The sequence below is a fragment of the Cupressus sempervirens genome, chromosome 10 (assembly GCF_028749045.1).
Source record: "Cupressus sempervirens isolate cs-2001-9-10 chromosome 10, ASM2874904v1, whole genome shotgun sequence".
Lineage (NCBI taxonomy): Eukaryota > Viridiplantae > Streptophyta > Pinopsida > Cupressales > Cupressaceae > Cupressus > Cupressus sempervirens.
The window spans coordinates 866915011-866987099 of NC_143127.1; the positions used below are offsets into that span (position 1 = coordinate 866915011).

The following is a 72089-nucleotide window of genomic DNA, read 5'->3' on the forward strand; positions in this document are numbered from 1 at the left end:
ATGATAAGACAATTTTTGGAAAGTGTGTACAAATTTTGTCTTTGTAATAAAAAATTCCTCTTGTGTTCTTGGTGAAAGAAAATAAAGGAAAGTGCATTCTGAGTTCTCTTTCTAAAAATCTGAATTGTTGAAGTGTGAAAGTGATGATTCTCTTTGTAGTGAGTGTTTTCATGGTATTATGCAAATGTTCATGAATTTTGAATTGGCATTGTGCTATTTAATCATCTTCAATGGTAGCTCTTTATTGTCTTTATTAGCAGTTTATGTTAATCTAAGAAAGCTTTAAAGCTATTTGGTGCATTCATTGTTAATAGCTTTCTCTCTATACTTCAAGTTCAAATACATCTTTATTGGAAAAATTTTTAAAAATACATCTTACGAGGGAGCTACCCCTCTAAACATAGAGGAAGGTCGTATATCAAGGGCCTATCCAACTGTTGGGAATAGTTTGCCACATACACTCCGTTGGACTAGATTAATTTTTTTTCAAGTGAAAAATCTATTTACCAACAATATAATAATCACCTAACAAATAAGAATAGTTTAATACTTTTCTTTTGATCGGTAATTGTTTAATACTTTTAATTTTATATTAGATTCACCAAATTTAATAATGTTTACATATTTATCTATATCTTGCTCATCAAAATAAATACCAATATTCAATATAAAATATAATTCAAAAAATAATGTTTTAATTTATTGTCATTCTAAATTTCCATATTACAAATGATCTTTTTTTTTTATAATAATTCTCAAAACATCTATATATCTTCCTAAATAAAAGAATCTATTCTAAATATTTTCCTATTAACATTCTCACCTTTTTTATATCTTTACCCATATCATATTATTAAGGTATGAAAAAAATGAAAGGGAATCAATTTATTTCTTTAATTAGGGAGCGTATGTCTAATAAATTTTTTCAAAACCCTTATTATGATTTAAACAAGTCAATAAAATTTTCACTTCTAACTTTGATGTTAATATTTTTTCATATCTCTCATACCTTATATCAAGCAAAGCTAATGTATAATATTTTTTCATATCTGTACACTATTATTTACGATACTGACTAATCTCTAGACAAAATGCACTAAAGACAAAACAAAGTCAAACTTATTTTTTCTAGATTCATGAAAAAATTAGTGAATTTTTTCCAAATTTTTTATTATTTTTTACTAAAAATTTTAGAAAAAATCCAAGATGTTTTCGATTTTTTGAAATTTGGTCAACAATATAGTTTGTAGCGAGGATAGTTGTGTCCATTATTTACAAGAAAATAAACAAGAAGATGAAATAACTGGAAGTGGATTAAATAATTAATTTAAGATGATGAACAACTGTCATATTTGGATGGTTTGTGATTTTACATGACTAAAAAGACAATTGGTACAACTGAGCAGGTTTGTCCAAATTCTATGCATGGAGGCATGACATTTATGGAGGTTAAGGACATGCGTTTTAGTTTGGACTTTAGCCATTTCCAAATTGTTACTATGTACAACAATTGCGTCATACATATATGATACATTATTTGGGGGCCTTGAACATTATAAACAAATCTAGCATTATATTAGGAGCAAGGATTAAGCCGATGAAATTATATATTACATAATGTTGCAATATTTATTCATCAAAGATTTTTTACATAACAATTTTTCTTTTACTAAAATATTTGATAATGTTATCTTTATTATTCTTTATATGTAAAATACTTACATTTTATTTCAAAGGTCACTTGATTACTTATCTATATATTAATTGTGATATTACTATCAAGATTTATATGTGTGATTTTTGAGTCAAACACATTGACCCATAGTTTGACTCAAAAATCACACAGATAAATCCTGATAGTAATATCACAATTTGACTTGATGTGGAAATTATCTCCTACTTATCAATTGATGAGCTTCAGGGGCTTTAAATATTAATTTGTAAATAAAATCATTTAAACTATCAAATTTAACTTCAATATTCTTGAAATTGAATTATATAATAAATATGATGATATCATCACCACATAAATAATTTTAAAATAATAATATAACAAATTTTCTTTATTGTTGTTGTCATGTTGATGAAAAAAATACCTTTCCCAAAGAGAAACATTTCACTTTGCCCCCTAGAATAAATTAAATGTTGCATCAGAAAGCCTATCTTGTACACTACATGAGTTATTCTAACCACATTGAACATCTTGTGGAAACCATCAAAGTTCTTAAGCGAGTTTTAACATTTCAACATTTTTTGCAGTTGTAGCAAACTAAGTGTAGCTTTCAAACACATTTTAAAAAATACATAGCACCTCTCTTGCTCTCTTCTATTTTTATCTATATTGATACATTTCTATCTCTCTTTCTTTCTATTATCCATTTTACTCCTCTCCTCCCCCCTCTCCCCACAACTCCATATCCATCGAATTATCATTTTCTATATAAAATGGTCAACCTAGCTTTGGGAAAATCAATAATTCAACTCTCTCTCTCTCTCTCTCTCTCTCTCTCTCTCTCTCTCTCTCTCCATAGACTTGTATGTGTATATCTATTGGCCTCTCTCTCAAAATCTTCATAGACTTGTATCTGTATATTTATTGGCCTCTTTATCTCTATCTTTGCATTAACTCACCCTTTACCTTTTACCTCTCTTTGTCTATATCTTATTTCCTCTATTTATCTATCTTCTCAAATATCAACATTGTTCTATCACTTCATCTCAACCTCCCCTCTTTTCTCTTCCTATTTCTCTAGCTCCTACTTCTTATCTCTTTATATCCACCCTCTCGTTTCCTCTTAAAATTTCTTTTCCTTCCATTACTTCTTCTTTGTATACTTTATAACTATCCCCCACTTTGATATTAGATTCTAATCCATCTATCTACACACTCTTTCAACTAATGAGGTTGTTTTCCTTAGGGTTCTTGCATGACTACCCTGCATGACTCCAATGTAATTATTCAAGATAGGGCTTAAGGGATTTCAAATAAAATATATATGGATGAAGTGAACAAGTGTAGGAAATACATCAAATGACATGAAAGAAGACTGAATAAGCTATCTAAAGTCGTGCATCATTTTTAGAATATGTTGTAACTTCTTATATATGCATCCCCATATAAAGTGTTTCTATGGTTTCCTTTTGTGCAGTTATCATTCCTAGACCCAGGTCTTCAAGTTATAAGTATAAATATTGTCTCTTGCTCTAATTTTGAATTTGCTAGCTTTCATTTATTACCTTAGGAAATAACTACAATGCAATATGAAATTTAAACCGATTTGTAGAGATAATTGATAGAGCTCTTAGACACATATTAATACCCCCCCGTCCTCACACTCACACACACACACGCACACACGCACATGACCATTCCTCTAGCTATCACTTTCTATATGAAACAAATAACCTATTTTTCCTATTTTTATTTTGCATGTCAACTTAAGTTTTTTGACCAATTTAATTTTAAGATAAAAGATTAAACCAAAGCAAAGATAAAACATTGTAGAGATTGTAGAGTGTTTCCATGTCCAAAATAATAATCCCAATACATGTATAAATGGAGCCATAACATTTTCAACAATACATCTCACATTTAAGAATTTTAATTTTTCAATACTAATTTTAAAATCAATTACATTTTATATCAAAGGTAATTATTTATTTCTTTTTTTAGCCTTAAATAATTTCACTAAAAGACTTAACTATTAAAAGGGTAATATATATTATTCAAAAAATATTTACTCTTAAATATTTATTTAAATAATTACACTAAAAGACTTAAGTATGAAAGGGTTAAAATATATTATTGAAAAACTAAAAACTGTTAAATAAAATAATATAAATCTTCTATATAAATCAAATCAAGTTTTTAGGTAAATTAAATTATAATATCTATTCTATTAAATATACAAAGTAAATATAGAAAATAAATATAACATAACTTTCAATTTGAAATAAAAATTGAATTAATTTTATTTTTCCTTTGAATATTACCACCTAGAGAATAATGTTTAAGAAAATGAATTTTTTTTTTAAAATTCTAAGGTTAAGTCTGTGGAACTAACAATATGCCACATATTTTAAATTAAATATTTATTAATAAAAATAATGGATACTTTTTAATTAAAGGTAAATTTAAATTAAGATCTTTACATGAATTCAAGAAGAACCTTCAACTTTTTAAAGAATTGGTAGAGTGATTATTTTCTACATCTAAAAGTCTCATTGTACTATTTTTTTCAACATTTATTACCATCTCAAAAATCTCTTTAGGAAGATCTTTGGATAAATATATTTTGACACGAAAGATTGTTGAGCGGTCATTTTACATGATGCTAATGGTACAAATTGTCACGAATCTCACTCTTGAAAAATTGATTAATGACCAACTCCAAGGTTTCAAATGGTTATTTGTCAACATGCTAGGTACCTCAATCAAAGATAAATATGAATGTTCACAAGAAGACCTTTTTTGGTATCTACCAATTTTGCACAACATTGTTGAAACGTAACCACAAAACCAATATATTTACGTATTTTCTATTTTATGATGAATGCAACTTCTAATCAATGCAACTATATGAATTATTATTTTAACCATATGTTTGAAAAGAAAATAACAAAGATAGAGTGACGAGAGATTTAAACCAAATTACTAAAAAGGAAATTCCTAACAGACATAAGCCAAAGTAACAACACATCTGTGAATTAATCAAAAGGACCTGGTAGGAAACCAATGAAATTAGGAGTAGCCCTTCCTCAACTCCACTAATGCAATCGTTGATGGGAACTTTTATGAAAATCGAAAGATGTTTCATGATTCATCCAATCATGCAATCAAGGAAAGTGCTAGTGCTTGTATACATAGAAAATTTGAAAGATTATATAAAACATTAAGCACAACAATATCTTCATTTAATATATTTCACTCCCGACATAACCCTTGCACCCCTCCAAGGTTCAAGTGCTAGTATTCCTAGAAATTTTGAAAAATTATATAAACTTTTAATTACTTTTGAAAAGTTAAATTTTAATTTAAAACTTTATTTAATAAAAACTAAACTAAATATTAATGATTATACATATCTTATATTTAATATATATTAGTTTAATATTTTTAATATGATATATGATATTTTAAAGATATATATTTTGCATGCAAGAGTCTAGAACACAACAGTAACTTGTTAGCCTCTCACATGGGAGGTAATAAATAATAATAATTAATTTAGGCATCGACCCATCATTGCATTTGCAATCTTTCAAATTATATCCCTAATGCTAGAAATTAAAAAATAAGCACCTGCACTAACAATTTTCATAAACGTGTGAGAACATCCTAAATAATCAAGTAGTGTTTCCTCAGAATCTATTAGACCCAAGTATAATAGTCAATCAACATCATGAATATTTTATAAATTAAAAAATTAACATCTATATTTTTGAAACATGTAAACAAAAATAAAAAAATAAAAAATACCTACTTATAATTTTGTTCAAATATAAAAAATTAATAACTAGTTAACAACTCATTGCAATTCTATAGTAGTGAAATGCTAATAATATTTATGTTACATATAAACTTCACTGGCTTAAGATTTTTACTAATAAAAAAATTATTCTTAATGAATACAAAGAAAATGAGTAAATGATATTCATATTAGACGAGTAATACAAGAAATGGATGCCAAATCATACTGTATCAAAGCTAAGTTGAATTATTTTAAAACACTACAAATTTTCTAATTCATATTCTATTACAACAAAGGAAAAGGTGTAGAAGGAGAAGCTTTACAGAGTCTGTATTCTTGGTGAAAGTTTCATACTTCTCCTTTTACAAATATGGTCAAATTTTTGTACTTCTACTTTTATTTCGTACTTCTCCCAACATTGGCATCGACCCATCATTGATTAAAAATAAATACATTTTGCACTCTTTCAAATTATATCCCTAATTTTAGAGAAAAAAAACAAACACCTATACTAACAATTTTCATAAATGTGTGAGAGCATCCTAAATAATCAAGTAGTGTTTCCTCAAAATCTACTCTATAAGACTCAAGTATAATAGTCAATCAACATCATGAATATTTTATAAATTAAAATATTAACATCTATATTTTTGAAAAATGTAAACGAAAAATAAATAAATAAATACCTACTAATAATTTTGTTCGAATAAAAAAAAGTAATAACTAGTTATACACAAGCTCATTGTGTTAGATTGTGGTGACTGATCAGGAAAGTACTGTACATACTTCATAAATAGTGGGGTTCGGGGCATCGCCCCAAAATTTTTTTTTTTTGGAAGTAGCTGACATATTATGGCCGACATATGGCCGACATGTTATAACCCTAAAGCGGTTTAATACTTGTATAAAAAGGGCTTAGGGTTGGGTATTTTTTTTATGTGTGGTGATACGAAATTGGTTCTTGCGGCGGTATTGAGCTGTAAGGGATTACGGATTGTAATCAGGTTGTAATCACTGGATTGTAATAAGATCGGACTTGCTGTTTGGTGGACGTAGCCCAGGGATTGGGTGAACCACGTTAAATCTTGGTGCCTTGTGTTTTTTTTCTGTGTGTTCTATTATTTTCTGTTATTGGTTATATTTGCATGTAGTTTTTATTTCTGTCCGTGGTTTATCCTAACAAGTGGTATCAGAGCAAGGTTGTCTTTCAGTTATCCTCTGCAGGAAAGTCTCACGGTTAAGTGGGAGTCTCACAGTTGAGTGGGAGCGATGGCAGATGAGGGTAAGTTGAGGGTTGACAGGTTTAATGGGCAGAACTTCCAGTTCTGGAAGATGCAAATGGAAGACTATTTATATCAAAAGGATTTATGGAAGCCGTTGGAAGGAAAAGCCAAGAATCAGGGAACTATTTCAGAGGCTGAATGGGATCTTTTGGATAGAAAGGCACTCGGAAGCATTCAGTTATGCTTGGCACCATCGGTGGCATTTAATATTACAAAAGCAAAGACGACAGAAGATTTGATGAAAACCCTAGCGACACTGTATGAAAAGCCCTCCACTTCAAATAAGGTATTTCTCATGAAGCGTTTATTTAATATGAAAATGGCAGAAGGTGGATCTGTTGCAGATCATTTAAATGAGTTTAATACTATTACTAGTCAATTATCTTCTGTGGGTATCAATTTTGATGAAGAAATTAGGGCTCTCTTGATTTTGTGTTCTTTGCCTGAAAGCTGGAATGGCTTGGTAATGGCGGTGAGTAATTTTGTTCCTGGATCTAGTACCCTAAAATATGATGATGTGATCGGTGTTATTTTAAGTGAGGAAACTCGTAGAAAATCCTCAGGTGGATCTACATCAGGAAGTGCTTTAAATGCACAAAGCAGGGGCAAAACGACTAAAAGAGGAAGTAACTTTGGAAATCGTGGGAAATCAAGAGGAAAGTCAAAGGGGAGGAGGTCTCAATCGAGAGGACCAAATGATTGCTAGTACTGTGGGAAACCAGGGCACAAAAAGAAAGATTGATGGACTCGAAAGAAAAATGAAGGAGATAAATCAGATGGAGACAAAGAGGCAAATGTGGTAAGTAAAAAATCCGAAGAGGATGCTTTGCTTCTGTCTTTAGAGAGTGTTGATGATTCATGGGTTTTAGATTCTGGTGCCTCTTTTCATGCTACACCTCATAGAGGTTATTTCGTTGATTATGTCCAAGGGGATTTTGGGCTTGTTTATTTGGGGGATAATGAACCCTGTCAGATTGTTGGAAAGGGAAAAAATAAGATTAAGTTGCAGAATGGGAATCATTGGCTACTACATGAGGTAAGACATGTTCCAAAACTAAGTAGAAATTTAATTTCAGCAGGGCAACTCGGTGATGAGGGTTGTGTAGTTACTTTTAATGATAAAAATTGGAAGGTTTCAAAAGGTTCCCTTGTAGTAGCAAAAGGTGTGAAAGTAGGCACCTTATATCTTTGTACAGGTCATATTGTTCCTTCTACTTTGATTGTTTCAGAGAAAAATGAATATTCAGGAAAATTACTGCAGTTGAGCAGGGAGAACAAATAACTGCTGTAGATTCTGATACAACGTTGTGGCACAATAGACTTGGGCACATGAGTGAGAAAGGTATGAAAGTACTTCATTCAAGGAAAGTTTTACCAGGTCTAAAATGTGTGAATATGGATTTCTATGAAAGTTGTGTGTATGGAAAACAAAAGAGAGTGAGTTTTGTAAAGACAGGGAAGGAAAACAAAAAGGAGAAATTAGAGCTTGTGCATACAGATGTATGGGGACCGGCTCAGGTATCTTCCCTTGGTGGCTCTCATTATTATGTTACATTTATTGATGACGCAACTATAAAAGTATGGGTTTATTTTCTTAGATAGAAATCTGATGTATTTCAAACTTTTAAGAAATGGAAATGCTTGGTTGAAAATGAGACTGGTAAGAAATTAAAATGTCTCAGATCTGATAATGGTGGTGAGTATTGCAGTCATGAATTTGAAGATTATTGCTCCACTAATGGTATTCGTAGACAAAACACTGTTCCAAGGACTCCACAGGAAAATGGAGTGGCCGAACGCATGAACAAGACTATAATGGAGTGCGCAAGGAGCATGAGGTTGCATGCTGGGTTGCCCTTACACATGTGGGCGGAGGCTGTCAATACTGCAGTATATTTGATTAATAGAGGTCCCTCTACTCCTTTGGGCTGTGGTATTCCAGAGGAAGCATGGACTGGTAAGAAGGTGAGTTATTCTTTTCTCAAGACCTTCGGTTGTGAAGCTTTTGCTCATATAGACTCTGAAAATAGAACCAAGCTAGAAGCTAAATCAAAGAAATGTGTCTTTGTTGGATATGGCATTAATGAATTTGGTTATAGGCTTTGGGATTTTGAAAATCATAAAATTATAAGAAGCCGGGATGTCATATTCAATGAAAAAGTGTTGTACAAAGATCTGTTGCAGCAACATGAGAAGAAAGAAGATGATTATGTAGTGCTGGATGATACTCCAAAAGCTAATGTTCCAGCCATTCCTCATGATGTGCAACAACTGCAACAACAAATACCACACACACCAGTGAATGTTAGACGGTCAACAAGGCCAATTAGACCTCCACAAAGGTTGTCTCCCTCTTTGTATTCTATTTTACTTACTGATGCTGGTGAACCTGAAAGTTATGATGAAGTTGTGCAGGTGGATACTAAGATTCAGTGGGAGTCTGCAATGAAAGATGAAATGGACTCTTTGCTGAAAAATAAGACATGGGATTTGTGCAAGTTGCCTGCAGGTAAAAAGGCTTTACAGAATAAATGGGTTTACAGGTTGAAAGAAGAGGAAGGAGGTAAGAAAAGATTTAAGGCCAGGTTAGTTGTAAAAGGATTTGCATAGAAAAAGGGAATTGATTTTGATGAGATATTTTCTTCTGTTGTTAAAATGACTTCTATTCGTACTGTTTTAAGTCTTGTGGCTACTGAAGATTTGCATTTAGAGCAGATGGATGTTAAAATAGCCTTTCTTCATGGTGATTTGGATGAAGAAATATATATGGCTCAGCCACAAGGTTTTGAGGTCAAAGGTAAGGAGAACTTAGTGTGCAAATTGAAGAAAAGTTTATATGGCTTGAAGCAAGCACCTCGGCAATGGTATCTGAAATTTGACAGTTTTATGCATGAGCATGGATATAATAGGTGTCATTCAGATTACTGTGTTTATTTTAAGAGGTTGGATGATGATAGCTACATTATTTTATGTTTATATGTTGATGATATGCTTATAGCTGGGTCTAACATGGATCATATTAAGGGGCTGAAACGCCAATTAGCACATGCATTTGCAACGAAGGATTTGGGGGCAGCAAAACAAATCCTTGGTATGAAGATTTGCAGAGATAGGAAGAACAGAACATTGACACTATCTCAAGCTGATTATGTTGAGAAGGTGTTGCAACGTTTCTCTATGGAGAATGCTAAAGCTGTCAGCACACCTTTACTTGGTCATTTGAAATTGACTAAGGAGATGTGTCCCAAGACACAGGAAGAGGAGGATAAGATGTCCAAGGTACCCTATGCTTCAGCTGTAGGAAGTTTGATGTATGCTATGGTATGTACTAGGCCAGATATTGCACATGTAGTGGGAGTCGTTAGCAGGTATATGAGTCATCCAGGATTTGAGCATTGGAAAGCTGTCAAGTGGATTCTCAGATATTTGAGAGGAACATCCAATAAGTGTTTACACTTTGGGGGCTCTACTACTGATTTACAGGGCTATGTTGACTCAGATTTGGCTGGGGATATTGATACCAGGCGGAGTACTACAGGTTATGTCTTTACTGTTGGTGGGGCAGCCGTGAGCTGGGTTTCTAGGCTACAGAAGATTAATGCTCTCTCCACTACAGAGGCAGAGTATGTTGCTGCTACAGAGGCAGCCAAAGAGATGATATGGCTTCAGTTCTTCTTGGAAGAATTGGGACATCCTCAGAAGGATAATTATTTGTTCACAGATAGTCAGAGTGCCATTCATCTTGCCAAGAATTCAGCTCTGCATTCTAAGACCAAACACATACAGTTGCGGTACCATTTCATTCGGTCAGTTTTGGAGGATGGACAGTTAAAGCTGGAGAAGATACATACCAATGAAAATCCAGCAGATATGTTGACAAAGGTTGTAACAAGGGAGAAGCTGAACTCCTCTTCAGCTTCAGTTGGTCTTTTAGACTAAATGTGAATAAAAGAACAGCAGAGTCCAAGGTGGTTTGATCCAGTGGGAGCCCCATGCGGTAGTTGTATTGCTACAGGATCAGTCTCCAAGTGGGAGATTGTTGTTTAGTGTGGAGCTTGATCAGTCCCCAAGTGGGAGATTGTTAGATTGTGGTGACTGATCAGGAAAGTACTGTACATACTTCATAAATAGTGGGGTTCGGGGCATCGCCCCAGAAATTTTTTTTTTTGGAAGTAGCCGACATGGTAGCCGACATATTATGGCCGACATATGGCCGACATGTTATAACCCTAAAGCAGTTTAATACTTGTATAAAAAGGGCTTAGGGTTGGGTATTTTTTTATGTGTGGTGATACGAAATTGGTTCTTGCGGCGGTATTGAGCTGTAAGGGATTACGGATTGTAATCAGGTTGTAATCACTGGATTGTAATAAGATCGGACTTGCTGTTTGGTGGACGTAGCCCAGGGATTGGGTGAACCACGTTAAATCTTGGTGCCTTGTGTTTTTTTTCTGTGTGTTCTATTATTTTCTGTTATTGGTTATATTTGCATGTAGTTTTTATTTCTGTCCGTGGTTTATCCTAACACATTGCAATACTATAGTAGGGAAATGCTAATAATATTTATGTTACATATAAAAATCATTGGCTTGAGATTTTTACTAATAAAAAAATTATTTTTAATGAATAAAAAAAGAGAGCACACATTATTCATATATAGAAGGATAATACAAGAAATGGATGCCAAATCATTCTATATCAAAGCTAAGTTGAATTATTTTAAAATAATACAAATATTCTAATTCCTAATCTATTATAACAAAGGAAAAGGTCTAGAAGGAGAACCTTTATAATATCTATATTCTTGGTGAAAGTTTGATACTTTCTGCTTTTACAAATATGGTGAAATTTTTGTACTTCTCCTTTTACAAACAACCCCCGGGCCCCAACATTGGCTACATAAGTTCCAATCACATCGATCACATCTATACATTCTATGTTTGTCCTATGTAACTCTTTGATTGAGATAGCATGAGTTACAATAATGTGATGTAAATTTATTATTGTCAATTCTCAAAAAACATTCTAAATGTTTTGGATGGGTTATGCATGTATCACTGAAATACTTTCTCACGATTTGATTGCATTTTCCCAATGATAGACTTTCAAATAATTTATGCTTCATTATGACATCCACCTCATCTCTCTCTCATCATTTTTTATACACATCATCTTCACCATGTCATATCCACTCCTTGTATCACTCCATTGGCATCAATTACAACTAGCCATCTTTATTCATTATATAGAAGCTTAGCAAGTAATTTGAGTTTTTTCATCATCAAATTTGAGGAATTGCCAATTTCTTCATAAAAGCACTTGCAACGGTACCAAAAGGTTACCATGTCTTCAAATGATAGTTTGGGCCAATGCATTTCTTGTACCACATCTTCATAAACATCTTTGAGTGTTGAAATGTCACAGACTTCTTCAAAAGAATACCCAACATATTTGAACATTGCTATGGACTTGTTTTAAACTTTGAACTTAGAGGTTCAGCATAAATAAAAATTAATTTTATCTTTTACTTCTCCCTTGTTCACCTGTAATAACAATAATTTTTATTATTAATAATGTATCATGGAAAAATAAATTATAATTTATGTTAAACATTGTATAAAATTAAAATATATTTTAAGAACTAATTACTTCAACATAACATCTTACTAGATTTAATCTATTTAAGAGAAAACTTAAGGTTGACCCATTATGCATGATAGATACAATTCCATTAACCTTGGTTTTGGTAAATGGAGAGGCCTCTATACCCCATGACATTATCGCAGAATTGCATCTTGATTTGCAATATTTCCTTCTTTGAAAATGATGCAAACCGATTTTTTTCTTTCCGCTTTAACCATATTAGGATTGGGAAGAACTCTCCAGCTCATTTTCTGAATAGCCCTTGCGTAGGTACCAAGCCCATCCAATTCATTTTTAAGTAGGGGAACCATATGATTTCAAAATCGTGGCCCTTGAATTTGAGGTCGTTATACATCTGCTCTTATTAGCTACTTATCTGGGGTTCCTTTGCCGGGAAGTGTCCTGTTCGGCCCGGCAAACGGTTCAATCCGAGATTTCCAGAGGCAAGGACTTGACACACAGCTCTTTCAGATGGAGTTTCCTGTTACGGGTGCCGGACGTTTGGACGCTTGCTCCCACCGACGGGATGTCCATGCCATCATGGTGCTCAGATCTTAGATTAGGGGATCGGTGTCCCTTGTAAGTCAGTGCCTATAACTATAATTGGAAAGTGGTGTCATTGGTAGGTCAGCGCTGACAAATATAATTGGAGCTTGGTGTCTCTAGTACATTGGTGCCTGGAAATGTAATTGGGGCTTGGTGTCTCCAATAGTTTGGTGGCTACTAAACATTGTAAGTACTTTAGTATTTTTGTGATGCCAGTAAACTTACACATACACGAGGTGATGCCCCAAAAGCTTCAAGGCTGACCAATAATCAAATCATTTAATTTTGGGGTCATTGGTCCTTATCACACTTGCCCCTGATGGTACAGTGTATTTCCAGCCAACGCATCATTTTTACATCTCTATATAAAGAGAAGACCGATATCATTTGAGGACAGTCAGCTAGGAGCACAGCTGAATGGTAGACCAAAGTATTGAGATCCCTCTCACCACATTTTAAATTAAAAGGTTGATGTGTATTGTGCAACAAGTTCATGAAGCTATTTTGTCAACTCAATAACAATTCTGTTATTTGTGTAATCTTTTCTGTTAACCCATCATGTTATGTTTTGTGTATTTCATTTTACTACATCCTTTGTCAAAGCAGTTTTGTCTCCAAATCCAGACTAAGCTGAAAAATTGGATTTCATTTTCCAATGACTCTGGTAGCCTTGACCGATCTCTTCATCGTGGGATTCCTTGTACGTACTTAAATTTCCTATATACCTAACTTAATGCACTTTAGTAAACTTGGCAAGGTTTTATAGTCCTAGTTGGACACTCCAACCTTGACTCATTTTGGCACCCACTGCCTCCTAAAGTTTCCATTTGGAGATGGTATCACTGATCACCGTGAGAAGTTTGTCCCATCATTCTAACAATAAAGACAGTGGAGTAATGAATTGATCTTCTTCATCCATCTTCACAACTATTGATTATAACTAACTTATGATAATATGGAATCTGTTTAGAGACTCTGCTAGAGTCTATATCACTCGTCCATATGTAATACAATTGTTCCTAGAAAAAAAACTTATTTACAACAGATTCCAATCTAGTCTAGGTTTCCCAGTTTCTTCCAAAGGAGGTCAGTGAAGGCTTCTCCCAAAACATTCAAAAAGGATCGAATCTAACAAACAAAGACTAGCTAGGCATCGTTATTTTTTATCCAATACTTTCCAATTTGGTAATGGCTGTAGGTTTAAAGCCAGAAATTGCAAACTATGTCTCTGTCTACAAGTTGGTCCTTCAACATGAGCTCTCAAAACTCAAGGTTGGTTCCATAGAGCTTTTGATCTCGAATCCTCCACTAGAGCTTGTCAATGCTCCGTACTTTAAAAATAGATCCTCCTATGCATAACTCCCAAATAACTAGGTTTAAATTTCAAATAAGTTCTACTCTTCTCACGGTTCTAAGAAGCCAGCCAATTCTAAGAAGCCAGCCAAGCATCGATACTAAATGGAAGGAAACAATGCACCTCAATGAGAAAATTTCCAAATCAATTTTATAAGTAAAGCAATGCAACTAATCTAGATAAAAAAATAATGATTTAGAGTAACGATACTTAGTGAAGAATGATAAAGAGGAGAGAGAACACAAGAAACCCTTTCTGTAGTGACAAAATATGTAGAAAATATATTTGCCGAGTGAGAGAGTAATAATATTGAACAATACAATCATATCAGCGTATAAATAGCCTGAAAGCCCTATTAAACATTTCAAACAGAGGCTGCGGAAATAATTGGAATCTGGAATGCTAAAAAGTGGAGCCACTATCTTAACACAGGAAAATTAAGCTAATGCCTGAAAGAAAGGGCTGCAAATCTACAGCAGCCGTCCTATTTAAAGCTAAGGTTTTCTAAGGGTAGGGCCTCTGCCTAGTGTATAATTTTCTCAGAAATCTGTAAGTTGGATGCAGAATTGTGAAGAACTGTAGCTATAGCTAGCAATTTCATTGTTTAACGGACAATTGCTGCCTAGATTACCTTACCAGCAACCATGGAGATAAATTACAGTAGTTCTGACTCTCTTCCAAGGTACCCTTGCCTGAGAAAACTATTAAACCCTCAAATGTTTCGCCCATTTAAACGTTGTTATATATAACCAAATCCTAACCCGGAGATATGCCACTGAATTTAAAGCAATCTTCTAATTTTCAGAATAAAATTTATGGAAATCTACACAACTTCCGGCACAAATACTTCAAAGCAGAAGAAATTTGAATTCAGAAGAATCCACCAAAACAGAATTCAAGTCTACAATTTATGCATATAATTGGATGGATCAAAGCGAAAAGCAAACTCCTAGCCTACAGTTGAATATAGATGGACCAAAGCAAAGATATCCATATACCTTGAGAGCAAGGGCTATAGCAACTCCCACAATGAAGAGGAAAAAGGGCATGATAAAGTCTGCTAAATTGCAGCCATTCCAAGGAGCATGGGTTATATGAGCATATGCATCTCCTGCATCGTCCACTAGAATCATTATCTGCACCATATGTACCACCATGTTTTCAGTTCATTATTATGCATATCAAATACAGTGTCTTCAATCTTTAACTTGGATTACACCATATAGTTTTAGTACAGGTACCACAATAGTAAGGCCTCTGAAAACATCCAAAATAGCCACTTGCTTGGTTTTCTGCAAAGACTGACCACCATCTTGTACTCCGACTTCTTCTTTCCGCGTAGTCATCTGCTTGTCATCAATCTCCCCACCTTTAAGTGCCTTGCCTTCTTCCATCAGTTTTTCCTGTGCCATCCTTCCACAATTATTTGGCAAATATATAACTCAGGGAGGAGGGTGTTAATCCTAAAAAGGATAAATTGCAGCAACCTTTGAAGAAAACATCTGTTCTTGGAAAATAATCCCAAGATGAGGGCACCCACAAAGCCCACAAGCACCATTAAATCATTTTGAAACCTATGATGCTACCTCCTAAAATGGCAACTTTATAGTGGACTTTATTGCAGGGCAATAACTGTATAAAGCACATTAGCGTTGAAGCGGGAAAAACAAGAAGAAGAAAGTTCTAACACAAGAGTAACAAATCATGAGGTTCAGTTTTTGGATTGCAACTTTTACGATGAATGATCAAAGGGAGGGAGAGTACACAGCACATCTCAATCTTACTAACACACCCCAAAATCTGGTTTTGGATTGCATAAAATTTTAGTAATCAGAAGTTCCTTTGTCTTACATATACAATTGTAGTTGAAGTCGTTCCTTGGATCCCTTGAATCTCATCTATAATTTGAAAAACTTAAAAAATTTACCTATATCCAAAAGAGTTAAAAGGAATATTTTATTTTATAAACTACTTCACTTCCAGAGTAAGACATTTTATTTTTTCTCTGTAAGAATGAAAAACTATATTCCTCGATGAATGTATTCCATCTGCATGATTGTACGAATGTTAGTTCAAGTGGCAATTCTGAGAGCACAAGGCATTATGTATTACCCTACAGAAGCAACTGACCTTAGTTGCTTGGATCTCGACATTTGTCATCTGGTAGCTTTTGAATGGTAGGTCTCAACACTCAACAGTACAAACTACAAAGTTTAAATGAACTAGTCAATATCTTGTTATTGCGCTGTTCTCTTTCATTTGGGGAAATAATATCATAGTCTTCTCACCATATCCATGCCTTGTAAATGTTCTAATGATTGTTGTCCTTGAAATCACATTTCGCATGGGCATTTGATCAAAAACTTCCCGAGCATCCATCAAGATACCACATTCATCATACATTTTTATGAGAATGTTTCCTAATAATATATCTGGCTTCAATCCTCTTCCTGTCATATGGCTGTGGACTTGTTTTCCATCGGATAGGGTTTTCTTTTAGTACATTCTTGCAATAAATGAGAGTATAAAGAAAAGCGTAATGGTTGGTCCTTCTTGCTGAGCATGCTAACAATTTGAAAACCGTTTCTACTTATAACTTCAGAGAACTCCATGTCTTGTTTCAGAGCTCCCAAAACAACACATATCGGAAGAATAATTCTAAAGGTTTCTGAGGTCAGCTTGACATCTGACTTTTGCAGTTGTTGAAAAAGCCTTAGTGCTTCAACACCATTTGCATTCTCTAGATGCACTTCCATCATCAAATTCCATGAGACAACATTTCATTCAGACATCCAAAGAAAGAGCTCCAGGGCCTTATCAGGGTCTCTACTCTGTGCATAGCCTGAGATCATTGCATTCCATGAAACCACATTTCTCTCGGGCATTGCATCAAAGTACTTTTGGGCAATGTCAGGTTCCCGTTCTATGCATGCTTTGCAACAATAGTAGTCCAGGTGATCACATTTCGTTGAGGTATTTTGTTAAACACATTGCGTGCATATTTCAAACCGCTGCATTTTGCATGGACTGAAACCCATTTCTAATCATGTCTCTGTCGATCCCTTACCCTTTTTAAGTTCTGCAAGTCGACACGTATAGAGATCACTGGAGCTTTGTTGTATTATTTCAAATGGATGGAGTGCTGCTGCAAAATTAGCTCACAATGCTTCAACAATAGACATGGGCCAGGTGTCCAGTTCAGGGTAGAAAAGTAAAAGCCGGAGGTTCAAGTGGAGATTAAGAACAGACAGAGGCACTTGCAGAGGCATCACTATCTGGCAGGGCATAGGAGGTTTGAGTTGTTCATTTTTTCACTGCTGCCCCTATGGCAATAATACAGATAGCTGCTGCACATCCAGAATTAGCGGCTAGGAGTTTACATTTTACAAGTGTGTTCAATTCTGGTAGAATTTTCCACTTAAAACCAAGGTTGCACGGGTACGCATACCCAGACCCCTGGTACATGTACCAGGTACTGGTACGCGTATCCTGTACCGGGTACAGACTAGGGCACGTTTCTAAAATTTTGGTACGCCACGTCAGCTTTTTAAAAAGTAGAGGTGGCACAATTTGTCGTGCTGGAAAGGAAACCTAAAAGCTGACCTAAAACGCGACATTATATTGACTAAATCGCGACATTAAACACGACTTTGTCACCGTCCGCTATTTCCATTTGCCGACAACGCAAGTAGGTTAAAGTTTAAACGCACCAGGTTAAACGCGAGGTTAAATGCAGGCAAACAGCTGAAAAATGCCGGCTGGAAAATGGAAGGAAAAAGCAAAGTTAAAATGCAGGGCAAAGTTCAGACGTCAGGTTTTCATCCACGCAAAGATCGTTTTATCGATTTTTCACAGTCCATAGACTCGCACACAAAGGTATTTGTTTAACTTTTTTTAAGTTACGACTTCATATTTTTATTTTTGCACTCGAGTTTAGAAATTATTTCAAAATTATAGTTTAGAAATTAGATTATTTTTCTATAAGCTCTCATTTTCGTTTATTTTTTAACTTTTTAAAATTTTGAGTTTTAACTTTTAACTTTTTAATATTTTATATATGATTGACATATTATATTTAGGATATATTATAAATTTAAAATAACAAGTTTAAACTTTAAGGTTAAACAGTAAACTTAAACCAAATAAATTAATAAATATTTTAAAATTTTAATATTTATATAGTTTATTGAAATTAAATGTTATCGTTAAACTTTAGTCTTTAATATTTATATAATTTAAAATGGATAAAATTTAGTAAAAATATTATTTTATTGATTTAATTTACAGTTTAGTAGTTTACTCTTTTGACTTGTCACAACACATAGTCATATTAAATTTAAAAAAATTTAAATCATATTATAAATATAGATTTTTAAAGTTTTAAATAGATGTTTCCAATTTAAATAATCATTTAAATTTTAAACTGAAATTTATTTTAGATATTAAATTTAAAATATAAAGCAATATAAAGCAACTTTAATTCTTTTTTATTTGCTCTACAATATCTTCTCGATTGAGTTTACAGTTTGACACTAATTATCGAATGTTTTTTTAATTTTTCCAGGTAGAATGTCAGGCGGAGGAAAGCAAGGGTTGTATCCTTTGTGAAAGTATGTTCATTGTGTTCGAGGGCCGAAGGGTTCAGGTGGATCAGCCGAGGTCACATGCAAGCTTTGCCCTTTGAAATGGAAAGGTTCTTACACGAGAGTGAAGGCTCACTTCCTTCACATAGCTGGGGTAGGTTTTGATCCTTGTACAAATGAGGTGGAACGATATGATCTTATAAGGGAGCAAGAAAGGGCTGAAGGGAAAGTTGCTAAGAAGAGCTCTCATGCTTCAACAACAGGGCCTGTATGGAGTCAACATGGAGATTCAGAAGTAGATGTCTCAACTACAGGTGTAGCAGCAGAACATGCCCACAAGAGACAACATATTGGCAGCTCAAATCCCATTGGAGAATTGTTTGATGTGCACGGTCGAGATGCTGTTGATGCAGCAATCGCACGATTCTTTTATGCAAATGGAATAGCATTTAATGTTTCTCGCTCCCCTTTCTACATTGAGATGATCCAAGCTATCCTTCATGCACCAACAGGGTATAAACCACCTGGATATGAAAAGCTTCGCACTACTTTACTTGATAAAGAGAAAAGTCGATTAGATGACCAAACTACATCAATGAAAAGAGTGTGGGCTACAGAGGGATGTAGTATTGTGATGGATGGGTGGACAGATGCTAGAAATCGTCCATTACTTAATATCATGGTAACATGCAGCAAAGGGCCTTATTTTTTGAAGGCAATAGACTGTTTAGGGCAAGAAAAAAATGCAGAATTTCTACACACCCAGCTATGTGAGGGCATTGAGGAAGTGGGGGCTACACATGTGGTCCAAGTTGTTACTGATGCTGCCCCTGTTTGTAAAGCAGCAGGTATGTTGGTGCAAAAAAAGTACAGGCATATATTTTGGACACCCTGTTGTGTGCATTCGTTCAATAATGCACTCAAAGACATTGGCAAGTTTCAATGGATTACAAATCTCATAGAGAAGGAGAGAAAAATACAAATGTTTATATGCAATCACCACCACACACAAGCCATCTATCGTAAATTTGCCAAGATGGAGCTACTCAAATCTGCTGATACATGTTTTGCTTCTTACTTCATTCTTCTTGACCGCCTTTGTGAAGTCAAGCAAGCTTTGTGTTCCACAGTTGTTAGTGAAGCATGGACAACTTGGAGACAATCTACTTTAGATACTGCTGTTGAGGTGCGAGGTATGATTCTTGATGAGCATTTTTGGGCTGATGTGAAATTTGTTGTGGAGTTTATTAAGCCCATATGTGAGCTGATCAGATATACAGATTTAGATAAGGCATGTTTGGGAGAAATTTATGAAGCAATAGATTCCATGTGTGAAAAAGTCAAGACAATAACTGATATAAAAGACCCTTCTCTATATCCTTTGATGGAGGAGAAGTTGCATGGAAGATGGAATAAGCTTAACACACCTCTTCATTGTGCTGCATATGCTCTTAATCCTAAATGGCATGATATACAAGTGACTGGGAAGAGGGCTCAACATCAGGATAGAGAGGTAATGAAAGGATTTTGGGCTGCAATAAAAAAGATCTATGGCCGAGGTGAGGATGCTGCTGTTGTAAGGAGTCAATGGAATAAGTTTTCACTTGGGCAAGGTAAGTTTGGTTCTGTGGAAGCTTTATATGATATGAAATTAAAGATAGACCCTATAGAGTGGTGGTGGAACCATGGAGGTGGAGCTCTTGAATTGCAATCATTTGCAATAAGATTGCTCTCACAAGTAGCTAGCTCTTCATCTTGTGAGAGAAATTGGAGTACTTATGGGTTCATTCATTCACTATTGAGAAACCTTTTGGGGTCAAAGAAAGCAGAGAAATTGGTGTACATTCACAGCTTACTTCGTCTCTTCTCTTATCTAGATCCTGGATTCCAATGACAGTCCTTCATCAAAATGGGATTCAATCCCACCTGATGGAGAACTTGCTGCCCTTGTGGATGGAGAGGTTGAAGTAGATGGCCTTATTGACTTGCCTATTGTTACTCTACCAACAGAGGAAATTGAGCTCGAGAGTGATGACTATTTGGACAGCATCATAACTGAGGACCTTGATATGGATGATGAAGGCATATAAGACTAGAAAATAGATTAAGATGTCTGATTTTTGTTTTAGTTTTTGTTTGCATATCAGCTTGCTGTTTATCAAGCTTATTTCGATATGTAATCAGTTTGAGACTTTGGTACAATACTGATTAACAATAGATTATAATCTATAAACTTTTTCTGATTTTCACTGTTTAAACTTTTAAGTTTAAACTAGAAGTTTATCATTTCTAATATCAATATGTCCTATCTATATGATTTATGAAGTTATTGTTCGTATTTAAAGTTTGTCTTCTTTGTTAAGTATCTAAACTCTAAAGTTTAAACATTCAGCAGTAGTATATATTATAAATTTATAAGTTTAAACATTTTTAGATTTCTTGTTTTGGATGCTCAATGTCATGACTCATGACTGATATTTTGATTTTCAGATTTTCTATAAGATAATTATATATATATATAAAATTAGACATACACACGTACCCCCATCCCTTGTTTTGAGAAATACCCGTACCAGTTCCCGTTCCCGTACCCACGCACCGATGCAACCTTGCTTAAAACCCTTTTGAATCATAGAACATGTTATTTGTTTGTAATGATTTCCATCTATGATAACATATTTATTCGTATAGTTGGATTACGACATGAAGAGAAAAGATATAATGCATAAGAGATGGATATAGATTCAAATAACTAATAACACGAACTCCAATGTACTTAATTTTTATCTGTTTCTTTATCATTTGTATCTTTATCTGCTTCCATAGAAATTTGAACCAAATGCAACAAAATACTGCTACAACCACAAAAAATGTTAATGTCTGGTCTGCTGTTCCATCCACGCTTCCCCTTCTTGAATCTTTTCTTACAAATCCCCATTTTCGAACAGTTGGCATTGATATATATCTTTCAGCTTCTTCGCACTGTTTTACATATAGTATACTTTAGTAGGATGATTTCTTTCAGTACTTTGTTATAAATCTGTCTTTTAAAAGTATCAATTTGCTGCAGGAAATTCAAGTCAAATAAGTGATGGAGCAGCTACTGTTGGTCTTATGAAGAACGCAATGGCTGAAGCAAACTAATTAATACATTTACTCAACTTTCATCTGAAGTTTATGTAGGAGTTTTGTAGCAATTAGATGTCATCTAACTGTAATACAAATAGACCCAGCTGCTACAATACCAGCGGTAGTAATTTTGTTCAGATCAAATGTAGCATAACACACCAATTTAAGCCTTTCTTCCATGTGCAATTTAAGTAATATAGGTCATGATTATGATGCCTCTTTATTATGTTTGTAGAATTTACAATGATTCATATGCACTTGATACTAGAGACTTCACTGGTAGGTATTTGGTTATAGTTTGATAACACTCCTCAATAACATTTGTTTTCATAAATCTTGAAACATATCATCCACATTTGTTGTCGATTCCATATGTGTTGACGATTCCATATGCTTTTTGAATCTTACTGATCGCGAAAACTATCAATTTCTAAACACAATCTTTAGCGTAACAATTGGCATAATCTTGGACCGGCAGGTACAAGTGCTAGTTTTACATATTCAGGCATATTTAGATTGCTTATGAAGATGCACACCACATTGCCCTTTAGCCGATCCATTGGTACCTGAAAAATGTGTATTACAACATTCATTTTTTAGGGCAAAATAAGTTTTGTTCTAGTCATACGATACATTCACTACTATACACTAGCGCTATAAAGACGTTAGTTAAAGACAAAATATCACTTTTGTCTTTAACATATTTTTTATTTATATTATATTTTAATTGTTTTAAATAAAGACAATACGGAAAATCATGTCGATAAAATATATATGGCACTTAACTTTACTTCATTTCCCCTTCTCGCGGCACTAAACTCACAATGGAACTCTGCATTGAGATGTGCAGGATTGAAACTAGCGGTACTCGTGCTACTAAATTATCGAATTGGAGTTAGCAGCGGCAAGGATGGTTTTCATGGTGGGGGGAAACTATTACATTAGGAATCATGTTGAGCAGTTTTGTGTGGAGTCATATTATGTGCCTTGTAGCAAGCAATCTTGTTCAACAGTTGTGTCTGGAAACTTTTCTTGCTGCTCATGCCGTGTAGCTGCCACAATTAATTCTGGTACGTTTGTAAGTTATACCTCATTGCATATTCATTGTCTTGCAAGTTTGTAGAGTTTAGAAATGTTTAGGGTTTCTTAGTTTATTTGTTCCCTTCTCTTTTTTATCTGCAAGGTATCTTCTATATAGCTTGCAATCCCAACTGAGAGGCGTAAGTGGATGTTTTTGCCTTGGCATCAAACCCTTAAGATTGGGGTCAGCTGAGAGCAAGATTTTTCCATTTTCATATAGATCCTTCACCCAATCCAGTAATATAATCCGTTCACTACCCAACAATACAATCTGTTCACTACCCTTGGACAAATCTATGGGCCTCAGCACTCTGCATGCATGCACAATCTCCCCTATTGTTAGAAAGAAAGGCTACCAGGTCTTCAGCACTCTACTGGCCAACAAGGATAGCAACTAACTTCCTGATCATAACTTCTCCCTCGCCATAGGGCTGCATTTCTTTCAATTGCTTCTCTACACCTTACAATAATCTATTGTCGTTCCCCTTTGCCACAGGACTGCAGGGGTAGGGGCCAGTAGCCTATTATTGTAGGGGTAGGGATGCCCTACCATGCCCTGCCACATGCAACTTCGAGTAAAACAATGCCAAAACTGAATACATCAGATCGTGGAGCAACTTCCCCTATTTTTTTGACTTTTGGAGCGATGTACCCAACAATCCCCACTACCCGAGTTGTTTGTGGATTTTGCATGTGATTGTACAAATCAGCAAGCCCAAAGTCACCAAGGTTTGCATTGAGCTCTGAATCAAGCAAAACATTGCTGGATTTAACATCTCTGTGAACCACCCTACGTTCCCATTACTTGTGAAGATATAACAGCCCTGCAACGATGCCCTTCAAAATTGCTTACCTTTAGTCCCAGGAAAGTACTCACATTATTTCCTCTAGATCTGGGAATATGAATTTGTCCAGGCTTCCATTTGACATGTACTAGTAAGCAATAAATAGTTGTTTGATCTTCCCGCACCAGCCCCGCAATTGAACAAGGCTTCTGTGCTAAAGATGACCCACAGAACCAACATAGATTTATAGAAAATTGTCCACCAGACCTACAAAAAAATTGGGGTTTTTGTTTCATAATGTGGGTTTTGATGTAGACAAATGCAGGGTGCATTGGAACATTGAATAGTAGAACCCGATATTGCCCCACAACATGAAATGGTCATCTGACAAAGAGGCTAGAGGAGATTGGAGTCGGGAAGCAGAGTCACATGTTCAACTATGCCATAGATGAAACCCCCAAGCTCATGCTTTATCCACCAAGTTGAGGGATAAAGTTATAGAGGTCGGTGATAAAACCTTGACTGTAAAGTTTTGTGGGTAGCAAAATCCATGAATAATACTAACAATAGTGGCTGGCTTTCATTCTTGCTCTGACCCCATTTAGTAGTACTAGTTGGGGGTAGGGATCCTCCTCATGAGTCCTCTACATAGTTAGCTTCTAGTAGATATTGTAATTGACAGGCCTCTTCCCACATGCCTCGTTGAAGTACCACTTATCACAGTACTTAAACAGTAATGGACAAAGTGGAGGGGGCCTATTCTATACTATTATGCTCTCGAGGTCTGATGGTTATCTATGCATCATGGAGGTCCTCAATAGGCAATTTTTATTTTAGGTTCTTGAACTATTAAGTCACTTTCTTTGGCATGTCTATCAACAGTGTTGCTTGTCCCCAAAATTTTATGTGCTGGTGGTTTCTACATTTTCATTAGTGTTCTCCTCTTGGATTTCTTTATCATTGTTTGGGTGTTAGATTGTTTCAATATATTTCTAACATTAAAAATGATGTTTTGTAATTTTTTGTTTAAAAATTGTTAAACATGCTTCCAATACAATCACATCCCTGTTCCTTGCGGAGGCACTATATGCTTTAATTGATTTTTTGGAATATAGTCACTCCCTTGTCTTAGGAAGATTAGAAAATTTTCCCATCTTTATATGCACTATGTTTCTTATGTTATTTTAGAGTAAACTTTGATTTTGTTTTCAGAGGTGTTATTTGCAACCTTATGTTTTGATGCATTTACTCTAAAAAAACCATGGTATCATTGAAGAGTATGCAAAAAATTGATGCCACTGACCTAATGCCACTTTCTTTCGACATCTTTAATTTATTTGAAGTAAACTGATGCCCATGCTATGTGCAAAGCTTTCAAAGTAGATGGTGCTTGTTGAATCCATTAAACTATATTCTAAATGTGGTTGGTGAATTTGTTCAATAAAATTGAGAAGTTGAAGCTCTAAAAATGATTTTTAGGTTCAAGTCATCATTAGATTTTGTGCAATTATGCTATGTTATAGGAATTAATTATGATCTTTTTTCTATTTTGAGGTTTGACATTATACTCCACCATAGTTGTATCTCAACAATTATCATTCGTCTGATCATTCCCCCATTTCCCTTTTGATTGCTTCTCTTGAGGCCAAGAGGAATTATCCTTTTCAGTTTGAAAAGATGTGGATATCTCATCCGGACCTTTTGGACACGATCTCCTCTTGGTGGAATATTGAGGTGGAAGGGACTGCTATGTTCAGGGTTGCCAAGAAACTGAGTAACATTAAATGTTATGTTAAAGTCTGGAACAAGACAGATTTTGGTCATATTTTTCAGGAAAAAGAGGAGATGTCAGATAAGCTTAGTAGTATTTAGGATATTATTCAGCAGGATGGATATAATGATCAGAACAAGAATATAGAGATGTCAATTCTCACTGATTTGCATAACATTATAAGTAGAGAAGAGAACTTCTGGAAACAAAAATCCAGAATTAACTAGCTTCAAGAGGGCGATCAAAACACCAGATTTTTCCACCTTTCCACTCTTAAGCATAGAGCTAATAACAGGATCACAGGAATTAAGAAGGGCTAGGCTCTTTTGACATGAGATAATGATATTTCTGCTAAAGCTATTTCTTTTTTCTCTTCTCTTCTTTCCTGGGATCCCATGTTATCTGTGCTAGATCAGAATGGAATTGTTTCATCTCTCCCCCAATTAATTCAACCACACCACAATAAAATGTTGTGAGCGATTCCTAATGCCCAGAAAGTTAAACAAGCTTTGTTCCCTCTTCCAGTAGATAAATCCCCAAGGCCGGATGGTTTTCCTACGTTCTTCTTTCAAGTATATTGGGAGGTGGTTATGGAGGATGTTGTCAAGGCGGTGTAGGAATTTTTTGGGGCTAGGAATCTTCCTAAAGAACTCAACTCTACATTTTAGGTTCTCATTCTTAAAGTCCCAGGGGCATATTCAATGGATCAAAATTTAGGCCCATTAGTCTTTGTAATTCATTCTACAAGAGCATTTCGAAGGTGTTGACGTCCAGAATCCTTAATGTTCTTCCTTTGATCATATCTTAGTAGTAGACGGGTTTTGTCCCTAGAAGACAAATCTTGGATTCTATCATGATGGTTCATGAAGTCATTCATTCGCTGGAAGCGGGTAAAAGAGAAGGACTTCTACTCAAGTTGGATCTCGCCAAAGCCTATGACTAGGTGGACTGGACTTTCCTTGGTTCTGTTCTCCAGGCTTTTGGTTTTGATCATGAGGTGCGTAAACTCATTTCTCAACTTATTTCTACTTCTTCGCTTGCCATAATGATCAATGGGGCTCCTTCTGGTTTCTTCAAACCTTTGAGAGGTTTAAGGTAGGTGGATCCCTTGTCTCCTATCCTGTTTATTATCATGGCTGAGTGTATTGGTAGGTTGATTTAGAGAAAAAGACAGGATGGAATATTAAGAGGAATCAAGCCTTCTTTAGGACATGTTTCTTTTACCCATCAACAGTTTGTGGATGACACTATCATGGGAGGGGAAGCTTCGGTTCAGGAGGCTAAAGAGATGAAGAAATTACTGGATGTGTATATCAGGGGATCAGGCCAGCTCATTAATTGGGCAAAAAGCTCAGTTTTCTTTATTAATATTCCTATTGAAAGACAAAGGAAGATTGCTGGGAATCTTGGATGTGAGGTTGGCAACCTTCCAACTAGCTATCTTGGTCTCCCATTGGGAACTAAGTTGCCAAATTCTTTCTGGAATGGGATTCTTGATAGGTTCAGTAAGAAGTTGGTAGGATGGAAAGGTGCCACCCTAAGCCAAGCTGGAAAATGTCTTTTGGTGAAATCCACTCTTCAGAATCTTCCAATGTATGCCCTAATTCTCTTTGGGATACCGGCCAAATACATTGATAAAATGGAAAAGATCTAGAGAGATTTTCTATGGTTTGGTCTTGAGGAACACAAAAGATACCCCCTTGTGGCTTGGGATAATGTTTACCTCCCCAAGAGTTATGGAGGTCTTGGAATCAGGAAACTAAGACATCTAAATAAGGTTCTTCTAGCTAAGCAGATCTGGCGCATTTTCAATAGTACGGGGGAATGGAGAGACATTTTAGTGGAGAAGTATATTAGAAGGCCTTCTCTAAAGTTTTTGCTCAATGATCCTGACATCCGAATGGTTCGGTCATTTGGAATGGTATTCTTAAGGCAAGAGACCTAGCTAATTCTAAGACCAAGTGGAAAGTGGGAAATGGTGAAGACATCCTCTTCTGGCATGGTAACTGGTTGTTTCAGGGTCCTCTCATTAACAATCCTATTTATGACAACTGGGAAAATATTTTTATTAGGCAATTTGGATTGAAAGTTAGAGACTACAAAATAGACCAGGGATGGAGAGACTTGTCTCTCATCTCGAATGATCTCAAGCCGATAATGGTGATGCTGAATTCAATTATCTTGAACAATAAGAGGGATGAATTAATATGGGAAGATAATCCTAATGGTTGCTACTCGGTGGCATCAAGGTATAATTCCCTTTGGACCCTGAAACATAAACCTCCTTGGGCTAAGGCTTGGTTGCTTGGCCTTACCACTAAGATTAATATGTTCTTTTGGTTGATGTTACAGGATAAAATTCTCACTTTGGATAATTTGGCAAAGAAAGGTCAGTATATCCCAAATAGTTGTATTCTTTGCAAGCATCAATTGGAGCCGGTTAATCATATTTTTATCCATTGTCCATAATCCATGGAGGTTTGGGATTTGCTCACTAAGAAATATGGGGTTAGTTGGTGCAAGCTAGGTAATGATTTGGATTTCTTTTGTCAATGGGATAGTATGTATAAAGGCACAAATTTGCATGCTATAAGCTCTTGGACTTTGCCTCACTTCTGCTGGGGTGTTTGGAAGGAGAGAAATAATCATATTTTTAGAGACAGGGAGGAACCTGCTTATGTGCTTGTGGACAAAATCAATAGTAACATGAAGGAAAACTTCGAGATAAGAAAGGGGGGAGATATTGAAGATGGAGGTAGAAATAAGGAAAAGGAAAAGGACAGGAGAACTAAAAGACAAGAGGTGAAATGGAAACTCCCACCAGAGGGTTGGCATAAAGCCAACTTTGATGGAGCAGCTAAAGGAAATCCTGGTCCTTCGAGATGTGGAGGCATAATTAGAAACTATCATGGTGGAGTTGTTGCTCTCTCCTACCCCTTGGGAAACCAAACAAATCATTATGTTGAAGCCAGTGCTGCTCTCCACACTGTTAAATTAGCCTTGGATGTGGGAGTTCGATAATTGTGGCTGGAGGGGGACTCAAATAATATTATCAGATGTATCAAAGGGGTTCTCCATCTCACATGGACAATGGCAAATATAATTGGAGAAATTTGTAAAACACTTGGCAAATTTGAATGCATTCATGTAAGCCATGAGTACAGGGAGGCTAACTCGGTGGCTGATTGGTTTGCCAATGAAGCAGTAAAGAAAGATATGGTGATGATATGGAACACCAGCAGGAATATTCTAGTAGACGCAAAAAGCCTAATCGATCAAGAGAGGATCTAGGGAGGTACGGGTGAAATCCAAAGTTAATTATGGAAATTAATTTAAGTATGGGTGCAAGCCAATGCAATTATGGTAAATGTGGAAGGAACAGGCAGATGACGTTTTTCGTGTCAAATCGACATGCTTTATGGGTAGTCTATTTCCTTTACCGTTTTTATGAAATTGAAAGACAAAGCGGTTTTGAACAGAGTATACAGTAGATTGAGGAAGAGAAACAGAGGACGACATTTATGAGAATAGAAAATGTTCAGGCTACAGAGATGGTGGGTGAACGGAGTAGGAAAGAACTGGTAGGTGAGGCAAACAAATGGAGACAAAGAACCAAAGTTTGGGAGAAGTTTGAAAAGGGTGGAATTGCAAATTATATCGCCAAGCTTCATGGATATGACCCAGCGATTACCAATCTTATGGTAAATTTGTGGAAGGATGGTAGGGTCAAAGTGGATGGGGTGTTGTATCAAGTTACTATGGAGGTCATTGCCCATGTCACTGAAATTCTAGATGAGGGATTAAAGTTCTATAGAGATAAAAAGTTATCTGTGAATGCGGTTAAGGATTTCACCAAGAACACGAAAGAGAAAAAGGAATTGGTGGAATGCAAGACCTACTATGAGATGGACTTGATTAAGAAGCTCTGGAGGTATGTGTTGAGGGCTATTATTGAGTATATATCTCTGGATACAAGATTTGATAGGGTTAGAACCAAAGTAACGTGAATCGGAATCGGCAAGGCCGAATCGAATCGTGAATCGGCAAATTTGGAAAAACCCTTTAAATTTAAAGATTTTAACAATTTAAAACTTATTTCATGCACCCTTTATTGAATATAACTTAAACACACTATAACATCATCAAATAGAAGTTAAAACTTAACATACATAAACATGGAACATAAAATCCATCACATACGTAACTATGTTATCTAAAATGTAAATTGTAGGCTAGCTGAAGTAAATAGAAATCAAATGATCATAATGATTTAAATCATAGAATGTATGTAAGATGATCCATAAGACATCAAATCATAAATGTGTGTAAGAATCTAAGATGAAGATCCATGAAAGTTTGAAACATATGTCTAGCAATGATTCAGTATCAATATCTGTAAACAAAATATAAAAGCAAGGCTCCAGCTCAAGCCGCAGGCTCATAGTCATCATCATCTTCAACACCATCCTCAAGCTCGGCTGCAGCCTCAGCCTTAACCTCTGAGTATCCAGTCTGCCTAGTAGCAAGGCGTCTAATGTAGGTCCTAGAGGACTGCCGAGCCATATCTCCCGCATGTAAGATGGGCTCACGAACGTCACTAGGGCCTGTGTCTGTGTGTGCACGTGTGCGTCTACCAATGCTTGAAGAATGTGCTCTAGATGCCTCAGCCTCTATATCCACCTGGTCAATCCACGCACGGTCTTCCTCAGTGAAGACTCGATCCACAACCTCTGTGAGCCACTCTGATTCTGGATCAATCTCCTCCAGAATGATCAAAGAGGAGTCAGTGCCCAAAATTTGTCTGATCCTAAGACGGAGGTTGTAATGAACAAAGACAAGATCATTCAACCTCTGTACTGTCAACCTATTTCTCCTCTTTGAGTGGATGTGCTCAAACATGGACCAACTATGCTCACATCCAGAAGCGCTGCTTGGCTGACTCAGAATACGGATGGCAATTTTTTGAAGTTTTGGGGTTGTGGCCCCAAACATTTGCCACCATCTATCTGAAATAAGGGAAAATAAAAACAATTAGTTTCATTTACAAATTACAAATTACAAGTTAACTCTAAAATTACATAATCAACTTTAAGTTTAGAATCTAGATTCATGAATATTGAATATATTATTTAATTTTTACCTGGCTGTATCGTTTCTCAAGCATCTATGGCCATCCTGCTAGAGAAAAGTGGCCCTTCTTTATTATTGAACTTATCAAGCTCAATAATTGCAGCACTGCTATCCTCATCAGTACTCAACCTCTGGACCACAGTATATAATCCGGTGAGAACCTCCTCATCCGCCTTGAAGTCAGGACGAAAACGAAATGCCGGATTCAAAAAGTAAGCTGCTGCATGGATGGGTCTGTGGAGCTGATTCTGCCATCTCCTATCAATGATGTTCCAAATAGGGGCATACTTCTCCTGCACTCCTGCATACTGGGCTGTAATGGCCTCCTTGGCCCTATCCATGCCCTCATATATGTAGCCCATAGAGGGCTTCTCCCCATCAGCAGTTCGTAGGAGAGATACAAGGGGCTCAGTGGCCTACATATAAAGTAAAACAAAAATTTGAGTCAAAACTTAAATATAGAATAATTCAATAATATAACTTAAGGTAAAACTAAATCATTAAACAATTGGCATAGTAAACTGTAAAATATTAAATGTTAAATTGCAATAAATTTACCTTAAGGATTTCTCTAGCAGGTTTCCAAAAGCCATCATCATCAAATATGCAATCCACCACATCTATCCCTGCAATGGTCGTAGCATAGGAAGATGAAATCCACTCCCGCCCAACAAACATGCTCCTTAAATCATCCCTTGATGTCAACAAGGACTGCAAAGTGATGAAATTCGAGGCAAACCTCGTGATCCCTAGACGAGCTAACTCTTTGTCTCTTGTGTACTTCCTCATTGTGCTAAGGACAAATGAATGATTATAAATAAACTTGCATATGTTTTTTGCCCTTTCCACACATGACTTGACCCACTCAAGTTTACCAATTTCCTCCAACATGAGGTCAATGCAGTGTGCCACACAAGGGAACCAAAATATGGTGGGGTGCCTCTCCATCAAAAGTTTACCTACAACAATTTTAAGTTAATTAGAAATTCAAATTTCAAACATGTTAGAACTTAGGAAACTTAGAAATTCTAAGTTAGAATTAGAAAAAGTTCAAAATTCAAATAAATTTATTTTCAAAACTTGAAAAGTTAAAAGTTTACCTGCAACAACATAACTTGCTGCATTATCCATCACCACTTGCACCACATGTTGTTCCCCCACCTCTGCTATAACTTCCTCAATAACCTCACATAAGTATGTGGCATTTTTTACACGAGCAGAAGCATCAATGGATTTGAGGAACATGGTATATCCTACAAGTAAGAAAACAACGAATTATAATTACTATTAGCAATCAACAAATCAAAATTTGAAATAGTCAATCACGATTCAAAATTATGTATGTAGGAAAGTAGAATGATCAATCACCTCCACAGGATACAAGAAAATTGAGGAGTGTTCTTCCCCTCCTATCTGTCCAACCATTAGTCATGATGGTGCAACCCTTTTCGATCCACTCCTTTCGGTTGTCCTCAAGCTCATGCCTCATATCCTCAACCATTTCATCCATGAGGTATCCACTCAACTCAGCTTCAGTTGGGGCTTTAAACCCCGGACCACAAATGGCAATTGCATCTATCATGTTCTGCCAATAAGGAGCCCTGTCACAAATAGATAATGATATTGATTAGAAATTTAGATGTCAAAAACTCAAATCATAAAACAAGTAGATATAATTAAAGTTTTACTTTTACTTTTAACTTTAACTTTAAAGATAACAAAGAAAAAAGAATCAATTACCTGGCTGCAATAAATGGAATGTTGCAAAAGTACCAGAATTTGCAAATCTCTTTTCTGGCAGCATCATGAATCTCCTTGTTCAAACCCATGCCCTCAAGCAAATCTCCATTCTGTTTTTCCGCACTCTAGGCCGCAATAGGTTGGTGTTGGACTCTGTCTCAGTATAAGACCGACTACCACTAGCACTAACACTCGCATGAACACTAGCACTAGGATGAAAAGGAGGCCTAGAAGAACCCTCTCCAACACAACCTACGGATGCGGAAGCTGATGCAGATGCAAATTTAGATGCGGTTGCGGATGTGGGAGCACGGGAGCCAATACCTCTTAACCCTTCAAGTTGCATTTTCCTATTCAACTTGTCTTGTTCAATTTTTTCTAATGCCACTAAACAAGTGCATTTTGCCTCAGCAGTTTGATGAGTGCAAACTGTGACATCATGGCCAGGTATGCTAGCAATGTGGTATTTCAATCTATAGATACCTCCCGAATTTATTTTTTCTTTGCAAAATATACATTTTGTTTGATATTTGGTTCTCCCAGGAAACTCGTCATTATATTTCCAGCATTCATTTTTTTTACCCATTGTGGAAATTGGAAAATGAAAGCAAAGGGCTGCTGCAATAAAAAAATTCATGTAAAATATCAAAGTTGGCAACTAATAAACAAAAACTACAAAACAACAAACCCTAGTTTGCAATTTAGTAGAAATAAAAAACATTAAAGATTTGCAAATGAACACTAAAAAATTTTAACAAAAAATGCATAATACATTAACATGCAAAAAAAAAACCAGCACTTACCTCTTGCAAATGAGTCGAGGAGTGTTGATATTGACTCCTTAATGCTCCCAATGCAATTTATGGCCTCCCCAGATGGACTTTTGATCTCTTTGGTGCTCTTCCTTCTTGCCGGTTGGAAACCTATGGATTTTTTTTTCTTTTCTTCTCTCTCACTCTTCCTCTCTTCTACTCATGCTAAGCAAATAGAAGGCTCTTTAGGGTTATAACAAAGAGGAAAGACAAATTAGAAAGCAACTAAAACATGTGTTTTTTTTTAAAAGTCCAACTTTTTATGCTTGCTAGTGCGGTTGATTTTTGGAGATACCCGATGGTGATTCTGGCGATTTTTGCCATGAATTGCCGATTTGGGCAATTTAGGCGATTCACAAGAAAAAATCGCCACCGGCGATTTCCGATCCCAAAAAAATCGGGAGTCATGAATCTTATCGCCAAATCAGCGATTTCAAGGCGATTTTTGGAACTATGGTTTAGAACCCATCATTTTGTTTTTCTTAATCATTTTCATTATGGGGTTAAGGTTTCCTTTCCATTTTATTTGTATTCTTCCATGCACAAGAGCATTTTTGGGCACAAGAAAAAACCTAATGCTAACTCAGCCCTGCATGAGGGTTTACCACTCTTGACCTATGAGCATTTTAAGACTCAATCTAGGAGTAAATCCCTGTCTCATGCAGTGGCTGCTTCTGAGGAGACGGGGAGCTCTAACTTCTCCTCAGATACAAAAGATGTTTAGAGTATAAGCTCGGAGGAGGAAGATTATCTGTCGTCTAGAAAGAAGGCAAGGGGAAAAGAAAAGAAAATGCCTACTCCAACTAAAGTTCCGTGTAGGAAAAGCCCTAGGGGCTTTGGGCCCAAAACTGCTGGTTAGGGGGAAGAAGAGTATAATGAGGAAGGAGATGACATGGATACAGATGAGGAGAATAAGGGTGAGGAAGATGAAGATAGAGAGGAGCCGGTTGATAACCCTAGAAAGAAACAGAGGAGGATGAAAGAGGAGGACATACCCTTAGAGGTGAAAATTGATTTTGGTTCGGAGATTTCAGTGCTTCCTCCCTCTCCAAGTCCCCTACAAGAGCATGAAAAGGAGAAAATGGAGGAAGGAAGTGGTGAGGTGGTTATTAAAGATAGGTGTATGGCTTGGAAAAATTTCAATGTCAGAACTTCAAAGATGAGGATTGTAAGAGAAGTCATGAATTCCCAAATCCTTGAAGAAAAAGAGGGAAAGATCTAGATGGAGGAACTTATTGATTTGATGCTGGTGGCCATCACTGACAATGCGAGGGAAGTGGGAATGAACCTACTTAACAATGCAAGAAATAGCATGATAGACAATTTCAGATCAATTAAATGGCTGTTTCATGAATTGCTAATACATGTTTATGATGTGCCTATATTGTATTCCAAAGCTCCCATTTTGGGACATATAGTGAAGATGCTGATAAACGATGTCAAGTTTTCCTCTCACCTTTTCAACAGATCTTTTTTGTGCATATCCTGCAATCATGGCAATACATATTGCCACATTTCTTTGAGGCATTTTGTCAAACAGCTCATGCCTTGTCTCTACTTCCCTATTTTGCATAGATATCCACCAAGTTAGTTGCAATTGCAACATCTGATAAATTTCTCAGGTCTTGGAGAGTTTTAGGTCTGTCAAAAAGTAAACATCAAACTTTTGTATCCGTGAACCCTCCCATACAGAAGGTAATCAGCAACCAATCCTTAACCTTAGCTGCATTCATTGTCAAAGCTGATTTATTTCCGATCAGGAGAAAAACTGCAAGGTTAAGGGCAAAGTGACAGAGATAATTGGTGCCAAAGATGAAGTAATCAAAGTGGAAGGTTGAGGTCTCCTTGAGCACATGGAACTCAGCAAACAACCATGGGATGGTAAAAAATAGAAGAAATCAAGGAGTGACATAAAAGAGTGTGTTGATGGGATTGAGGGTTATGCCCTTTGATGTAAGCAGGGTCTACATGAAAACCAAACTTGTAGCCTAAAAAATAACTGCACCTAACATAAGCATCACACCCTGTGAATTAAAATTGGCCTCTCCATATGCTATAATAGCCACCCTAACAAAAATCCCAATCATTTTTGCCATGGTATTGGACTTGAAAGGATCCCTATTTAACCCAACCCCAATAGAATACACAAGCACAGGCATCCTGGCTTTTATCATCTGGGTAAATTACACGAACAAGAAAAATGTAGGCCAAATTTTAGAACCAAAGACTCATTGAATACAAAGCTCCAATGGGCACAACGGAGGACAAATAGACCTCCTTGGACATCCAAATTGACTCAACAAGGTTTTTGAACATGACCAACTGAATAGCCAGAGCCTAACAGAATGCCATGAGGATCATTGTCAAACTAATAGGGGAAGGCCAGTTATTCATCTTCTTATCCAAAATATATTTTTTATACACAATCACAGTGAAACTCAAGAAGTTCCAGATGCCCACATAGGTATAACTCAGTATAATCCTCTTCAGAACATTGTTGCTCACAGACTCGCCCTTTCCTGATCCCTTGCCCATCTTCACAAAATGGGTATTCTACTCCTCATTCTTAGAGGCCAAATAGGAAAAACCCCCAAATGCTTAAAATTTCAAAAATGGATCTGCAAAATAATATATATGGATCACTTAGCTTACATGCCTCAACCTGTGTAGAAAAACTGCTAGATCTGCAACTTCCAGTAAGAAAATAGGCTTAAAGTTTAGCATGTAATTTTTCTCAGTCAAGCAAGTGAAGATTTGATGCACAGGTTTTTAAACAAAATATCTCAACCTCATGTGACCTAAGCAACAGAGATAGCCTAGTAGTTTATCTTGATGATCCACTAATTTTTGGTAATATCTCATCAGATTAATATAATGGTTTGAGATTGCATATGGCTCAAGCTTGCCTTAGATTCCATACAGCCTGTATGGTTAGTGCCAAAGAGACCTCGTGTGAATTTGACTCCCAATTTTATAAATTTCTTGGAAGTCCGTAATTGACTGTGATGAATACAGTATTGAGCTTTGAACTCACTATTTTAAAATCTGCTCCTCCACATTGTATTTTGCAATTTTTGTAGTACCATCTTCTCATCCTGTCAGATTATTTTGATCCCTTTAATAATTCAATTTAATAATATGAATATATAAATCACTGTGTTGTGCAGTTATAATAGTTGGTGAGGCTGATAAGCTATCTCATACTACTGCATTTGGAGTATAAATACAACATAGAAAAATTGCTTGCTCAGACTTTGGTTTGTGTTCCCCCATTTTCTTGCTAACATTGCTTCACTCATATTTCAATTTGCAAATTTGGAGGCTTATATGTTTGGTGAATTCTTACATGGTGTAGACTATTCTGCTCCACTCTAACTAATGTAGAACACTTACAGTCCCTATCTTTATCTAGTGGAAGTAATAAAAACTAATTTTAATGAAGATTTAATAGAATTCTATTCTCATATAAGCTTGAGGCTTCATATTCTCTTTTTAGAAATAGACGTGAATAAGAATTATAGTCCTATGTAAACTTGGTGAAGACTCACTAAGAGAGAGTCAAGAATAGGGGCTGATTAGAATAATGCAATAAGGTCAAATCTGAGTTAGGCTGCTGTTTGAAATTCTGTTAAAAAAAAAGATTCTGATTAGGTGGAAATTATGGATTGCAAGGAGGACTCTTCACAATAGATGTGAATGAAACATTCTATGCTCTTGAAATGATATATTTAAATCTGTAAAATACAATAAGTAACTGTAAAAAGTTGCACAAGATTAAAATATTCTTGGCATTTTCATTGTGAGATTTGTGTTTCGATTTATATCCAAGTAGATAAAGCATTAGCCTTTTTGTGAGGACTGGGAGAATGTCAATCCTGAACAGATTTGTCTGTTATTCTTGGCCTAGGTAATTGATATTTGCAATCAAATCAATCGGATCCCCAATCTTCTGATTTTGAGTTATTGTCATTCGACTACCACGACCATAGCCATAGCAAGTGATTATACAAATCTTGTAAGTCATAAATCAACAAGAAGTGGCCATAAAAGTGTGAAATTGTTAATACAATCATTTCTGGCTATATAGGGAACTCGTTTCAAAAATTCCAGCATAATGAGGTAGAGTGCTTCTAGAAGTAACTGCATGAATATCTTTAGCATCAACATTTTTGGTTACACTCTACAATCCATTAATAGAAAGAGGAAAAAATGATAGACAATTTAGGGATTTATAAGTATTTCATTTATTTTCATTGCATTAAGTGTCGAACATCTACAATTCCTGTTGTTTGGGTCCGAAACGACAGATTTATACTCATTTCTTTAGCTTTGACTGGTCCGTACTACTCCCTAAAATGTGAACGTAAAAAGTAAAGAAATTAATGCGCAAGAATGAAGAAGGAATGTTCACCAATTATCTCTGCCTGCATCTGAAATAAAAGATTCATCTGAGCAATAATCAATCATCATGAGAGATAATGCTTGTCAGAGATTATCCAAGGTCAAAAGGCCCAAAAACAAATAGCTTGTCATAACATCAGTTTCAAATTCCCTCAAAATAGTTATATTAAACTTTCCTCTAGCTTAAGGAGAGAGTCTCATGTTACATATATAATGTATGCCTTGAATTTTTTAACCTCTTATAGGCCATACACCCCACCATGATTGAGTCCATGTTTTCATTTCATTTTCAAAGCACTAGTATCTTTGGTTGCATCTTCAAGATAAATTGCTACAATTTACAAAATTTCAAAGCTTTGGTGCTATCATATGAGTTAGAGTTTGGGAAACTCATCTTAGGGACTGCTGGTGAACTATGCAAAATTTCTTGCTTGAAATCGTAATCAAGCAAACAAAAGTTTGCACATGCCATGCTAGTCTAAGTTTGTTCTTAATAGTCTTCATCCATGGACCACTTTCAGGCTATCCCAAAAAACTGGCATATTGGTGCCTCTTGTCATCCCCACAAATTGGCATCTTTAACTGCTATCCTTTAAGCCTTCCCTGCTATTCCTTTCCTACAAATGCCATGCAATATAATAGAGAAAAATGAACATCATTTATGAACCTTAAACAGGTTAGTAGCAGTAGGAGCATCAAGAGCACTGAAAGGGTCGTCCAAAAGATAAATATCAGCATCCTAGTACAATGCATGGGCATGTTGTATATGTTGTTTCTGATCACCACTCAGATTAACACCTCGCTCCCCGATTTCAGTTAGATCACTGAAGAGAAGATCTTCCAGATCCTTCTCTAATGAGGTATTTTTTATCACCTCTTTATATTTTTTCTTGTTCAGGGGCCTCCCAAATAGTATGTTGTCCTGCATTGTTCCACTTTGAACCCATGCATTATGAGAAACATATGCAAGAGTGCCACAGACTCACAACTGTGGAAGCAAGAGATCAAAACAATGACAAAAAGGAAAGTGCATTAATAAATAGGTTGCCGTTAGGCAAGAGCTTACAGCACAACAGTAAATTGTAAGTCTTTTATTTGATAAGGCACTACTACAGGAAGTAGTATTTAAAGACATTTTTTAAAGATGAAATTAATATTTCATCTTTAATATATACGCTATTATTTTAATTATTATAAATCAAATGGGAACTATTAGTAGTGCTAAATTATAATGTAGCGATAAGAGGCAGAGGAAGGCGGAGGCAGAGGAAGGCAGGTAGTAAATTTTTTAGGAGAGAGCGCGAGATTTTAGTGTGAAATTTGATGGAATCGATCCAAAGCTTTCATTTGGGTGCTTCCCAAAAATCCATCCAATTAAACCTTGTACATGACAGAAATCCCCAATATCAACTCGCTTGCTCTAATTTCCATCAATACAGCCTACAAATGGATTTTATTGAAAGGAGCACATAGAAAACTGCATACTTGGGTAGGGTTAGTGAAGAATTTTGACGGCACAAACGAGTCTCAAGTGTTTCTATTTTTTTGTAATGTGTTGAGGGTTTGGCGAATGACCAAGGGCAGAAGAACGGGACAATGCTAAGTCATTTTTGCGGAGGAGAGGGGCGAAGAAGGCCACTTCCAAAATGTGGCTTACCATTTCTGTTGACACCAGCATTGTTATGCTCACCCACTGCTCTAAAAACAGTGTTTCGCACGCACAACTATCAAATTAGAATACCATATACCCACTGATCAAATTAGAATACCATATATGATATTTTACATCTCATACAAAAGTATGGTTCTAGGTTTTCATATTGTTTTTTCTAAATTTTTATCTGAGCTCACAAAGCTAGATGAGCGATTGGGTGACAGTCAACATTGAAGGCATTGAGAGATAGTTGTTAATCAGGGCCGAGCTATGGTGGCACTCTATATAAGCCTCTGTTGCTTCATGACATCAGCTTGGGAAGTCCTCACACAGGCAAAATTCTGCACTTGCATCCCATCCAAATGGTGTTGGGGTATTTCTCTCCTGGTGATGGGACATTAGGGACATATTGTTACCAAGGTGTAATTTAGAAGATTATGCACAACTAAAAAAGACTACCGAGGCCATTAACAACATCTGCAATACCAGAAATAGGCATTCTTGCATACAATTTCCAAAGATAAGATGATAATCCAGGTATGATTTGTGTGTGACTGATTGATTTTCCACTTTGCTACAATCTAAATGTCTTTTTGCAAACAAACTATTGAGTCCTGCATTTTTTAAACCCTAACATAGTAACAAAATGACAACTTTATATTCTGTTTACAAAGACACTTTAATTTTCTCTGAAACCCTATCATGGCTAGGGCACATGCCATATTAGTTTTGAAAGATTTCCCCTAAACTGTGTTTATACTATCCAGCAAATATCAACCAGCTTGGCATAAATGTATTGATTATTAAATGAAGACAAATCTAGTTCATTATATGAAACAGTTTGTGGAAGAGAATATGTCTGTCATAAATGACAATTGGGTTGATGTTAATTACTATAGACAGTAATATACTAATAGAACTGTAAGAAGATTAATGCTCCTTTTCGAAGTTCAAGAGTATATGGTGGTGATCTCTTAGCTCTCTTCTATGTTGCTATGTTCACCTTCAAAATGCTCCTTTAATTTTCTGGTTTTTTTTCTGATAATGAACAACCAATTATCCAGATTTGTGATCTTTGTGTTTAAGTAGATGATTATAACATGCTGAGGAAGTGCACAACTATACTAGAGACATCCTTCACTTGAGTTGTTATGATTAGGAGGATTCATTCACCCAGTCACTTGAAAATGAACCTGGCCCTCACTTTTCCTCAATGAATTTGTACCTTGAGAGATGAAACAACATCTCCACCGAATGGGTTACAACCTCTTGGATGAAACTTTCTTCCCTGTCTCTTAATTTATGTCATGCTCTGATTACACCCTCATTTCTCCCAATGGTATCTTCTGCTCTTTTATTGTTCAAAAATAATTAAATTCCAATTGGAAAGGAGTCAATATTTAACATTGTGAACCAATTTATAGACTGTACTCATCTGATTTATCTCAGAAATTACAGAATGGTGTAGTTAAATATACAAAAGTATACAAACGTGTACTCTCAGTTTTGAAGGAAGGTATTGTGATAGGGAGTAAGAAGTTTGACTTTCTTTCTTTTTCAACTAGTCAACTATGGGACAGTTCTGTGTGGTTCTTTGCTTCATCTGGAGAGGTTAATGCTGAGAGTATCCGATAAGGACAACCTAATTTCTCACTCAATATATATTTGGGCCTTGCTGTTTTGGATCTTTTTAATATGCCATTGTCAAAGATGATTTTGGTTCCTCTTCTATGATTAATATGCTTTTGCATCCAAACATGAACACAAAATTCAAAAACTAATTACGAAGGACGAATCATCTGTATTTTAAATCTCTATGCCATTTAAAAATAAACATTGAACCTTTAATTTTATTATTAAAATAAAATATATGAATTTATATTACAAAGTCAATGTATAAAATACTACTTCTTGTGGATATGAATGTTTGAATATGTCCTATTACTTCAACTTTCAACTTGTATTTATATCCTTTTCTTCTAAGAATGCAACCTTTCAAATAGAATATTTACCCTCTTTCAATACATAATGGCATTCTTGTATTTGACTTTAATCGCACCCTTTCAAATATAACCACTATTGACTTTGTGGTTATCGGGCTATTCTTCTTTGCTGGTAAATATTAATTGCCGATAGGCTTTCACTTGGGCGAAAGCCCACCGGCAATTCCTCATGCACCTGCTTGCATAGGGCTGCCAGAATTCTAGCACAGGCAAGGGCATGCCACGAGCCTATTTTCCAGTGACTGAGCAACCTAAGCAGACAGTAAGCCAAGTGGGAGGCCAGGATTCTGTAATTGGGTAAACACTAGCTTACCCAGAATTACACAGAGTGCACCGCCTCTCTAACTGCCACAAATCGAGTCCCAAAGTCTGCTATGAATTCGGCAATTGTGGGTTTCCTTCTTCTTTAACTGAACCCAATTATTCATTCACTTCCACTGTTTCTGTTCATAAAGGTGCCGCCTTTGTGGCTCTTTTGCTCAAATTCACTGCTTTCCTCGCTTAATCGGCCACCAAAATCTCTTCTTTTGTATTTGGATTTGTTGATCTGTTATTCGGCCCTCAAGCAGCAGTTTCTTCGAAAGGCGTTAGTAGGAGACTGAGTTTTGATTTTTTTTGTAGGGAATTGTTTTTGCCAGGTGCTTCTTTTGGATTTTACTTCTAGATTGTTTGCGTGTTACTGATTATTGGACATTGTTGTTCTGTAATCTCTATTACATGTTTGAAATAAAAATTCTTTTGACAAAAAAATGTGTGTATTTTGATGGTTTTGGATGAAGATTACAGAGAAATCTGTTCATAAGCAGGATAAATTTTTTTTAAACTCATCAAGAATTAGTATTGTTTTTCAAATAGGAATTTCAACCTTTGTGACTTCGTTTGGTTTGTGAGAAGGTGGACAAGCGTTGAATTCGGCTAGCCATTTTTATTGGCATATCACTGGTTCTTTTAAAAGTTTTAAATTGTATCTTGGTTGTGTTAAGTTGAATCTGGTCGGCCATTTTTATTGGTATTTCCCTTGGTTTTTTACATATTAAATCGTGGATTATTGGACTTAAATTGGTATTTAATTTAGATTAGGTACCTGATTAGAAATACAAATGGGCGGTCAGATTTTATTGTGAGGAATTATCAAATTATGAAGCTTGACCATTTTGTCTACATCCATTTCGACAGTTTGACTTCAGCCATTTTCTTCTGTTATATTGAACCAATAATTGTAGTTCAGTTAGACTATGGAAATGTTTGTATAGCACACCCTATCGGCTGTACTCTTGCACCCCACCCGGGTGGAAGCACTAGTTTTATTAAAGTTTCATATTTATTGCCTTTAGATTAAATTATCATCACACAAAATTTTAATCAACTTTATATTATGCCTATACGATGCGCAAATCATCTCTTTCTTCAGAATTATCCTTCAAAATCGTCTCTACCTTCACTGCATTCGTATCTAGGTGTACATAGTTGACTCCGCATATTATATTTGTGAAGGTATATAGTTTTGTTCTGTTCTCTTCAGATTATTTTCGCTGGCACACAAATAGCAATTCAAACATATCCTCCTTTGTTCTCTATTCCGTTAAAATTTTGAGTTTCACTTTTAATGATATCAGGGTTTATGGTTCGCTCGATATCACAATGTTTTCATTTTAATTCTCACAAATATTACTCCTTACGTCACCCTTATGTTGACATGTAGGGAGAATTAATTTATTCTTAACAGAATATGTGAAATGTCTTCTTTCATATTGCTGCTCTATTCCAACGTCTTCTCCTTCAGACTGTTAACCCGACCCTTTCTATGATTTTATTCATAGTTCCTTGCATTTGATGGGCATCATACATTTATCTAACATTCAAATACTTCATCATCCAATTCCAAAAGCTATTCGCTTATCTATTCAATTGAATTTGTGGCTTCTACATATCTCTGCACACAGTTTGTCAGCATCCTTCAAACCATGAATATAAGTTTGGCAATCTTCGAGCAAGGTTTTCTGGGTGGAAGTCTCACATGAAAATTAATTGGTCTATTGTGAACTTGGATACAATATAATGTTTTTGGTTCTCTTCTTACATGGGCTCTAGGAGATTACGCTTTCACTTGCTTATTATCACTGAAGAAAACCGATTAGTGCGACAGCGAGCCTCAACATGAAGATTGCATGTAGCTGTTGTAGTCTTTGATTTCTATGTAGTATTCAATTGCACTTGTATGGGATATTTACACTTCAGCATATGTCACTTTCATTTGCAAGCTGGGATTTATTAAATCACTCACAAGCTCTCAATCATGGCCAACATCATAAACCAAACTAACAGCTGCCTGATCTTGGAATGTCGACCACACAATACTTTGTCTTGTCTGATTGATAGTAGTCATTGGTGTTTTATACTTCCTACCTTTGTCCCGATTAGTTGAGAATTTGATGGGCTTACTAGAAGTAGATATATTATTCATTTGAGATGCACCTGGAGATGGTGCTGGTACGGTTGTAGGTGCCTGTGAAGACATATCTGAAAGTTTCAGTTTCTTCAAAGTTGTTTGATCAACAATTCCTTGTGATAGGTACTGGAGAAATACGTATGTTTCTTTTACCTATCCATATATCAGTAGATTGACCACCCTCAGTATTTTTTTATTACAAATATAGTTTTACCACATCACCAGGCTGAGTGTGACTGTACCTTTTGCTCCGACTGTAATATTGCTGCCTTATTTCTGTGATATCCCCTTTCTCTTTGATTTTCTATATGGTTTCTGAATCACAATAAAACTGTTTTACACATGAATAATATTAATATACTTTTGATGTCAATCAGTCTCTTATGCATCATTTGTGATATTTACTTGAAAACATTTGGACTGTCTTAAAGGTTTAATTCACTATAATCTGTTAACTCCATAACAATGCTTTTGCTTCTTTACCTTATCCTTGACCTGTATGATTTAAATAATTTCTCATCTGTTACATATGTTATGATAATATTTTGAGTTTTCTATTTATAGTGAGTTATATGCTCTAAAGAAATCCTGATTCATGTAAACTTGTGACATTTTGATATTGTTTTACACGACCCTAGTATATCTCCATGAATGTACGAACTTTAAAATCAAACTCTGTAAATGTAGCTTTAACTCATCTTTGGCTTTAGTGCTTTTGGATTTTCGGTCTCCTCTACTCTTAGCCCCTTTCTGATCTTCTCTTGCGGGGGGGTTTGAGAAACTGACAGGATAACTGATAAATATAAATTCTCATAAGCTAAAGGGAGATCTGCAGGTGTGTTTTGTTCTGGAACAATTTCTGTCTGAAGGGGGACTGATATAGATTCCATGTCATTGGAATGTGCCTGTTGGTATTCTGAATTAAGACTTTTGTCCTCAGACCCCTGATGTATTCCTTCCCATAAAGGAGAAGAAACATGGTGTGTCTTATGTGAGGGCTACTTGCTGTTAAGATAATCAAGGGTTTTGGTAGTAATAATTAAAAATTAGTGTATCGATTGACAATTATAGAAAGAAAGAGACAGTTTAAATTATCAGCCAATATACTAACTATTCCATTAAATTTATGTCATAAATACCACATAAAACATAGAAGCTCACATTAGTAATGTGGTAAAATAACAAACATGACATAATTTTTCTTTTCTTTACCATTCTAAAAACGGAGTATACTCTGTCGAAACAGAGAATTCAGTTTTCCTTTCATGGTGATCATTGAGTCGGTTATATTGTTGTTCAATTTTTTTTTGTAATATTCCTTTCTCTATTATTGATCTCTCTCTGCTTTAATAAAATCTACAGGTTTGAGTGTGAATGAATAGGTTTGGTTTAACTATATTATATATTAGATGATACATAGTCATCTCTAGATTCTTTCTCTTTAACAAATAGCATGACCTGGAAAATTGTTGAATAATTAACTTGTCTTTCCAGTCTTTTTGTATTTTCCTTCAAATTATCATCAAATTTACACTTAAATAGTCTGAAACAACTTAAATCTACAGATATGATATGACACATTTATTTTGTAGTTTCTTGTAAAGTTAGCATAATAATAAAGCCAATAGTTTTAATGGAGGAAGTTCATTAAACCATAATGAGATTTTTAATATGCATATACATACAAAGGATATGATAGTTAACAATAAAAATTATGGTTCTATGGCATTTGAGTTGTTCGAACACTATTAGAAAAAGGAAGAGTTTTTGCTTTATTGCAGAAATAATCTGAGCTCAACTTAGCTTATTGGTAGACTCAACATATTGTGGATTTATACAACACCTATAGGAATAAGGATTTTTTCAAATAATTTGAGCTCAATATGCTTTGTCGAATAGCTTTTGATATTAGGAAAGATTCTTTTAAAATCCCCTCCCGATCACCGCCATCAATTACTAGTGTTGTTACACAAACTAATGGTCTGCTGCTTGTTCTTCAAACAAAAATTTCTCTGTTTGCAGTTAGTGGCAACGACTGAGGCATTACCAGCTGCATCAGTGGTGGGAGGGATCGTCATGGCTGACCTTGATCTGGCTACATAGGTGCATAGTTTTTAATTTCTATGTCGAATCTCTGTTCTTCCAGAATTTTGCATGTGTGTCAGGACCAGGCAGCAGGGTTTCCACTGATCTAGCTCTTGGATCCAAGGAGATGTTGAGAGTGCTGAGGCCAACACTAATATGGTGGATACTGACGGTGTTGAGGCCAAGTTCAAAGTCAAGAGCTCTGTGTTGCTATTTTTGCCCAATTTTCCTAAGCTGGGGGGGTTATTGGTGATTTCCTTGCAGATACAAACTACTGGTGAGTTTTAAATTTTCTTACAGATTGATTGTCTTCTAAAGAAGGAAAAATAAAAGGGGATTTTTTTACTTCTTGATATGGCCACCTATGGCTTGGAGGGATTTATATGGTATCCTTGAGGACCATAATGCAATTCTGAGAGCTTACATTGCTTTAGTCTAGAGTTTTTTAAAATCACTTTCACAAATTGGGATGTTTTTGTTTCAAAACAATGAGAAAAAATTAGATTTTTATTCATAGAATTTCCCCATTTTATTCTTCACTCTCACCAGCATATTGTCTCTATCAACAGGTTGCCTGGGACATTTTACCAAATGATCAAATTGTTTAAAAGGATTTTCTATAAGGTTTGGTCTTTTAGCTACCCTTCACATTTTCCATTTTCTTATCCAGATTATGTTCGGATGTTTAGCAGAGGATGATCCCCTTTCAATCAACTTAACAACCGAATTACAGACATGCAAAAAATATAAATGGTCAAAAAAATAGTTAATAACTAGGTGTGCCATGAAAAGGAATCTTGAGATAGAGATCTTAGTTAAATTTAGGTAAGCATGGTGAAGGTATAATTAGAAAAACCAATAGACTATGAGAGACAAATATGGAATGAAAGAAAGACAATGTATTAACTTTCAAATATTAACAAAGTACATTAATAGGTTATAAGAGTATATTCAATTACAATAGGGAAGTGCTTAGGTAAAAAGACCCTAGGTTACTGAAATTAATCAAACATCAAGCACTGAAAAATTGTACATAAAGAGAAGGTATACACTTCAAGAACAGAAGCATACATAACAAGAAAAGTGTCATAAGTTAACACCCTAAGATATTAATCATGATAGCTAGTCTTCTATAAGCATAAGCCATTGTTGAAGTGTTATAGGAGGTGAATGTGTGTACAAGTATGCACAAACCTGAGCAACTCGTGCTTAGTCAGTGCTTTAACTATGAAAAAGATACTATAAAAATTTAATTGTAGTGAAACCTTGTTAAGACGTTTAAAGGGACTCATTTGAATATATTTTTAAAATTATTTTCTTATAATTTGGTTTACTCATATGCATGCTCTGCAGACTAACCCAATTTTAGTCAAAGGAATAACTGATATGTGCAATGTCATGAAGGAAGCCTTAAGCAAATTGAAGAGTTTACAACCCCAAACAGAGGTGGCATCAACATCAATGCAGGGGTGTTCTTTAAGCAGTAGGCTACCTATTTCTACTATTGTTCTAGGTTATTTTCTATAACAAGGATAATAACAACAATTACTGACACAGCTATAAGTGCCATGAAAATGTTTTATTTAACTTTGTTAACAAGGAATCCTCAAGTCAACCTGGGACATGTCTTTACAGTGGTGCCCAAGTAGTTAGGAAGGGTTCAAAAATAAAAACATAAGAAATTTAAAATTTACAACTTTCAATAGCTCGAGTTCAAATAGTTATTTGACAAATCCAGCAAGTACAACTCTTTGAAAGAACATACCACATTACCAGCATTATAGTTGTCATATAACATTAACTAGTAGTTCCAATGAAGAGAAGTGGCATTACTGTGGAACTCGATACTTCTTGAGTGTTCATTATCACCACTTAATGGATTATGTATAGGATGCTGAAACAAATTCACCTCTAGTTTTGTCCGAGATTTTATTTACACTTTCTATAAGCCCAGCTGGAGCTGCTTCCATGATATTACTGCATTCAACTAGGATGTAGATGTAGATTCAATTTTTCCTTAAGGAATTCCCCCAAGAAATAGTAGTTAATAACTCTAATATCTAATATTGTACCATGCTCCCATTGTTAGTAACAATTGTTAAAGAAAGTCTTGATATGGTTCAAAAAATATAATGAACGGTCTTAATTGAAAATTTTGTAGGGTTGAACCACCTAAGATTTTCAGAAGGTGTACCCACCTTATTTTTTTCATGGGTGAAAGAATGATCAACTGCCCTAGATAGAGTATCAAAATGTGATCTCTATCTTGCAAACACGTTACATTCTGTTCTATTTTATACTTTGCATCTTTGTTGAGATAATTTTTTTGTAAATCTCCTAGTGTTTTCTTTATTTGCTAGATTGCCAGAACAACAGATTCTTCCACTTAGCCTGATAAACATGATCTATCTACAACATCCAACAAAATTTTGGCAATTCCAAGATTGAAACAAGCATCATATACGCTTGTGTTATTAGCTATCCCAGTGTGTCTCTATGCCTCATATGTGAATGAACATTATAATCGTGTGTACTGACGTAGCTGAGCATTATCATAGATCCTTTCCTTTAGTGCTTCATTGGCACCAGGTATACTCCAAGTGTTGTAGCCAATAGTGCCAAGAACAAATATGAAATATCTGATCCAAGTTGTCAAATTGTAAGAGTATTGACCCTAGAAAAGGAAGAACATGTTTTGCTAGGAAGATGGATGGTAAAATAATTATCAATTCACCACCACATATCTAGTAAGCAAGGAGTTATTTGACATCCAGAACTTCAAAAAGTAGGCAAGATACTCTCCATAAGTCAATTTACCATGCATCTGCATATTGGAAATGCAAAACCCAAACCAAGATTTTTATAAATAGGCTACGAAACAAGTTATGAAGCTTGAGTCAACCAGATTTTCTCTCAACATGATCACTCTATGCTCGTTGAATCCCTGTAGTTGTCTGTACTCCAAGATGCTTCATCTAAGCCACTCAAGAGAGATCCAATATCACTGTATGTGTAATCTGTGTACCCCCTAGAAGTTGAGTATACATCCCAGTCAATTGTGGCTGTAGCAAGGTTCTCTTGATTGAATCCATATGCATTTAAACCATAAATGCCAGTAAACCATCCATCATCAGCATAATCATCCAAACTCCAAACAATATCAGAATCAATTTCATCAATTCTTGTAGCTCTTAAGTTCAGTGGAGAAAACTGAATAATGTTAATTTTGCAATTTCCATTCTGTCCATTTGTTGATGTGCCAAGCATTATTTGGACGATTTAAGGGTGCTGGCATACAAGCTTGAGTAGTTCCATTCTTTAGCACATATGGCGGTTGTGGAGAAGACCTGAACAAATAGCATGGCATAAGCACCAGAGCATATTTTCACTCCGATGTAGCCGATAATAAAGCAAAGATAATATAAGATCATTGACAGACTACTGAGAATTCAATATTTTTTTTCACCTCAAGTACAAAAGCATGTAAGCACCTTCTGCTATTACAGTATCAATCACCACAGGCTGTACCTGTCAGTCAAAGTTGCGAACTAAAGCAGGACCAGATTTTTTTTATGAATATGGACAACGGAAAGTGATAAAAATTGTACAAGTTTAATCCCTCTCATTAAAGAATAGTTATTTTAGATGTTCACCTTTTGCAACTAGCATGGTGTCACATTTAAGAAAATAAAATTTGATACTCCTGCACATTGCAGAGAATAAAATGTCTATAAGTATATCAATAGCTATAATTTGAGAGTACAAACCTTGGTGTCATCAATTTTGTACCAGGTCCTGTGCAAATACTTCACATAACACACATAATGCCCAAAAAAGGAAGCATTCAACATATCTAAATGCACTATTACAGCATATAGCATATATAACGGTGGTTTGTTGGCAGTTTCACTCATATAGGGTGACATGTCTAGAAATTGTAGGAAAGTAACATGCTTGTTTAGTTTACCAAACTTGTGGGAAAGTAACAATCTAATTTGACCAGTCTTGATTTTGTTTGATATACTAAATCTGGCATTAAATAATAAATTCGATTAGATCAGATAGTTTTAAGGTTGTGAGATGATTGAATTTCAAATTTCTTTAGGCTTTAACTCCATTCTGGCATAAGGAAATGCCAGATTGATAAACCCTTGGTACTGGACTGTATGTTGGATGGAGCAAACTAGCATAAATGAATGTGGCACACTATGAATTTTCTTGTGGAGTGTTGGATAGTCTTGTTTACGCAATTGGAGGTCACGGAGGGAATGGTGAAAATCTTTTAAAGTCTCCAGCAAACAAGAACTTTTTATTGCTAATCAAGTTTTAAAATAATGTTAATTGGTCTCCTGAATTCAGTAATAGAGATATGAATCTTGGATATGGTGCAAAGCCAACACACTCGTTCCTCTTTGGTCAGGTGGTGATCAGTCTGGGAACGAAGTCGAAGTGATCCAACTCTAAAAGACCCTAGGGCGATGTGCAGGGCATGGCTCCAACGTTGACTCAAGTAAGAGGGACGAACAGTAATGCCATCACAGGTCACCAGAAAGTGTTGTTAGTAGAAGGCAGTCTGAGGGCGTAACCCACTAGGAATGGCAATGCTCGACTTAAACCAACAAGTTTTTGATATAAACTGCTCATAGTTTTAAGTCCTTGTGCATCTAGAGAGATTTGATCAAGCTTGCAAAAATAAACTTATATTATAATGGCATCCATTTGCAAATATTGAACTCTAAAATTTGTCTTTGACAAAGATTTACTTTTCCGTAGTCAATGATGAATCCAAACAAGAAACACAATCCCTGTCTTTCTTCAGCCATACATTATTCTTCTTGCAGTCTTGTATTTGTTTTCTGGTATGCATTCTTTTGTCTTTTTTTTCCTCTGTTTTCATCTTCCCACATGCTTATTAGTCCGTAGGCACTGGGTTATTTTCTCTCTTACTGCACCTTTCTTAGCTATTTTCTTCCTCCTCACATCTCCTTGTCTTTACCCACAACCCCACTTCTTTTTCTTGTTCGCAACAGCCTTCCTAATTTCCAATGCACTTCCCTCTTTTATTAAAACTAAATGCAGCTCCCTCTTTTTCAAAAAATTCTTCCATTCGACTTCCCTAAGGAGATTCAACTTCTACTTGATGTGTATTGTCATGTTTAGAATTGGAGTTGAATGGTCTTTCTAAAGAGATTCAACTTCTAATTTTCCTTATTTTAAAAGGTGCTAGCTCAATGGACAGGCACCTGCATTAAAAGCAGGGGATGGTGGTTCGAATCCATCGTGTCTTAACATGAATTAATTAATTATATTTTAGTTTATATTAAATAATATGATTTTTTAAATTTATTAGTTTATACCGTCTTCTGAATAATCATCTTAAGAAAGACTGAGATTAAAGACAAAATTAAAATTGTCTCTAAGAGACAATAATAGTAGTGTTGTTCTTTATTGTCTTTATAAGACAATAATTTACGACAATAGTTTAAAACACTCACTTAAAGACAATACACAATTTTTTTTGTCTCAAATTACGACAATTCACTTAAAAATTGTCTCCAATATTGTCTTAAAATCCCCCTTCATGTTGTAGTGCTTTGTTGTGGGCTAAAGAAGTTTTGTTCTATCATGATTTAAACAATAGTTCTATACTATTATTATATGATGAAAGTACCTGGTTCAGTTTACCGTCGACGAGGTGATCTACACTGTTTTCCTTCAATATTTGAACAAAATCTGTAAGCTTACTTTTAGTGGGTGGCCGAGCTGTTCCAGAAGACTTCCCTGAGCATATAGATTCTATAAAATCTCCAATTGTATTGGACATTATGTCTTCTTTATACGAGCTATCGGAACCCTGGATGACCTCTCCTGAAATATCATCTTCTCCAAATCTATGTTTAAAATCTCCAAATTTGTGTTCTTTACCACCGACCACTACATCTGCCAGGCAACAGGCAAGTTTGTTGTAATCTCTGTAACCACCACAGTCAAAGAAAATGTAGCTTATGAGATAATGCTGCCTCATGTCAGTTGAAAGAACAGCACAGGATCCAATTGGTGCCAACTTCAAAATTTGTCGTAAACATTCTTCTTCTTCTTCTTTCTCTTGTTTTGTCGACTTTTCACCCTTTGCTTTGACTCTTTTCACATAAAAAATCCTCAGGCGTCCTCCTTTGGAAGCCAGCTTTGCTTTTTCCATAGCTGCCCCAAGAAGTCGTTGTAGAAGGTGATGATGATGAAATTCCATGCGGAGAGGGAGGCCAATGACTGCCACAGTTGTGATCTCCTCGAACATCGTCGTTGTTGGCCGCTCTGTCAATTGCTGTGCAGCGTTGTCCCATTCTACGCACTTCCCGCACAGCAAACCCACTCTTGCAGCGCGCTTCCAGTCGGCCATGTCCTGAACAAAGAAGATACGAACAACCTGTGATGTGTATATATATATATATATATATCATCAAAAGAATTGTAATGAGAGAAACATGTAAAAACCGGATCCTCCACTTACCAGACCACCCAGTTTAGTATTGACAATCATTGGAGATTCGTCCCCCTCCCTTATTTCATTCCACCTCTCAATCAAGTTAGTGCTTCTTCCAATATTTACATACTGGCAATGCTCTACTTTTATTATTCTGTCCATTGCTGCTCCATCCAATTTGTTATAATACGGCAACTTTAGCATAGTCAAACACAGTAAAGTTTGAAAATCATCTGACAGCGTTTCTAATTCGTAACACCATTTTATTGTTAAACAGACTAATTTTGTCAGGTTCCCGAATCCATGTGGAAGATTCGATATTAACAAGCCTTTTAAACACAAGGTTTCCAATGATAGAAGCGGCCGAACCCTGAAGGAAGACTCGCAAAACTGGAGCAATCTTCCAAGTAGAAGACTTTTAACACCTGCAGTGCTTGAAATCCATGAAGCAACTCCTGCAGTTTCGGACAATTGTTCAGAGTCATTTCGCTCAATAAACTTAGCTGGCCGAAGTCTTGTGGAAGTGCCACAATGCTGCTGCAATCCATTATTTTTGATGTTTTTAAACATTTCAATTCCACAAAGGTGTTGGGGAGAATGGATAATGAGTCGCATGACATCAATACTAGTTAAGAAAGACACGGCATGATTCCAATAGAAGACGGAAGCGACTCTAAACTCAGCAGCGATTTCAGAGTGAGCGATTCTATCCGAAGCTCTGCAAAGCTATCTGGCAGTGTTTTCAAGGAGATGCATCCAGTTAAGTCCAACTCTCATAGAGATGATAGACTACCAATGCGTTTAGGCAGCTCCCTCAAATTCTCACAGTCTCTCATGTTCAGCTCTTCAAGTGTACGCAGATTTGCCAGGTCTTCAGGTAAACTTTGAAGAAGCGTGCATCCGCATAGCCTCAGACTAGTCATTGCAGATAGCAGACCAAGTTTTTCTGGCAGGGAAGCCAACTTTGTGCAGTTTTCAATTCTCAAATGCTTCAGTTTCTCGAGTTGCTCCATTCCTTGAGGCAAAGATTCCAAGTCACATTTACCCAGAGTCAAATCTTCAAGAGCAGCTAGATTGCTGATTCTTTTTGGTAGCTGCCCGCAACAACTCAACCGGAGATGTATAAGAGATGCAGGGAGCCCGAATTCCTCTGGAAGCTTCACCAATTTCTTCCCTTCCACAATAAAACTTTCCAAAGAAGGCAGGTTTTTCAATGGAAGTGTTTGAAAGGAATGGCCATATGGATCTGGTACATGATGAGAGATTATCTTCAAACTGGGTGGAAGCTGTTGGCAAAAACAAATTGCTGTATAACCATCATATAAAACAGAAATGAGGCTACTGTTTTTATCTATTATGCAGTCGTAGTAATTGTTTGTTGCTAAAATCAATATTAAAATATATTTTTTTTAATTAAAATTTTGGAGAATATATATCTCTGTTAATTAGACCGTTGAATTTAATAAAATGATTTAAGGGCTTCAAAATGAGGAACTAGAAAAAGGACCAACTCTCTCACAAATTATGTATTCATTTAGCTTGTTCCCTATGTATTAGAATATTTTTGCTTAGAAAACATTAAAATAAATTAAAATAATGCTTATTTATTATTTTTAGTTTAAAGTATGTCTTACCTCATGTAAATTCATGCCGTCCTTCGACTTGTTGAAGAAAGCAGTGAGTCCCTCTAGTTTTGAAGGGTCTTGAAATGGGAAATCAATTGTATCTCCTATACTGAGATATCTCAAATTTTCAAAATCTTCATTGCACGCAGGTCCATCGAACTTTACCCAATCTCCTACCATGAGCACTCTCAAGGACTCACATGTTGCATCTAAAACACTGGTTTTAAGAGTGATTAAAGACTCGTTCCCAACAAGGGAGATGCCTTTGACCTCTCCAAGTCGTTTATCACCACCTTTCGAGACTTCTAATAATTCCTTGTTATTTGAAATCCTAGACTTTTTGGCTTCTTTCTTCCCCATTTTGCGAAGGATGTCGTGCCCGAGTCACTTTTATTTATCAACATTTTACTCGGAAGAATCTTGACAGTTGCTTCATCTAGAATGTTACAAACAAGCTCCCACTCCCAACCATAGAAATATTTGCAAATATCGAGGAATGCCTTTTGATCTTCCATCTCTAACTTACTGTAAACAAAGAAAAGTTGTTTACTGAGATATTCTTCCTTCGCGAAACCATCAGGGTTTCCATCACGAAGCGCCTTGAGGGCATCTCTGTAACTTCCTAGCTTTCTATCATCTCTTAATTGTTTCCCAGAAACAGACGAGTATGGGGATGCCTCTGCATGCGTCTGCAACACCATTGATGAGAGCGTATTCTGCAGAGTCACATTGCCGTTCATCAATCGCTAAGATTGTGTCTCTCAGGAACTTTCTTGCCGTGTCTTTAGAAAAACCATTCACATCGAATTCCTTGTAGCTGATCCGAGATTTTGATATAAGATTTTTTTCGCAGGATGTGATAAATATTCTCAGCTTGGTTTTTGACTTCTCTAGATCCTCTGCTGACATAATTGATAAATCTACTGGTAGTAGCTTTTGGACATATTTTTTCTGGACATATTTTTTCTGGACTACATTATCAATGAAGAGAAAGCAAGATTTGTTTTCCATGACATCTTGGAGGCAGAGTTGGCCAGCCTGTGGGTTGCCAAAATCCTGTTTCCCTCCCCCAAAACTACGAATAATATCTTGTTGGAGCTTCATGACGTGAGATGTTTCATCTGGACTTTTCTCATCGATTATGACCCTACAAAATTCGAAGCCTGCACAAGTTTGGCGATGGTTCTGGTGCAAATTCTGAACAACTGAAGCTGCAAGTGTGCTCTTTCCCACACCACCAAAGCTGCATAATACAACAGTCCGCACCGGCTCTGCACCATCCATATCCAATAATGTTGTCACCTCTGCCACCGCATCTTCAATCCCAACTATTTTTTTTTATGGAAAACAAGATGATCATGTGAGAAATTGTAATGACTGCCCCTGCAAAACAAATGCCACATCAGCAATTTCCGTAATATGCGGAAAAATTAACGAGAGTCAAAGTCTTTTGAATATTGACTAGTCAAGATTAGTCGATTAACTATCATTAACTTTACATATATGCTCAAATTTAAAAGAAACTGTAAATTCGTTACCAGATTACTAATACCAGATACCAGATACTAGGTGGTATAACCATGGCGACCAAGTTGAAAAGAGCTCCAGAACCTGTCTAAAAACACAAGGGCGAGAATATTGTAGGAGTGCTTTACCACCCTACCACAAAGTTGTTAAACTTCTCCGAAATCTTTCCTGACATGAAAGATACCCAGCACGACAACGAGGTAGTCTAAACAAGTAAAACTAAGAGGAGATAATGGAATTGTGCAACATAATTTCTACAATTCAATTAGACAAGTACAACACTTTTGCAAATACAAGTAACACACTCTCTTATAGCCTAATGCAAGATAATATGTTTCAATCAATTACATAGGAATGTAATTTAGCTCAATAGCATTCTTCTCACATGTCCATTAGGAAGTCATATCACACATTAAGGAAAACTATTTCCAAAAGTACAAACTTCATCTCATAATAGTAAGGTAATACAATCACTCTTAGTGACTCATATTCAAATCAATGAAATCATGTCATAATAGACCTAAATGATGATCACACTGTCAATAAGCTTTAGAAGGTATGCATATTTCTAGTTATCTTATCCAAGAAGAAAAACACCACTATGGGTGCAACAATAGCATCTCTTAATTTATAACTTACAAGAGCGCAAGTTAAACAAAATTATACTTCACTTTAATTTCCATGTTCTACACATAATTCCTCAAACAAGGAATCTTAATGAGAAATGAGGACACATCTCCTAATCATCAATTGTAGAAGCTCAAACTTCTTCATCACTAAAATTGCAAGAGGACACTTCTAAAATACAACATTCATCACCCATAGAATGTCACTATTTTACCTAAGATCTCAAAAGGTTACATCAAGATGTCTCTTGATTTCATATAAAAGATACGTTAGGAAAAAGTCAACTCATCAAACACCACTCTATAAGGTAGCAAGAAGGTTGTCAATTTCTCCATTCTAAATGAACTAAGTTAAAGAAAAATCTCCTACTCATGCACAGTCTCATAGATCATAATCCAACCATTCATGTTTAGGCTAAGTGGAAATAATAACACCAAACGATGAGATTTCAAAATAATTCCATTAGTCCTAGTGTATTCATCCAAGGAATATCACAATATTATTTAAAAAGAAAAAGAAAATTCAATGACCTTTACAGTTTCAACATTAATCTTCTTAGTTTTTTTTTTTTTCATGAAAACCACGAGGGAATATTTGTGTGCTTAAATCCTTTCATTAAAAAAACCAGATCAGTTCTCTGGATAGTTCGCTGTTATAACTGAAATTTTTGCATACCTAACCAATCTGTTAACTGATTCCAGAAAATTCTCGAGAGGAGGATTGGTTGTGCGTATTAGTAGGCTTCTAATAAACTACCTTTTCTTTTGATAATCCCCTTCAAACACTAAAGACAATTTAATTTATTAACGATAAGAATCTTCTTAAGAATAAAATCCATGTGGCAATAAGTTCACCGATTTATTCGGTTTGAGGGAAGACGGGTTGTGACATCCTTCTCCTCTTAGAAAGTGCATCGTCCTCGATGCTTGTTGAATATTGCATCCATAACCAAAGAGAACAGTTTTTCACAATTTTACTTCCATTGTTTCAATGCTTCAAATTATGCATATATGTTGATTAAGAGATTATAAGAATCAACAAGATTGTCTGCCATCTACTTAAACAAAATTGTCAAATTTATCACTTGAATGAAATCTAATTACATTTAGATACATTAACATACAACCTTCCCAAGACAACATTAACATGTATAATTGAAGTAACATTGTTCATGGAAACATACATACTTGAATAAGAATATAAATTATTTTTATCATTTGAAGAACTTTCCTATGCGAGTGTGTGAATTTCCATTACCATTCTATAGTTTTACAAGGTTAGACTACCTCTCTCCGCCAATATTCCCCCTTTCTTATATTGTGTCGTTCCCTCTGTTCATTCATAGGAACAACACCAAATATCAGTCCATCATATATCATAAATCAAAATTGATTTTCGAATAAAATATAAAATGAAATACTTCCTTATCTCAAGAAGTCTCAAAATTTGTAACATATTGACTTAAAATCACATGATATCACACACATACCTGTGCACTTACCATACCCTGGCATCATCTATGGATTTTTCCTTGCTAGTAGGTACTTCTTATCCACATCCTGCCATACTAATTAGTATCTCAAGGAGATCAACTCAAATATTAGTAGTCAACAATTTTGTTCAACTTTATGACTTCTTAACTCATCTTATAATCACAAGCCATATGTACTATACATACCATCTAACATGTGCTCGCTAAGTGAGTAATTGTCCATATCAATAGACCAATGTCCACGAAACATAATCAAGTAATGCAATCTCATTGCATCTTAAGTCATCCTCACTAGATCATCATGAAATATAATGACATCCACATATAACATCATTAATATAATCATCAACATTTAATCATCATTATGCATCTAAATGCGTGCATAGTTGACATCCATATGTATTTACATCTTAATGCGTCATATAGCTCCAATTAACAACATACATTTAACCAATATCATCGATGGATCAAGGATAGAAAGTCACACAATCAAATGTGTCAAGAAACACTAACCCAAGTTCTACATCAATAGATAGTTCAACGAAATTCAAAACACACATGTCATTCATTGACCAAGTTGACTAAATAAAATAATTCAGCAACTTTCTATAAGTAGAATTCACATGCATGGTGGATCATCACATATACTAATGCAAAAATATTATCAAAATAGATAAAAGATGGATCTATACATACCCGGCTGCATCCTCATAAGAAGACCATATTTTCATACACTTTCCACATAAGCCAAAAAGTCAAATCAGGTTAGTCAAAAGTCGTCTAAGTAGATACAATATCTTCCAATTAAGTTTGCAACTTCATTCTACTTTCCAACTTACATGTCAAAATGATAGGTGCAAATAAAGTTATGTTTCATAACCAATTATCGACCAAATTGTTGAATGCAACATATCATCACATGACTATGCCATAAATGAAAATATTAGAAGAAGTTGACCATGTCTTGTTAAGTACATATTATCATTTGCAAGGTTCACATAAATAAGTAAACTATAGCTTGATGAGTTAACATTTGTTTCATTGCCATAATCAAGGATTAGCAATAATTATCCATTTACAAATGTAACACATGACATTATCCAAGGAATCCATCCATCAAAAGCATGATTTACTAAATATACGAAGTATAATGTAAAGCATCATACCTCAATGGGCATCATAGAAAATGTCGACCTACATGTCGAACATGGAACAATAAGCACATCATGAAGGCGCAATGTCATCTATCATATGTTCAGCACCATAATGTATATCATCTAGGTATGCTTGTCAATCACCTGCAAGGATTAGTAATCCAATTTTTATCAAGTGAGTGACCTTAGGCCCTCACGCCCATTTTGTCACCATAGTGTGCTTAACCAACATATAAGCACATGTTGTGATGCATGACCTTACGCCATTAAATCATCACATAATGATGTAATTAAGTACATCTCAAATGACGAGCAAGACAATCAAACTGAGATGACATTTCCATTGTGGTCTTCAGTCTCCAAAGCTGTAGGACGTCTCCCATTTGCTTCCTGAGATAGAAGTATGGCCTAGGCACTTTAACCTTGCCAACCACAGAGTGGATACTTTCCTCAGAATTCTTCCTAACTCGAAGAATACCTCGACCCTAACATGAGAAGCCTAGCTTCTCGAAACAAGATGGATTAGATGGATTTGGTGCGATCGTGTAACATTTCTACATTGCAACCATGTGCCTAGTAGTCTAAACATGGAATGTAGTAGTAAAACCAAATAAGCATAACCATGAGTCACATATGCAATATTTGGATAACAAAATGGCTTGGCCAAGCACTTTCAAAATCCAGAATTACTTGTAGAAGAAACAAGAACAGACGTGTATCCATTCTACAGAACTGGCAAATAGGGAAACTAAACATGAAGATATCCACCTATCTATCCCATAATTGCTACATTATACCTTTCCATGAAGGAAAATACACAACGTCTAACCTTCCCTGTCTGTCCACATTCGACAAACACAGTGGAAGGTAAGCTTTCCAAAATAATAAAAATAACATAAGATAAATGCAAAAGGAAGAATGGCATGTTCTTCACAATCTACTCCCTTATATATCCTATCAATGTGCCACTATGAACACCATAGATGACATCACTTCCAAATCATAGGACTAGCATCATCAAAATACACACACACACCCTAGCCACCTCAAAATCAAAGAAATCTTAAAAACAAGATTCATAATTCTTAAGTAAAAATCCAAAAAGGAGATACAACCAAAATAAAAGTGGTCAAGAGTCAAGTAAATAGCTCACATAAGAATTTGGTGGCTTGGTGGTCATAGAGAACATAAAATTTCAAGCTAGTCCTTCATCACATCCAAGTTTATGAAATCAAACATAATTAAATGAAAACTCAATTCACTTAAAGCAGAATGACTCTCACTAGTCACTAAGAGGGAGTAGATGTTTAACAACATCTTGCGAGTTGATAAGAACATAACCAAACTTCTCATGCAATACTCTTGCAATTGAAATCCATGTTCTTCCTACTTATTATATTAGATTAATCAATGAGCCTCATGAATCTGGCATAAAATAGAAATAAATTCTTGCACTGCATGTGCATCACATGTCATTTACATAAAAAGATATTTTGCATTGCTATCACAAGCTGAATCTTTGTTTGGTAGGCTCTCATAGCCTAGTGCAAAAGTCAACCACCCTTTGACTATCTCAATAGTTCAATTCCAATACGCTCATTATATCATCACATGGTTTAAAATACATATAATCATAAAGATATGAGGTATGCAATTTAGCAGTCATTCCATAAACTTTCCATTTTGTCAATCTTTTAAGGAATGAAATTTTTAAACTCACAATTATGACATGCATAAGGAACATCAAATCCTTCTATGTCTAATGTAATCATAGCTAAGACACATCATGTAACCCATGTCATCAACTCATACTATATAAAGTAAACAAATTGACTTACAGTTCTATGTCTAGCATAGTGAACTCAAGGCCCAAGTGTGAAACCAAGAGCTCTGATACCATATGTAACGACTGCCCCTGCAAAACAAATGCCACATCAGCAATCTCCGTAATATGCAAAAAAATCAACGAGAGTCAAAGTCTTTTGAATATTGACTAGTCAAGATTAGTCGATTAACTATCATTAACTTTACATATATGCTTAAATTTAAAAAAAACTATAAATTCGTTACCAGATTACTATTACCAGATACCAGATACTAGGTGGTATAACCATGGCGACCAAGTTGAAAAGAGCTCCAGAACCTGTCTAAGAACACAAGGGCGAGAATATTGTAGGAGTGCTTTACCACCCTACCACGAAATTGTTAAACTTCCTCGAAATCTTTCCTGACATGAAAGATACCCAACCCGACAACGAGGTAGTCTAAACAACTAAAACTAAGAGGAGATAATGGAATTATGCAACATAATTTCTACAATTCAATTAGACAAGTACAACACTTTTGCAAAAACAAGTAACACACTCTCTTATAGCCTAATGCAAGATAATATGTTTCAATCAATTACATAGGAATGTAATTTAGCTCAATAGCATTCTTCTCACATGTCCATTAGGAAGTCATATCACACATTAAGGAAAACTCTTTCCAAAAGTACAAACTTCATCTCATAATAAAAAGGTAATACAATCACTCTTAGTGACTCATATTCAAATCAATGAAATCATGTCATAATAGACCTAAATGATGATCACACTGTCAATAAGCTTTAGAAGGTATGCATATTTCTAGTTATCTTATCCAAGAAGAAAAACACCACTATGGGTGCAACAATAGCATCCTTAATTTATAACTTACAAGAGCACAAGTTAAACAAAATTATACTTCACTTTAATTTCCATGTTCTACACATAATTCCTCAAACAAGGAATCTTAACGAGAAATGAGGACACATCTCATAATCATCAATTGCAGAAGCTCAAACTTCTTCATCACTAAAATTGCAAGAGGGCACTTCTAAAATACAACATTCATCACCCATAGAATGCCACTATTTTACCTAAGATCTCAAAAGGTTACATCAGGATGTCTCTTGATTTCATATAAAAGATACGTTAGGAATAAGTCAACTCATCAAACACCACTCCATAAGGTAGCAAGAAGGTTGTCAATTTCTCCATTCTAAATGAACTAAGTTAAAGAAAAATCTCCTACTCATGCACAGTCTCATAGATCATAATCCAACCATTCATGTTTAGGCTAAGTGGAAATAATAACACCAAATGATGAGATTTCAAAATAATTCCATTAGTCCTAGTGTATTCATCCAAGGAATATCACAATATTATTTAAAAAGAAAAAGAAAATTCAATGACCTTTACAGTTTCAACATTAATGTTACTCTATTAGGCCGACTGAACCATCCAAACTCATAATTAGGTTTTAAGGAAAGAATTATGGTTTGATTTAGCATTATGCTATTCAATTTCATTGAACCCTCCCTAGGAAAACAACAAGAAGAAAATTCCTTTGGTTGTGTCCCCAACCACATTCTATACAAAATGTGCTAACTGCAATAACACAATAAGTAAAGGTAATTCTCAAGGTGCATGATAAGGCTCCGCCCCTATAAATTTAACAATAGTTTATACACACAAGAAAAACTAAATGGTTGCTTCCCCACCAGTATGTTGTATCTAGCAAGATGCAATACTTGCATGAGCATTTGATTACCACTATCACTTGGTGCCAGCCTAGGATGAGTCTCTTAACATGTATTCTTGCTAATCTTTCATGAAGGAAAAGAGCTTTCGAGGGAAGATGAATGGGTTTCCCAACTATGAAAGGAAAACACAACACTAGTTCAATCTAAATCAAATTATTTCAGTCATTATGGCTTACAATTTCATACTACATTTATGCTTATTCATAAGTGGATTGGAATAAAGAAGAAAAACCTGGTTAGTTGAAAGACGTTGGTTGGCAACTCCTCCAAGCTGGTCTCTTGTAAATAGAGGTTTAGTAAGGAAGCCATTTCTGGAGGCGTAACTCTTCCAATCTCTTGCATTCCTCAAGATCCAAATACCTTAGCTTTGTCATGTGTTCGAAAATGTGTAACTCCGACTTGATGGTGAGCTCTCTACAGTTCTTTAAACAGAAGGGATCCAGTAGTGTCAGATTCTTAAAAGAATCTGGTAAAAACTTCAAATTGATGCAGTCATTCAAATTTAGGTGTCGTAGATTTATCAACGTGCCAAAATTAGACGACAAGGATGACAAATTTTTGCACCATTTTATCTCTAGGTGCTCCAGTGATTGGAGATCACAAAGCTCTTCTGGGAGGCAACTTAATGTATTCCAATCGATGTATTTCTGACCAACTGAAATCTCTTTCAAATTCTTGAGACATGATATTGATGCTGGAAATCCTCGCAAACTGATGATGCTTGGACAGGTCAATTGAATAACCAACTCTCTCAGCTGCAAAGGAGCATCTGCATCACGTCCCCACAACTCTTTTATGTCCTGTGGGTTAACCAGTTCTAATCTTCTTAGTTTTTTTTTTTTTTTTCATGAAAACCAGGAGGTAATATTTGTGTGCTTAAATCCTTTCACTGAAAAAACCAGATCAGTTCTCTGGATAGTTCGCTGTTATAACTGAAATGTTTGCATACCTAACCAATTTGTTAACTGATTCCAGAAAATTCTCGAGAGGAGGATTGGTTGTGCGTATTAGTAGGCTTCTAATAAACTACCTTTTCTTTTGATAATCCCCTTCAAACACTAAAGACAATTTAATTTATTAACGATAAGAATCTTCTTAAGAATAAAATCCACGTGGCAATAAGTTCACCGATTTATTCGATTTGAGGGAAGACGGGTTGTGACAGAAATGGTATTGACAACACTTCTTCACTTTTTCAGTTCTAAATAAATCAAATTATAATCCTCATCTAACTTTAAACCTATAAAAAACAATGCAATAAATCAATTTTCTACCTGGCTCAAACTGAAGTAATTTAAGAGGCGATTCCTTGAAATGCTTTCTTTTCAGTTTTAGAAGCTCTAAGTCAACCGCAAAACCAAGAGAGCTTCTTATATCTTTTAAGCTTTCATTAGTCCTTTCTAGTTGGGCCTGGGTGGTTGTGGCAGACCAATATCTGTACAAGTCACCAATTAGCATTACGCAACTTAGGGACTGCTTATCTCACAGATTTATAGTGGCTTAGAAATAAAGAGTTGCTATATTATTTGGTTGTTTAAAAAAATTATCAAAGAATAAAGCTTAGTCCTCAATAAGAGCTCTATTTGAGCTATAGTCACTGCCTATTGTAAAAATTTGAAGGTAGATGTTAGAAGAAAATAAATTATAAGATACACTATAATTAAAATACTCATTTGTTTGATGTATCTATGTTTGTGAATAAAGTAGCGTACAATTGTATAGTTTTCATTGTAGCAAGCATCCTATTTACAGTTGAATATTGCCGAGGATTAGGGTTTGGGGATCCAAGGCAGATATCTTGGAAATATTTGAATTGGTTATGCCTTCTGGATTAACTGCAATTCGGGAATAATTTTGCTAGCCATAGGATGCGACACTAGAGAAGGTCATGAGAAAGCGTCATGAGAAAGGGAAGACGAGATACTTCGTTAGAATGATCCAGAGGAATATCATTTGTGTTGGGATAAGGTGACTCAGCCTTACCATAATTTCTTGTTTTATTTATGCTTTCATGGAAAGTTGCTAAATAAAATTGGATTCTTCCACAAGAAAAGACTTGGAGTAGAAAAATAGAAAGCTTCTATTTTTTGGTGATTTATTCTATTATGCTTTGTTTTTATGCAAGGGTGTGCATAAGGAACTTTCTAAAAAAGTTAGATGCGTTGAATGTAGACGCTTTAGAAATTGTTTCCTCTTGTACGAAAACTCTATAAGTACAAGGCATTGTTGTAGAAAATTATGAGTGCGAGCATTGTTTGAAGAGCGTTGTTATGTTGTCGAAATTGTTTGGATTTGATATCACAGCTGAATACTCTTGGAGAGTTGTGGCTCTGTAGATTGTATTGTAACTATTGTTGCTGATAATACAATTGAGTCTAGCTTTGGAGTGGTGGGTTTTTTCCCGAGAAGGGTTTCCCACTTATATTTTGTGTTCTGTGTTTATGAGTTGAATCTTTCTATAAGTATTTATTTAGCTTGTAGTAGTTTAAGTTTTTGTGAGATAAATTTCAGTATCATCTCTCCTATTAGATTTAGCATTTGGAAGCATTTCTGCACTTAGGCTTCCTTTCAATTGGTATTAGAGCCTAGCTAGCTTTGTTATTGTTGTTGGGTAGATAGGTTTTTTGTGTTGATCTAGTTTTAGTGGGAGTTTTGCAGATGTTTTTTCATAATCCTTATTGCAGGTTAGATATGGCAAGCACATCCAGTAGAGTAGAGATGGATAAGTTCAATGGCAGCAATTTTGAGTTGTGGAAACTTAAAATGGAGGACATGCTTGTAGATAGAGATCTATGGGATGCAGTTTCTTCAACGAAACCTCAAACTAAATCGCAAGAAGAGTGGGATAAGGCAGATCGAAAAGCCAAGGGTTTGATAAGACTTTGTTTGGCTGATTTTGTACTCTTGAATATTCAAGAAGAGAAGACTGTAGCTAGTCTTTGGAAAAAGCTTGGTGATATTTATCAAGGAAAATCCTTGGTAAATAAGTTATTTCTAAGAAAGAAGTTGTATTCTTTGAGAATAGATGAAGGAGGTTCTATTGTTGATCACTTGAATGCGTTTAATATGCTGATTGCTCAGTTGAATTCTGTTGGTGATAAGATTGATGATCAAGATAAATGCATGCTTATGTTATGTTCTTTGCCAAATTCATGGGATCACCTTGTTATGGCTATTGGAAGCACAACAACCACTTTCAAATTGGAGGATGTGGTTGGTTCATTGTTATCTGAAGAGATGCGAAGAAAGTCTTTTGAGATGGAAAAGGAGGCCCTTGTTGCTCATGGTAGAACAATAGAGAAAGGCAAGAAAAAGGACAAGAATGGAAAATCCAAGTCTCCTGGTAAAAAATCCAAGGCAAAATGTAGGAATTGTGGCAAAATTGGACATCTTTGAAGAGACTACAAAGAGGAGAAGAAAAAGAAAGGCAAAAAGGATATCTTTGATTCTGATACTGATAAATCTTCTCAAGATGATGTAGATGCTTTTGTTGCAGCCTTGGCAACACATACATTAGAAGATGTTTGGTTGATAGATTCAAGTGCTTCTTTCCACATGACATCTCATAGAGATTGGTTCTCAAAGTATGAAGAGTTTGATGGTGGAAAGGTTTATCTGGGTGATAACTCTCACCTAAATATTATTGGTCATGGTAGAGTCAAGATCAGATTCCCTGATGGTAGAGTGAAGGGGATTGATGGTGTACTGCATATCCCTGGTTTAGCAAGAAACCTACTTTCAGTTAGCAAGCTTGGTGATGTGGGTGTGCAGATTGTTTTATGGAGTGATGGATGCAAGATGACAAGAGGTTCTATGGTCCTTGCTAAGGGTGTTAGGATTGGCACCTTTGATAGGCTGGATGCATGCACAATTCAGTGCAATAGTGCTTTTGTGAAGTCCAAGAAAAGGGCTTTAGATTCTTCATCGTCACCAGCAGATCAAGAAAAGAAGAAGGCCATTGTTTCTACATCTAATGGTCATGCTTTTTGGGTACCTAAGGGTGCTAATACTTTGGAGATGAAGCTCCCTGCTGAGAAGACAATGTTATGGCACCAAAGACTTGGTCACATTGGTGAGAAGGGTCTTAGAACCTTGAAAAATAAAAGCCTTGTTGAAGGCCTTGATGATTGTAATATGGAGTTTGACTTCTCCGAACATTGTATTTATGGTAAACAACATTGTGTTTCCTTTTATTCCAGTTTTCACAAGTCTTCTGGGGTTTTGGATTATATTCATTCAGATGTGTTTGGTCTAGTTAATGTTCCTTCGATATCTAGATCTTTGTATTTTGTCTCATTCATAGATGATTATAGTATAAGGAAATTTGTATATTTCCTCAGAAGTAAATCTAATTTTTTTAGTAAGTTCAAGGAATTTAAATCCTTGGTTGAAAATTAGATTGGTAGAAAAATTAAGTGTTTGAGGACTTATAATGGTGGTGAGTTTTGTTCAACAGAATTTGACAGGTTTTGTAAGGATCATGGAATTGAGAGACATAAGACAACTCCATACACTCCACAACAAAATGAAATTATAGAGAGGATGAATAGAACATTGATGGAGAGGGCTAGGAGTATGTTGAGTGGTGCTGGTCTTGAACAAAAGTTTTGGGCTGAAGTAGTAGCCACTGCATGTTATTTAATTAATAGGTCTCCTACTTCAACACTTGTTGAGAAGACACCTATGGAAGTGTGGTCTAATAAGAAGCCCTCTTTGAGACATCTCAGAGTCTTTGGTTGTGAGGCATATGCTCATGTGCCAAGTGTAAAAAGATCAAAGTTGGAGAACAAGAAAGTTAAGTGTATCTTCATTGGCTATGGTGTCGGTGTGAAAGGTTACAAGCTTTGGGATCTAGCTATAGAGAAGGTGCTCTATAGTAGAAGTGTTATATTTTGTGAGCTGAAACCTTCCACAATTCTTGTGCAGCCAGAGAAGGAAGAGAAGTAGAAAAAGGAAGTAGTTCATTTTCCTACTACCTCTAAGGGAGAAGAACTGTGAGCTCCTGATAGACCTGAGAATGAGGAGAGCTTAAGCAGCTCTAGAAGTTCTGAAGAAAAGCAAGAACCCAAACCTCAAACTTTGAGGAGGCCTACTCGTGATAGACAACGACCTGATAGATTTGGTTATTCACCTGAGAGGTTTGGATATTCTTTGTTGGATTCCAGTTGTATATTTGCTTTGATTTCTAACATTGACGAGCCTAGGACTATTAGAGAGGCTATGAGTATGAATAATGCAGATTCTTGGATAGAAGCCATGAATGAAGAGATGACAACATTGAAGAAGAATGCTACATGAATGAAGAGATGATTTGGTACCTTTGCTTGAAGGATGAAAACTTGTTGGATGTAAATGGGTGTTCAAGAAGAAAGTGGGTCCAGCGAGTAGTGTTGAGAAGTATAAGGCACGGTTGGTTGCGAAGGGCTATTCATAGGTGGAGGGAATTGACTATGGTAAAATATTCTCTCCTGTAGCAAAGTTGACATCCATTCGATTATTGTTATCACTTGCAACAACTTATGATTTTGAAGTTGAGCAAATGGATGTGAAGACAACATTTCTTCATTGTGATTTGAAGGAGGAAATTTATATGTCACAACCAGAGCATTTTGTTGAAAAAGGTAAAGAAAATCTTGTTTGTAAGTTGAAGAAATCTCTATGTGGTTTGAAACAGTCTCCTAGAATGTGGTATCAAAAGTTTGACACCTATGTGTTGTCTTTGAGATTTCTGAGATCTAAATCTGACCATTGTGTGTATTATAAATCTAAAAATGGTCACATTCTTATCATAGTCCTATATGTGGATGATATGTTATTTATTGGGAATGGTAAAAGAATGATTTTAGATTTGAAGTCTCAATTAGTAGCACAGTTTGAGATGAAAGATCTAGGTGCAACGAGATATATTCTTGGGATTGAGATCATTAGAGATAGAGCTAGCAAAATTCTTTGGATGAGCCAGAGGAAGTATGTAAACTCTGTGTTGGAGAAATTCAGCATGACAACTTGCAAGTAGTTAGTTGTTCCAATATTACATGGAACAAAGTTATCTAAGGAGGATTGTCCAATATCTCCAACAGAGATGGAGGACATGTCTCGAGTACCTTATGCGACTGCTATTGGTAGTTTGATGTATGCTATGGTCTGTACAAGACTAGACATTGCCCAAGCAGTAGGAGTCCTTAGTTGATATATGGCTAATCCTGGAAGGGTGCATTGGGATGCAGTTAAGAGAGTGTTCAAATATTTGAGAGGCACATCTGAGTATTGCTTGTGTTTTCAAGGTAACTCTTCTGTATCTTGTCGTTCTATTTGCATTCATGGATATGTGGATTTCAATTGGGTAGGTGACATTGATAGCAGAAGATCCACCAGTGGGTATGCTTTTATGATGTTTGGTGGTGCAATTAGTTGGATGAGTAAGCGACAAGTTGTAGCTTCTTTGTCTACTATGGAAGCATAGTACATGGCAGCTACTCATGGTTCTAAAGAGGCCATTTGGCTTAAGAGATTGTGTTCTAATATTGGTTTTGATCTAGGACATATTACTATCTATTGTGATAGCCAAAGTGCTATTTGTTTAGCAAAGAATGCTACTTTCCATGCCAAAACAAAGCATATTGATGTACAATATCATTTTGTTCTTGATATGATGGAAGATGGAAAGGTGAAGTTAGAAAAGGTTGCAACTTTGGAGAATGTTGCAGATGCATTGACAAAGCTAGTGAACACTAAGAAGTTTAGATAGTGTGTTGGTTCTATGGGCCTTGGGGCCTGTGTTGTGATATAATAACTCCTATAGGGTCTTCGTCAAGTGGGAGATTGTTGGGATAAGGTGACTCAGCCTTACCATAATTTCTTGTTTTATTTATGCTTTCATGGAAAGTTGCTAAATAAAACTGGATTCTTCCACAAGAAAAGACTTGGGAATAGAAAAATAGAAAGCTTCTGTTTTTTGGTGATTTATTCTATTATGCTTTGTTTTTATGCAAGGGTGTGCATAAGAAAGTTTCTAAAATAAGTTATAGATGTGTTGAATGTAAACGTTTTAGAAACTGTTTCCTCTTGTACGAAAACTCTATAAGTACAAGGCATTGTTGTAGAAAATTATGAGAATGTGAGCATTGTTTGAAGAGCGTTGTTATGGTATCAAAATTGTTCTGGATTTGATATCACAGCTGAATACTCTTGGAGAGTTGTGGCTCTGTAGATTGTATTGTAACTATTGTTGCTGATAATACAATTGAGTTTGGATTTGGAGTGGTGGGTTTTTTCCTGAGAAGATTTTCGCATGTATATCTTGTGTTCTATGTTTATGTGTTGAATCTTTCTACATGTATTTATTTAGCTTGCAGTAGTTTAAGTTTTTGTGAGATAAATTTCAGCATTATCTCTCCTGTTAGATTTAGCATTTGGAAGCGAATTTCAACATCATCTCTACTGTTAGATTCTTAGGCTTCCTTTCAATTTGACCCTTGTTTGCTAGAGTGGATATCTTGGTTAGCAAGACCCATAACTTTTTGCCTTGGAGATTCTCCCACTAGAATTTACTCCATTCTGATTTAGACCATTTGTTCCCTCACCTGGTTTTTTCCATGGCCGATTTTCCTACACTTAAAGGTCAGACAAAACATCCAAACAATCCATACGACACTTGGGCCTTTGGGCCTCAAGTCCTATAGATCCTACATTGACGTAAAGAAATCCTCCATTAGATCAGAGAAGGAATTTATGGTGGGAATGTCCACAAAGGGAGCTACATACTTATCCCCATAATTCTAGTATGGAACCCAATTGTCGTGAGGACCCGAAGGATTGAAGGAGCAAAACCATAAAAATATTTGCTGAGGCTATCAGAGTGAAGTGTTTGCAAACTTTCACTATTTTCAAACATTTTGTTTTTACAACCAATAGCAATTTTACATAAATATTTATTTTATATATAAGTCTTGCTTAAGTTTTAATTATTAAACATCACAATATTAAAAACAACTTTTTACAGAGAGTAAACTCATCATTGTACTTGTAATATTTTTTTGATTGACATTGCACTTATAATATTAAAGCAACTAATTAGAAATAAACAAAAATTAAAATATTGATATATATTATTGTTGGAAAAATTTCAAGTTGCATCTGAATATAAATGGGCAATCCAATTTATTGTCATTACTTGGAAGCTACATGTACATTGTACTTAAAATTAAAATCAAGCATATTGTTTTTGCAAGTGCAAAAAGGAAAGATTTGAATTTTATTAAGACTTCACTTATTAACCAATATTGAATAGAAAATGAAGTTTTTAATTAATTGAAAAAAAATAGATGTAAGATTTTGCGCCAAAAGTTCACTTTCTCCATGGAAGAAAATTAGGTATGTTTGTACAAATGGTGTGGATTAATTCCAAGCTATTTGAAACTAAAAACCGATTTTCATTATTCTTTAAATAGGGCAGTGTTGGTAAATAGATTTATCACTATGAAAAGTACAATTTTCCCCAATGGAAATGTGTGCGACAAACCAACTTCTCCAATAGTTGGATAGGCCCTTGATATTCGGCCTTCCTTTTCTTTTTGAGGGGCAACTCCTCGTAAGATATATACTTTTTGATTTTCAAATAAAGACTATTACAACTTAGAAGATAGAAAGGAAACTATAGATGACAAACACACCACACGAATTCAATGCTTCCCTAAAATTAAAATAAATTGACCTAATGAAAAAAAACAAGGACTACGCTTGAAAGCTATCATTGACACAATGCTAATTTAATGATTCATGAATATCTACATCATACCATGAAAATACACATTACGAAGAATCAACACTTCAACAATTCAATTTTGTAGAAAAGGGGACGTAAAATGTACTTTCTTTTATTTCTTAGCACCAAGAACATAAGAAAATTACTGATTACAAGAACAAGAATTGTACGCACTTTCCAAAAATTTCCTTGCTATCAAAACATAAGTGTCCCTTGTTTCTAAATCCAAAAAGTCCCTTTATTACAATAAGATTCATGAATTTATAGTCTATTCTAGCATAACCACCTTCTCGGGTTCATAACTACTCAAAAAGTTAGAGTTTGGACTATTCTAAAGAAAGTTTGTAACCAACTCGATGCCTAACCATAACTAAGAAAAGTTAGGATATTGATCAAAACAAGGTTAAAATTAAAGTTGACCTCTTTACGAAATACACAAACAAAACTCTGAGACAACTTTAGACATCTCTAATTCTAACTTTCAAAGTTGCGATCACTACTATGTCTTGTGCTTGCACTTTGATCTATAGGTACTATGAGTAGCTGGTTCAAGTTTACCTTGTATGACTGAATGATTTGATGACTTGTGCCAAAGCCTTGTTGTTGATGAGGATCAAGATCTGCATTTTTTAGCTTGCATAGATCATGAGTCTTTCTAACTTCATCCAACTCTAGGATGTAACCTAGTAAGTTTTGAATACAAGAGTCCAATTCCGCCGAGAGAGTGCTTAATCTCATCATAATGTTGGCATTTGAACTTTGTTTACCACCAAGATCAGTGCTGATCTTTAACTCTATGTATTCCAAAATGGAAGATATGTCTAGATCTTGAGTGTGTTCGCTAATAGGAATACCTTCCACAATCATTGATATATTCTCCAAGGCCTTCTTTTTTAGTAATTTGCAAGCATTAAGGAACTATTCTCCTTCATCCA

The 72089-nt window shown here is 35.5% G+C and overlaps 4 protein-coding genes and 1 pseudogene across 5 annotated transcripts; 3 read left to right on the forward strand and 2 right to left on the reverse strand.

Moving 5' to 3' along the window:
* The first annotated feature begins 12506 nt into the window (after window positions 1–12506).
* LOC149536765 (uncharacterized) lies at window positions 12507–53851 on the forward strand. Of its 2 annotated transcripts, XM_089803867.1 has the most exons (5): window positions 12507–13373; window positions 22860–23079; window positions 45857–46196; window positions 46489–46543; window positions 52678–53851. In XM_089803867.1, the coding sequence occupies exons 4-5, from the start codon at window positions 46511–46513 to the stop codon at window positions 53047–53049; spliced, it is 405 nt and encodes a 134-aa protein (XP_089659993.1). In that variant the 5' UTR covers window positions 12507–13373; window positions 22860–23079; window positions 45857–46196; window positions 46489–46510; the 3' UTR covers window positions 53050–53851. The 2 variants fall into 2 exon arrangements, with proteins under 2 accessions (XP_089659993.1, XP_089659994.1); XM_089803868.1 differs by lacking the exons at window positions 12507–13373; window positions 22860–23079 and having other exon boundaries at window positions 45619–46196.
* On the reverse strand, window positions 15074–15709 carry LOC149536766 (uncharacterized). The gene is made up of 2 exons (XM_089803869.1): window positions 15539–15709; window positions 15074–15433 (listed from the first exon to the last, which is right to left on the reverse strand). Exons 1-2 carry the CDS (start codon window positions 15707–15709, stop codon window positions 15227–15229), a joined length of 378 nt encoding a protein of 125 aa, XP_089659995.1. The 3' UTR covers window positions 15074–15226.
* LOC149536767 (uncharacterized) lies at window positions 17725–21218 on the forward strand. Its single transcript, XM_089803866.1, has 2 exons — window positions 17725–18173; window positions 18862–21218. The coding sequence occupies exon 2, from the start codon at window positions 19362–19364 to the stop codon at window positions 20772–20774; it is 1413 nt and encodes a 470-aa protein (XP_089659992.1). The 5' UTR covers window positions 17725–18173; window positions 18862–19361; the 3' UTR covers window positions 20775–21218.
* Window positions 26898–27299, forward strand: LOC149536768 (uncharacterized). Its single transcript, XM_089806344.1, has one exon. It carries the CDS (start codon window positions 26898–26900, stop codon window positions 27297–27299), a length of 402 nt encoding a protein of 133 aa, XP_089662470.1.
* On the reverse strand, window positions 34986–35862 carry LOC149536769 (putative sugar phosphate/phosphate translocator At2g25520 pseudogene; annotated as a pseudogene).
* Window positions 53852–72089: the final 18238 nt, after the last annotated feature.

Excerpts from the sequence above, each read along its gene's own strand:
- LOC149536768 (XM_089806344.1), top strand. The coding sequence starts at position 26,898 with ATGGGAGGGGAAGCTTCGGTTCAGGAGGCTAAAGAGATGAAGAAATTA.
- LOC149536767 (XM_089803866.1), top strand. The coding sequence starts at position 19,362 with ATGATCCAAGCTATCCTTCATGCACCAACAGGGTATAAACCACCTGGA.
- LOC149536765 (XM_089803867.1), top strand. The coding sequence starts at position 46,511 with ATGATCAAATTGTTTAAAAGGATTTTCTATAAG. Across the intron at positions 46,544-52,677 it reads TTAAAAGGATTTTCTATAAG|ACTAATTTTGTCAGGTTCCC; the intron begins GTTTGGTCTTTT and ends ATTGTTAAACAG.
- LOC149536766 (XM_089803869.1), bottom strand. The coding sequence starts at position 15,709 with ATGGCACAGGAAAAACTGATGGAAGAAGGCAAGGCACTTAAAGGTGGG. Across the intron at positions 15,434-15,538 it reads TCAGAGGCCTTACTATTGTG|ATAATGATTCTAGTGGACGA; the intron begins GTACCTGTACTA and ends CATATGGTGCAG.